General features: G+C 42.7%; 5 protein-coding genes and 1 long non-coding RNA gene across 6 annotated transcripts in view; 4 read left to right on the top strand and 2 right to left on the bottom strand.

Moving 5' to 3' along the window:
• Window positions 1-3,227, top strand: part of chia.1 (chitinase, acidic.1) — a 4,252-nt gene extending 1,025 nt beyond the window's left edge. The window contains exons 3-12 of the mRNA XM_020482253.2: window positions 30-59; window positions 342-546; window positions 648-704; window positions 1,058-1,223; window positions 1,398-1,522; window positions 1,697-1,820; window positions 1,955-2,137; window positions 2,326-2,442; window positions 2,555-2,681; window positions 2,837-3,227. Of these exons, the coding sequence (XP_020337842.1) occupies window positions 30-59; window positions 342-546; window positions 648-704; window positions 1,058-1,223; window positions 1,398-1,522; window positions 1,697-1,820; window positions 1,955-2,137; window positions 2,326-2,442; window positions 2,555-2,681; window positions 2,837-3,045 (1,343 nt within the window). The 3' untranslated portion in view covers window positions 3,046-3,227. The remainder of the gene's footprint in view (window positions 1-29; window positions 60-341; window positions 547-647; window positions 705-1,057; window positions 1,224-1,397; window positions 1,523-1,696; window positions 1,821-1,954; window positions 2,138-2,325; window positions 2,443-2,554; window positions 2,682-2,836) is intronic.
• Window positions 3,228-32,334: 29,107 nt separating this feature from the next.
• On the top strand, window positions 32,335-37,455 carry LOC109890263 (acidic mammalian chitinase-like). Its single transcript, XM_020482252.2, has 11 exons — window positions 32,335-32,433; window positions 32,932-32,964; window positions 33,191-33,452; window positions 33,657-33,713; window positions 34,547-34,712; window positions 34,934-35,058; window positions 35,212-35,335; window positions 35,909-36,091; window positions 36,254-36,370; window positions 36,570-36,702; window positions 36,885-37,455. The coding sequence occupies exons 2-11, from the start codon at window positions 32,940-32,942 to the stop codon at window positions 37,133-37,135; spliced, it is 1,443 nt and encodes a 480-aa protein (XP_020337841.1). The 5' UTR covers window positions 32,335-32,433; window positions 32,932-32,939; the 3' UTR covers window positions 37,136-37,455.
• Window positions 37,456-46,294: 8,839 nt separating this feature from the next.
• Window positions 46,295-54,930, top strand: LOC109891295 (zinc finger protein 480-like). The gene is made up of 2 exons (XM_020483727.2): window positions 46,295-46,664; window positions 53,516-54,930. Exons 1-2 carry the CDS (start codon window positions 46,478-46,480, stop codon window positions 54,403-54,405), a joined length of 1,077 nt encoding a protein of 358 aa, XP_020339316.1. The 5' UTR covers window positions 46,295-46,477; the 3' UTR covers window positions 54,406-54,930.
• Window positions 54,931-56,496: 1,566 nt separating this feature from the next.
• On the bottom strand, window positions 56,497-59,428 carry LOC109891297 (uncharacterized). The gene is made up of 3 exons (XR_002255511.2): window positions 59,324-59,428; window positions 58,933-58,971; window positions 56,497-58,461 (listed from the first exon to the last, which is right to left on the bottom strand). It is a non-coding gene; the product is annotated as an uncharacterized LOC109891297 (long non-coding RNA).
• On the top strand, window positions 59,163-62,686 carry LOC109891296 (zinc finger and SCAN domain-containing protein 31-like). Its single transcript, XM_020483728.2, has 2 exons — window positions 59,163-59,481; window positions 59,632-62,686. Exons 1-2 carry the CDS (start codon window positions 59,289-59,291, stop codon window positions 60,372-60,374), a joined length of 936 nt encoding a protein of 311 aa, XP_020339317.1. The 5' UTR covers window positions 59,163-59,288; the 3' UTR covers window positions 60,375-62,686.
• Window positions 62,687-64,080: 1,394 nt separating this feature from the next.
• On the bottom strand, window positions 64,081-66,819 carry il19l (interleukin 19 like). Its single transcript, XM_020482251.1, has 6 exons — window positions 66,688-66,819; window positions 65,881-66,051; window positions 65,627-65,689; window positions 65,247-65,399; window positions 64,985-65,047; window positions 64,081-64,635 (listed from the first exon to the last, which is right to left on the bottom strand). Exons 2-6 carry the CDS (start codon window positions 66,037-66,039, stop codon window positions 64,528-64,530), a joined length of 546 nt encoding a protein of 181 aa, XP_020337840.1. The 5' UTR covers window positions 66,040-66,051; window positions 66,688-66,819; the 3' UTR covers window positions 64,081-64,527.
• Window positions 66,820-71,302: the final 4,483 nt, after the last annotated feature.

Here is a 71,302-nt window from a genome sequence, read left to right as displayed (position 1 = left end):
ACTCTGTTAACTCAGTAATCTTTCCTCAGGTCTGGGCCTTCTGCTGATGTTGCAGATTGGTAAGCGTTTCCCTCATCAACTTTTTTACATTTCTCAATTGACATGTTTAAACCATAGAGATTAAGATTGTGTTCAATCTAATTCTGTGGTTTAAATGTCCTTATCTGAGCCCCAATTACACCTCTGAGACTCTGTAATCCTACTCAAATTCATGCATCCTACATAAGCATTTAAAATTAGGAATCCACTTAAAGAAAAATAATCTAACCCATTATTTTAGAGCACTCCAAAGGGTCAATGTGAAATTCAGTCTCTGGATAGATTACCTGTTCTACCTTCAGCTGCCTCCACCAAACTGGTGTGTCACATGACCAACTGGTCCCAGTATCGCCCAACCACTGGGAAGTTCACCCCCGAGAACATCGACCCATTCCTCTGCACCCACGTGATCTACGCCCTGGCCACCATCAACAGCTTCAACCAGGTCGCCCCTATCGAGTGGAATGACGAGACCCTCTACACGAGCCTCAACCACCTGAAGAATGTGTGAGTGACTCTGGGTTGACATCAGTGAGAGTTGGGCCTTAGTTAATAACTCCATGGTGAACACTAGGTTTGACTCCTCATCTTACCTCTCTGATCTGCAGGAACCCAATGATGAAGACACTGCTGTCTGTCGGAGGCACAGTCAACGGACTTAGCCCGTAAGTCTCTTATTGGTTCTTCACAGTATTTTATTGCGATTTCACAGCTCTCCAAAAGCATGGTTTTTGATAAGATAAAATTTAACTTTCACATCTTTCCACTACTCCACATTAAACAGATTTGTGTTTTTGGACCCAGCATCTAAAAAAGTCAATTTCAATGGTGCAGGTTTTTATTGTTTCCCATTCCACTCCTTTTTTTATCAGGTTTAATCATTGTGTTTTATCATAGTGTTTAATCATAGTGTTTTATCATAGTGTTTTATCATAGTGTTTTCCATTTCCCTACTTCTGCACATCAATAGACTCAGGACCCGAGAAACGGTTTACATTGTCTCCCTCCACCCCTCTAGATTCATCGGCATGGTGTCCAAGCCTGAGGGCCGCCAGGCCTTCATCAAGTCTGCCATCAGCTACCTGCGTTCCCATGGCTTTGACGGTCTCAACCTGGCCTGGGAGTTCCCCACTCAAAACGGCAGCCCCGATGGAGACAGGGAGAGATTCACCAAGCTCGTCAGAGTAAGCTTGCACATAAACTTTTTTACTGAAAGTTATTTGCACCTTTATCTTTCAATGTGTTTCTGTCATTTTCTGTGGCTTGTTATCGTTGTAGCTCTGTCTATCCAGCTCAGCCTGAAGGGCCATATAGTTTTGACTATTTTCAGTACCTAATGTCTATGTATGGCTTAACAGGAGCTGCAGAAGGCCTTTGAGAATGACGCTAAAGACACCAGGCTGACCCAGTTGCTCCTGTCTGCCAACGTGGCTGCTCTTCAGCCCACTATCAACTCCAGCTACGAGGTGGCCCAGATCGCCAGGTACTGTAGACAGCATGGGTCTGGGAGAAACCCACTCAGCGGACATAAGTCTTTGATATGAATTAAAGTCTCTGTTTTCTCTCTCTTTCTCTTTTTTATATCTCTCTCTCACTCTCCTTTTCAAACAAACACACTTTCTATACTTCATTCCCCTGTCTATTCATGTCTCTGCAGCTCTCTGGACTTCATCAACGTGATGACCTATGACTTCCACGGACACTGGGAGAGAGCCACAGGACACAATAGCCCACTGTTCCGCAGCAGCCATGACTCGGGGACACACTACCACTTCAATGTCGTAAGACACACTTTCTTTTTTAACAAGTTTTTCACTGGGAAACTTGTGAAGAAATTATGTAAATATAGGAAATATTGGTATTGATGTCCTCCATTGTAGCTCCCTTGTCTTAACCACCTGTCCCTATGTGTTAGGACTCTGCCATCACCTACTGGCTGGACAACGGTGCTCCCGCTGAGAAGCTGCTGATGGGTTTCCCCACCTACGGCCGTACCTACCGTCTCACCACCTCCAACACTGGCCTGGGAGCCCCCACAAACGGCCCGGCTGACGCTGGCCCCTACACCCGGGACGCAGGATACTGGTCCTACTACGAGGTGCGCTAAAACTTTAATAACTATGTTCATGATCATACATCTGATCTATATATATATATATATATATTATTTATTTTTTTAACTCAAAGCACACGGCCACGAATCTCAAAACACTATACGCCATTTTGTGTAGTTTGTTTGTTTATCTTTGTTTGTCATTATCTAACTGAATGTTTCGCTCCTCCCAGGTCTGCTCCTTCACCTCCGGTGCCACTATCGAATGGATTGATGAGCAGAAGGTCCCCTACGCCGTCAAAGGCAGTTCCTGGGTGGGCTACGACAGCAAAGAGAGCTACGCTGCCAAGGTACATGCCAGGAACATCTGAGTCAATATCAATCAATCATGCAATCAACTGATTTATCTCTAAAGCCATGTCCATGTTAGCACATCTGTCTGTGTCTTCTTTGCTTCATCAGGTCCAGTGGCTGAAGACCAAGAACCTGGGAGGAGCCTCTGTGTGGACCCTGGACATGGATGACTTCAGTGGTGCTTTCTGTGCTGATGGCCCCTTCCCTCTCGTCAACCAACTCCGCAATTCTCTGGGTAAATGAACTTACATTCAGTTCAATTGAATTCAGTTGACTTTACAAACCTCTAAGTCAAGTACAGTAAAGCTATACAGTATGTAGGTCTATATATCATCTCAAACTCTCCTCCCTTTCTCCATACCTCCTTCCCTTTCTCCCTCCCTCTCCCAGGCTTCGCCCCCAAGCCCACCACCACTCGGGCACCCACCACCACCCCAGACCCCATCCTCAGCTTCTGCTCCGGACGCCCAGACGGCCTGTACGTCAACATCTTCGACAACACCACCTACTTCCAGTGTTTCCGTGGCAACACCTACCTGCACAAATGCCAGCCCGGCCTGGTCTATGTTGATGCCTGCAAGTGCTGCAACTGGCCCTGAATTACTGCTAGCTATGTACTGTAGGACTAATTAGTTAGAATGCCATAACAACCTTCAATGACAACATGCTGTTACGGCAATAACCTACCATAGCAACTTAGTCATGAAAATAAATGTTTGAATTTTGTCCTTTCTTGTTTGCCTGGCTACAATCTTCCTCAATAAAAAAATAACATATAATGTGAATGTATAATTCTTTTGACGTAGAATCACAGGATTTTCAGAGTTTTTTTCCAATCCTGTATATTGATTATGAAATTATGAAAAATATTAACAACGTTCCACCCATGAGGCCACTAGAAGGCAATCTGGTCATTTGAAATGTGTTAACATTTGTTTAAATGTAACCTTTATTTAACTAGGCAGTCGCTTATGAACAAATTCTTATTTACAATGACCGCCTACAAAAGCCAAACCCGGACGACGCTGGTCCAATTTTGCGCCGCACTATGGGACTCCCAATCACGGCTGGTTGTGATACAGCCTGGATTCGTTTGACTGCAGGAAAGAGCTACAATGCATATATCAAGCATTTAGTCAATGGTCTCTCTCCTCTCTGCAAATATAACCACAAACATATAAGAATGCGTCATAATCCATTACATTACTATAGTTTAGCAATTTTCTCTTGGTCTCAAAGAACTTCCCAAAGTACCTTGTGTCATCTCACACAATATTATACATAACAGCCAATGTTATATTATTACCAGTTTACCAAGTCATTTCTAAGTTAATATCGGGGACTGAAAAATAAAGCAACATTTATATTTTCCTTCCTACAAACCTGGATGTTTACCAGAAAACATGATAAACCACTCCCATGGTGGTGTATCATGTTTTCTGGTAAACATCCAGGTAGAGCAGTCTACAACCATGGGAGTGGTGTATCATGTTTTCTGGTAAACATCCAGGTAGAGCAGTCTACAACCATGGGAGTGGTTTATCATGTTTTCTGGTAAACATCCAGGTAGAGCAGTCTACAACCATGGGAGTGGTTTATCATGTTTTCTGGTAAACATCCAGGTAGAGCAGTCTACAACCATGGGAGTGGTTTATCATGTTTTCTGGTAAACATCCAGGTAGAGCAGTCTACAACCATGGGAGTGGTTTATCATGTTTTCTGGTAAACATCCAGGTAGAGCAGTCTACAACCATGGGAGTGGTTTATCATGTTTTCTGGTAAACATCCAGGTAGAGCAGTCTACAACCATGGGAGTGGTTTATCATGTTTTCTGGTAAACATCCAGGTAGAGCAGTCTACAACCATGGGAGTGGTGTATCATGTTTTCTGGTAAACATCCAGGTAGAGCAGTCTATAACCATGGGAGTGGTTTATCATGTTTTCTGGTAAACATCCAGGTAGAGCAGTCTACAACCATGGGAGTGGTGTATCATGTTTTCTGGTAAACATCCAGGTAGAGCAGTCTACAACCATGGGAGTGGTTTATCATGTTTTCTGGTAAACATCCAGGTAGAGCAGTCTATAACCATGGGAGTGGTTTATCATGTTTTCTGGTAAACATCCAGGTAGAGCAGTCTATAACCATGGGAGTGGTTTATCATGTTTTCTGGTAAACATCCAGGTAGAGCAGTCTACAACCATGGGAGTGGTTTATCATGTTTTCTGGTAAACATCCAGGTAGAGCAGTCTACAACCATGGGAGTGGTTTATCATGTTTTCTGGTAAACATCCAGGTAGAGCAGTCTACAACCATGGGAGTGGTTTATCATGTTTTCTGGTAAACATCCAGGTAGAGCAGTCTACAACCATGGGAGTGGTTTATCATGTTTTCTGGTAAACATCCAGGTAGAGCAGTCTACAACCATGGGAGTGGTTTATCATGTTTTCTGGTAAACATCCAGGTAGAGCAGTCTACAACCATGGGAGTGGTTTATCATGTTTTCTGGTAAACATCCAGGTAGAGCAGTCTACAACCATGGGAGTGGTTTATCATGTTTTCTGGTAAACATTCAGGTAGAGCAGTCTACAACCATGGGAGTGGTTTATCATGTTTTCTGGTAAACATCCAGGTAGAGCAGTCTACAACCATGGGAGTGGTTTATCATGTTTTCTGGTAAACATCCAGGTAGAGCAGTCTATAACCATGGGAGTGGTGTATCATGTTTTCTGGTAAACATCCAGGTAGAGCGGTCTACAACCATGGGAGTGGTTTATCATGTTTTCTGGTAAACATCCAGGTAGAGCAGTCTACAACCATGGGAGTGGTTTATCATGTTTTCTGGTAAACATCCAGGTAGAGCAGTCTACAACCATGGGAGTGGTTTATCATGTTTTCTGGTAAACATCCAGGTAGAGCAGTTTACAACCATGGGAGTGGTTTATCATGTTTTCTGGTAAACATCCAGGTAGAGCAGTCTACAACCATGGGAGTGGTGTATCATGTTTTCTGGTAAACATCCAGGTAGAGCAGTCTATAACCATGGGAGTGGTTTATCATGTTTTCTGGTAAACATCCAGGTAGAGCAGTCTACAACCATGGGAGTGGTGTATCATGTTTTCTGGTAAACATCCAGGTAGAGCAGTCTATAACCATGGGAGTGGTTTATCATGTTTTCTGGTAAACATCCAGGTAGAGCAGTCTACAACCATGGGAGTGGTTTATCATGTTTTCTGGTAAACATCCAGGTAGAGCAGTCTACAACCATGGGAGTGGTTTATCATGTTTTCTGGTAAACATCCAGGTAGAGCAGTCTATAACCATGGGAGTGGTTTATCATGTTTTCTGGTAAACATCCAGGTAGAGCAGTCTATAACCATGGGAGTTGTCATGTTCTGACCATAGTTTTGTTATTTTATTCTGTGTTTTAGTATGGTGGGGGCGTGAGTTGGGGTGGGCAGGGGTGGGTTTGTTTTTCTATGTTGGGTTTTTGTTCTCTGTTTTTGTTTTGTTCCCTGTTCTCAATCAGAGGCATGTGTCGTTAGTTGTCTCTGATTGTGAATCATACTTAGGTAGCCTGGGTTTCACTTTTGGATTGTGGGTGTTTGTTTCCGTTTGAGTGTTTGGGCCACACGGTACTGTTTCGGTTTTCGTTTTGTTCACATCGTTTATTGTTTTGTTATTCAGTGTTCAGTTAGTTTTGAATAAATCATCATGAACACTTACCACGCTGCGCTTTGGTCCGATCCTTCTTCCACCCAAGACAACCATTACAGGAGTAGTTTATCATGTTTTCTGGTAAACATCCAGGTCGAGCAGTCCCACCATAGTGTATGGGTTAGACTGGCAACACTTAACCTCAGATAATGGCTATCAGGAGAGTAATAAACTCCATGCTGTTGTCCAAAGTCTTGCATTATTATTAGACTTAGCTCTGGGCTGAGAATTCTCTGTTGTCTCCACACATATAGCACCATTCCTGTTTACTGGATTCAAGTGGTCCTAGAAACAATTTATGGTAGCTAACTAATGGTTAATGTTTTACAGACCTGTTTCAACTGGAATATAGAAGGCTGAAGCATTTTTTGGGGGGGCAAGTCAGTTAAGAACAAATTCTTATTTATAATGACTGCCTACCCAATGAACAGTGGGTTAACTGCCTTGGTCAGGGACAGAACAGATTTTAACCTTGTCAGCTCAGGGATTCAATCCAGCAACCTTTCGGTTACTGGCCCAACGCTCTAACCACTAGGCAGTTTACAGTGCAAAAAAAAACATTTTGTCACTTGTTGATATAATGAAATAGAATAATTATTATTATTACATGTAACCAGGGACCTCTATGTTTTTTTCAATATCTTGTTGGTATAGTCTTGCTTGGTCAATTAAAGAAAATAAACTGCTGTCTCTAGTTATAGTGCCTTCAGAAATCAAATCAAATCCAATTTTATTGGTCACATACACATGGTTAGCAGATGTTAATGTGAGTGTAGTGAAATGCTTGTGCTTCTAGTTCTGACAATGCCGTAATATCTAACAAGTAATCTAACAAATTGACAACAACTACCTTATACACAAATATAAAGGGATGAATAAGAATATGTACATATAAATATATGGATGAGCGATGGCTGTGCGGCATAGGCCAGATACAGTAGATGGTATAGAATACAGTATACATATGAGTATACATATGAGATGAGTAATATTTACCAAGTAAACATTATTAAAGTGGCGTTATTTAAAGTGACTAGTGATATCTTTATTAAGTCCATGTATTAAAGTGACATCTTTATTAAGTCCATGTATTAATGTCACGTTTCTTCAAAATCGAACCCAGAAGCAGACCAGGACAAGGAGAGTAGGAAGAAGGTGAGTATTTATTTACAAGTGAATGTGAGTGGGTAGATACATCCAGGTGGCATAGCGGACAGCGGTGGTGAGTTGATGGGAGTAAATAGGTGGATCCAATGGGGAAGCGGAATCCTCCGATGACCAGGCGGGAATGGGGTAAATGATCCGGGTGAGTAACTGAAGACAGAACAAACGGAGGTAAGTTGAAGGCAAGCAAGACGTACAAAACAACAAAACAAATTCTATCCAACTTGAGGCTGATACTATGGCACAACATACTGTTCATGGCTAACGATCCGGCAGGGAATGGATGTCAGGTCAGAACTTTTGAAGGGGAGAGGTGATGATCAGGACAGGTGTGCAGATTACTGATGGGATACAGGTGCGGGTGAACATCGATCTCCCAACAAGCTAATCTGCCCGGCAACCAGACAGGGTGCGTTCCAGGACACCGGAAACACACTCCAGGACAGAAACACAGGCAAACACAGACTCAGGAAGCGGGGTTCGTGACAATTAAAGTGACTAGTGATATCTTTATTAAGTCCATTTATTAAAGTGACTAGTGATATCTTTATTAAGTCCATGTATTAAAGTGACTAGTGATATCTTTATTAAGTCCATGTATTAAAGTGACTAGTGATATCTTTATTAAGTCCATTTATTAAAGTGACTAGTGATATCTTTATTAAGTCCATGTATTAAAGTGACTAGTGATATCTTTATTAGGTCCATTTATTAAAGTGACTAGTGATATATTTATTAAGTCCATGTATTAAAGTGACTAGTGATATCTTTATTAAGTCCATTTATTAAAGTGGCCAGAGATTTGAGGCTGTATGTTGGCAGCAGCCTCTCTATATTAGTGATGGCTGTTTAACAGTCTGGGGCCTTGACATAGAAGCTGTTTTCAGTCTCTCGGTCCCAGCTTTGTTGCACCTGTACCCAGCTTTGTTGCACCCTCGCCTTCTGGATGATAGCGGGGTGAACAGGCATTGGCTCGGGTGGTTGTTGTCCTTAATAATCTTTTTGGACGCGTGCATGGCCACGCAGTCAATCAATTGAATTTACCACGGGTGGACTCCAATCAAGTTGTAGAAACATCTCAACGATGAGCAATGGAAACAGGATGCACCTGAGCTCAATTTTGAGTCTCAAAGCAAACGGTGTGAATACTCATGTAAGGTATTTCTGTTTTAATTTTTCATAAATTTGCTAAAAATTCTAAAACCTATTTTTGCCGTGTCATTATGGGTTAATGTGTGTAGATCAATGAGTAAAACATTTTATTTAATCAATTTTAAAATAAGGCTGTAACATAACAAAATGTGGAAAAAGTCAAGTGTTTGGAATGCACTGTATTGGGCTTCTTGCCGTCAATTTTCAGTCTAAAACTTATACTGAACTAAAATAGATATACAACATGTAAAGTGTTGGTCCCATGTTTAATGAGCTGAAGTAAAATATCCCAAACATTTTCCATACACACTTAAAGCCTATTTATTTTGGCCACAAATTTGTTTACATCCCTGTTAGTAAGCATTACTCCTTTGCCAAGATAATCCGCCTACCTGACAGGTGTGGCATATTAAACAGTATGATCATTACACAGGTGCACCTTTGTTCTGGGCACTAAAATATGCAGTTTTGTCACACAGCACAATGCCACAACTGTCTCAAGTTTTAAGGGAGCGTGCAATTGGCATGCTGACTGCAGGAATGTCCAGCCCAGGACCTCCTCATCTGGCTTCTTCACCTGTGGGATTGTCTGAGACCAGGCACCCGGACAGCTGATGAAACTGTGGGTTTGCAGAAGTGAAGCATTTCTGCACAAACTGTCAGACACCGTCTCAAGGAAGCTCATCTGTGTGCTCGAAATCCTCACCAGAGCCTTGACCTCATTGCAGTTTGGCGTCGTAACCGACACCACTGGCATGCTGGAGAAGTGTGCTTTACACAGATAAATCCCAGTTTAAACTGTACCAGGCATATGGCAGACATCATGGCGTTGAGCGGTTTGCTGATTTCAACATTGTGAACAGAGTGCCCCATGTAGTCAGTAGGGTTATGTTATGGGCAGACATAATCTACGGACAATGAACACAATTGCATTTTATCAATGGCAATTTGATTGCAAAGAGATACCATGGTGAGATCCTGAGGCCCATTATCATGCCTTTCATCCACCGTCATGACCTTATGTTTCAGCATGATAATGTACTGCCCCATGTTACCAGGATCTGTACCCAATTACTGGAAGCTGAAAATGTCCCAGTTCCTCCATGGTCTACATACTCATCAGACATGTTACCCATTGAGCATGTTTGGGATACTCTTGATCAATGTGCACGACAGTGTGAGAGAGAATAAAGTAGACGGCGCGCGTCAAATGTCTGATTTATGACCCTATGTCCGGATGACGCCTACATGCCCAAATAAGTGCATCAAGTCAGGACATCCTGGCAGGAAGGTGTCACGTGGGTATGCCAATATAAGTGAATCCTGTTCATGTTGTCACGTGTTAGAGTGTGTGCTATTTTATGGCTATATTGCATCTAGTCCTTTGAAGTTGTCATGATGATTGATGTGTAGGGACCTGGTTGAACTGGGGGGGATGTGTTTGAACATTTCAAAGAGGATGGCCCCACACCCACCCTAATTTTATTGCCCTTAGGGTTGTTGTCTATGAAGCAGGAATGTCCGGGGGGTGGGGGGGAATTGTGTTGGCGGCAGATGCATTATAAATAAGGCCCAGAACAACACATGCGGCCCCAGAACACTAAACAAGATTTTAAAAATAAAACCCAGAACATTAAACTGAAAATTATGTCACCTAGACCAATTCACGGGATGCTACTGTATGCGTCTCTTGTCACGAACCCAATGATAAAAGCATCGAGGACATTTTATATGAGGCCCCTGAATGTTTTAAAGGAGTTTTTGGATTCGAGTGATGGACATATAGCTTACATATTCCAACCTGAGGATTCAACTGTGAAGTTTTCACAGGATATCAAACCTTTACCCAGTTGCTCCGGGGAATAAATGATTTGGAACAGCGTTCATTAGAAGTGGATTCAGCAGAGCAAAACGAGTGCAGCCAGTCCCCATCACACTATTTTCGAAGTAAGTCCAATAATAAAATCCATAAGAATATTTATACATTTAAAAACAAAAAGTATGCACCCTATATTAAAAGCTATTTTTGTATTAACAGCTGACAGACCGCAAAGAAGGATCATGGCTGCATTATGGACTCTGAACGACTACACACCAAGAACCGAGGCTTTAACTGTCAACTCCCCCAGGAACCTCCAACCGCTCGCTCCATATTCCAGACCCAAACAAGCAACGCACAACTCAGGCACAAGTGCATTGCGCAGAATCACCCCAGCCCGAAAAGTGTTACTGGGACGGCAACTTACTGCTTGAAAAAACAGCGCTACAAGGAAGCCATTATATATATTTTTTATTAGTTATACATATTTGATTATTATTTATACATTTTTATGATTGAATATGTTAAAACAATGACAAATAATGAGACATGCCCGGCAGAATCTGGAATGCTTGGTGAAAAAAGTCTAGAGCCCCCGGTTTCCGCAATTTGTCAGAACAGCCCTCTCAAAAAAGCAGAGGTAATTTAATTACGTATTGTTAATATATAGTATTATATCTATATATAATCTACATTATATTGTATGTATTATTTTCTTTCAGACTCCTCCCCGGCGTATAACGGCACAGAAGACCATACACAACGAGAGCACGCAGAGGATTTCGGCGCACAGGACATCCCGAGTAAAACACAGAAACCGGATGATTTAAAGTTGATGATTTAAAGTTTTAAATTACATTTCAGAGGTAGACGACGTGATGTTATGTGAAGCGGCCAACCTTCTTGATTCCTCCAATTATTTTGTAGAAACACCCGAACCTGAAATAGAACAAGCTAGGTTTCTCACAGCCTTTTCCAGGGCTCTAAAATACAGAAAGATTTTGCTACACAAACGAATGGTGGCTTTACTCGAGCGGCAATACAGTCAGGATCTATCCTTCTGGCATCGAACAATGCCACGTTTGTTGACTTCTTTGGGACTGGGGGGCAGTATTGAGTAGCTTGGATGAATAAGGTGCCCCGAGTAAACTGCTTGCTACTCAGGCCCGGTTGCTAATATATGTATATTATTAGTAGATTTGGATAGGAAACACTCTGAAGTTTCTAAAACTGTTTGAATGATGTCTGTGAGTATAACAGAACTCATGTAGCAGGCGAAAACCTGAGAAACAATCCACCAGGAAGTGGGAATTTTGAGGTTTGTCATTTTTCAACTCTTTGCCTATCGAATACACAGTGTCTATGGGGTCATATTGCACTTCCTAAGGCTTCCAATAGATGTCACCAGTCTTTAGAACCTTGTTTGGGGATTCTACTGTGAGGTGGGGGCGAATGAGAGGGGATTAAGTCAGGGCTCTGGCAGAATGCCCTGAGCTGACCACGCGCGTACACGTGAGAGTCAGCTTGAGTTCCATTGCAATTCTCCAGACAAAGGAATTCTCTGGTTGGAACTTTATTGAAGATTTATGATAAAACATCCTAAAGATTGATTCTATACTTCGTTTGAGTTTCCACGATCTGTAATATAACTTTTCGTCTGAACTTTCGCATGGACTTGCCTGTGCGTCGTGAGTTTGGATTGTGTACTAGACGCACAAACAAAAAGGAGGTATTTGGACATAAATTATAGACTTTATCGAACAAATCAAACATTTATTGTGGAACTGGGATTCCTGGGAGTGCATTCAGATGAAGATCATAAAAGGTAAGTGAATATTTCTAATGCTATTTCTGACTTCTGTTGACTACACAACATGGCAGATATCTGTTTGGCTGTTTTGTTGCCTGAGCGCTGTACTCAGATTATTGCATGGTGTGCTTTTTCGGTAAAGCTTTTTTTAAATCTGACACAGTGGTTGCATTAACCTCTCTAGGGTATGTGCGACGCTAGCGTCCCACCTGGCCAACATCCAGTGAGATTGCAGTGCGCCAAATTCAAATACAGAAATATCTCATTATAAAAACTCAGAAAAGATACAACTATTTTACATTGGTTTAAAGATGAACTTCTTGTGAATCCAACCACGGTGTCAGATTTTTTAAATGCTTTACGGCGAAAGCATACCTTACGATTATTGAGAAAATAGCCCAGCAGACAAATCATTACAAACAGTAACCAGCCAAGTAGAAGAATTACACAAGTCAGAAATAGAGATAAAATTAATCCCTTACCTTTGATGATCTTCATATGGTTGCACTCAGAAGACATTCATTTATTCAATAAAAGTCTCTCTTTATATCCGAAAACCTCCGTTTTGTTCGTGTGTTTTCTTCAGTAATCCACAGGGACAAACGCAGTCACAACAGGCAGACAAAAAAAATCCAAATTGTATCCGTAAAGTTCATAGAAACATGCCAAACGATGTTTATATTCAATCCTCAGGTTGTTTTTAGCCTAAATAATCAATAATATTTCAACCGGACAATAACGTCGTCAATATAAAAGGTAAACAAGAAAGGCACTATCTCTGGTCGTGCGCATGAAAAAGCTCTGTGACACGGCAGGGTACACTCATTCAGACTGCTCTTATTCCCTAATTTTTCAGAATACAAGCCTGAAACCATTTCTAAAGACTGTTGACATCTAGTGGAAGGCATAGGAATTGCAATTTGTGTCCTAAGTCAATGGATAGTGTAATGGCCTTGAATAGAAAACTACAACAACAACAAAAAAATCCTACTTCCTGAATGGATTTTTCTCAGGTTTTTGCCTGTCAACTCAGTTCTGTTGAAAACTTTCTGAACATCAAGATTGTGGTTTTGTACCACAGTAGAGCTAATGCAGCTCTCTTGAAATTCCAAAACAACCCACAACCTCATCCTCAGATTCTGTACTTTTATGTGCAAAACGACCATTATTATGCTATTACCAACATCACAGCTTTTTTATGAGCACTGTCATACCGGCTGCAACCGAAAGGGGAGGCACTGGTGCCGTTATAACTGTTCAGTATGTCTTGATGAAAATTGTCCAATGCATCGCTTAAATCTGACACCCTATGCAGATTGTCATCGCACATGTCGTTCGGCCTACTGTTACAAAAAACACAAAATTGAAACATGGCACCCCAAGGCCTGTAAATCTGTAAGCAGTTGTGACATTAACAAGAAATGTCCAAAATGTCATTGCAATTACAACCTTAAAATAGACAGCCCTAAACCTCATGTGTGTGGAATCATACATTGCCAATCTGTAAAGGGCCTTTGAAAAGCAGAGACGCTGAACTGGTTCAGGAAGTGCCACACGAGTTTTATATTCAGCCCTTGGCTGAAGATGAACATTCAGCCCTTGGCTGAAGATGAACATTCAGAGAAATATGTGTTCTATGATTTTGAGACTAATCAGCAAGCAGGAGTTCATTTGCCTATTTTTGACTTTCAAGGGTGATAAGTGGTTGGCAGAGGGGCCCAATTGTGCTCTCCTCTTTCTAAAACACTTTAGAAAACCCCAGTACAGAAACTTCACATTTATAGTGCACAATTCTAGAGCCTATGACTCCTACCTGCTTTTGAACCCCTTGATACAGCAAGGCTTTGCACCCAGTGTCATAGCTCAAGGTAGTAAAATCTTGTGTTTTGCAGACCCCGCCTTCAACCAGAGATACATTAACAGTTTAAGCTTCTTACCCATGGGATTGGCTCAAATGCCAGAGGCCTTGGGTTTTGAGAACTCTGTGAAAGGCTGGTTCGCCCACTTCTTCACATCTGAGGAGAATCTACATTATATTGGAGCTTATCCCAGCCCCGAAATGTACGGGTGTGATCAGATGTCTCCCAAAGAGCGAGAGAGATTCATGACGTGGTACGAGACAGTATGTCACAGCACTTTTGATTTCCATAAAGAGATGGAATCATACTGTGACAATGATGTGGTTATACTTCGTGAAGGATGCCTCAGATTCAGAGAAGAGGTAATCAAAGATGCAGGCATTGACCCCTGGAGTTGTACAACTATTGCATCAGCATGCATGAAAACCTATAGTACACACTTTCTACCTACAGCATCTATAGGTTTCCCCTCGCCTGACAACTACCGACGCCAATTCAAGTCATACTCTAGTGGTTCCATTCAAAGGTTAGAGTACTTGGCCCAGGATAAAGACATTTTTATTCAACATGCTTTGAATAGGGGTGAGAAGACGTTTGGGCCTTATCATATAGATGGATACATACAGATTGACGGTGTTGAGACCATGTTTGTGTACAACGGTTGTTTCTTCCACTGTTGTAAATCTTGCTTTGTGCCCCAGGCCATGTGTGTCCTAACCCAAAATACCTTTGGGGAAATGTACAAAGAGTTTCAAGACAAATTGAAATCTTTACAGGCTACTTACGGGTTAAAAGTGAATGTAATGTGGGAGCATGAGTGGACCGCACTCAAAAAGTCTGATCCTCATGTTCGAGACTTCCTTTCCAGCTTTGACACACCAGAACCCTTGAACCACGACAGGCCTTGTATGGAGACCGTACCAATGCTATGACATTGAGGTATGTAGCGCAACCTGACGAGACAATAGGATATGTAGATTTTACATCCCTTTATCCTCATGTAATGAGTTCCTCATGCTATCCTATGGGGCATCCTGAAATGATTCACCGCGACTTTGACTTACCCCAAAACTATTTTGGTCTGATCAAAGCAACTGTCTACCCTCCTAGGGGTTTGTTTATTACCAGTGTTGCCTTACAAGGGACCTCAAGGAAAACTTATCTTTCCCCTTTGTCACACCTGCAGTGAAAACAACAACCAGGAAAAGCCTTGTGATCACTCAGATCAAGAAAGAGCCCTGACAGGTGTATGGGTCACAGTTGAATTCTCTAAGGCTCTAGAGATGGGGTATCGTATGGCCAAAATCTTTGAAGTGTGGAACTTTTCCAGGAAATCAGACACTATTTTTAAGTAGTACATCAAGACCTTCTTGAGATGCAAGCAACTGGCTTCAGGCTATCCTGCATCGGTCACAGATCAAGAGAGCAAAGACAAGTACATTCAAGACTATCACAACAGAGAAGGCATACTTCTTGACCCTGACAGAATAGAGGTCAACAAAACCAAAAGAAATGTGTCGAAATTGTACTTAAACTCTCTTTGGGGGAAGCTTTCGCAGAGATGCAATATGCTAACAACGTCGATCATTAAAGACCCTGAACAATTTTTGGAATTTGTTTTTGACCCCCGGTTGCAACGACCATTTTCGGCCTTAATCGCAGGCCCCTCCAATAGTGGTAAAACTTGTTATGTAAAAAGTATTTGAGAGAATTCTGAACATGTGTTATCTCAAAAGCCTGACAATATTGTGTGGTGTTATTCGTGTTATTAACCTGTGTATGATGAACTGTTGAAGAAAATAAAAATCAAGTTTGTTGAAGGAATACCTGAATCCCTATCTGATGATGAACTTCTCCCTCCTCATAAAAACAATCTGCTGGTTTTGGCCGATATGCTATTTGCAGGTAGCGAACATCCTGAAATTGCACGGGCTTTTACCCAATATACTCATCATAGAAACCTGTCCGTGCTTTACTTGGTGCAGAATGTCTTTCACCAAGGTAAAAATAGCCGTACCGTTAGTTTGAACACCAATTACATGGTTTTGTTCAAAAAACCCTAGAGACAAACTACAAATTAACACTCTAGCTAAGCAGATGTACCCGGGAAGGAAATCCTACTTTATGGAGAGCTATGAGGACGCTACCAAAGCGGCATTTTCTTATTTAATCGTGGATTTAAAAGCAAATACTCCAGAACACCGGTGGCTCCGAACCAGCCTGCTCCTCATGGGAGTGGCCGGCTGCGTACATTCCTACAAAGTAACCGCTATGTCTCTGCATTTAGAAAGAAACCTGCCCCTCTTGAGAAGCCTAGTTGGGCTACAGCTAAAGAACAGAAGGCCATCTTGGGTCACTGTTCTTCAGATCTCATATTATCCCTATGTAAGATTGCTTTGAATCTTCTCAGAGGACGCATTCCACTCACCCTGACCCAATTGAAAACATTTAAGAGACAAGAGACCTTGATCCAACTCTTGGCCAATAAAAGGGCCAGTCTTCAAAAGAAAAGACATAGCATACAACAGTCTGGGGGTTTTCTTCTGCCTTTGCTAACTATAGCTGTGCCGTTCATCACCAGCCTTATTGCTACCAGACGTTGGGGTTGAACACAGAGTATGATGGCAAATAAAATGTACTTGGTGCCTCAACAAGAGTTGGATAGACTTAAAAAACAAATGAAGGGTCCTGAAAATATCAGACAAACAGCGGAAAATGATTTGAATACGGCCATGAAGGATATTTTGAACCGAAAAGGATTGAAAAGACTCAAAGGGGACCCCTACTTGGAATGACAAAGGCAATCCTCAACATTCCCCACTCACATTCCCCACTATAAGCTTTGTCAACAGATTCAAGTTTTAAAACAAAAACCTTCAATGAGCTACAGCACCCCTAAAGATGTCCCAACAACCCCTCCCCCCTTTGAAAGGGATGATGATAACACATTTACCCCCCTGAACATCTCCGGACCTTTTCCTAATCCCGATCTCTCAGGGTGGTTAGACTTTTGAATGACTTTTGAATTACTATTATTAATTTCAATACATTTTATTTGAAAAATTACTCAATTTAACATTTGTGGCATTCTTGAAACATTTGATGTGAGCATACGCCTTGATTACACGGTCTTAAAGGTCCCGTATTTGAAAACTTTTGATATTTTCTAACAAAACAAGCTACAACGTTATCATTACTTCTTAAATCATCCTTATAAAGAGACATAACATCTTCAAAAGAAACTCCCCGGGCTCTTTGGCATAGGTGGAATACACAGTGTTGACCACATGTAGTGGAAAGGTTATCTTGCACTTGTTTGATGCTGTAGTATATCTTTGACCCGTTTTTGGTAAAAATTCTTTCATAGATCTGGGGAAATGTGAAAAACCGGGGGGAAAGCCGTACGAATCCAAAAAAGTTGAGATTTTTCGTCTTCTAATGTCACAGCTAGCCAATGTTCACCTGGCATGTGTTTAGGATGGGTATTGACAATAAACATGGCCGTCCGCTCCGGCCATTTCTCAATAGGTAATTCATCACAAGCCAACACTCCACAAAATTGTTTTCCAATCAAGCGGGTCATGAGCCCTTCCAACTCTTGGGTATTCATGTCTTTGCTCAACGATCCTTAATAATAGTCCACTAAGACCTGTCTTCGGGCATTCACTTCCAAAATTGAATCAGAGCATGCATAAACAATCATGCTAACTGTACAGGCTAAAGGTGTACGGAAACGCATTTCCAGCCTGAGGTTACCTTGGAACACCACTGACAGATTTCCTGAGGTGTCATCGTCAGGTGATAAATTGAAAGCATACAATGTCTAACCCTCTGCAAAATAATTTCTGACAATAGGTAAAGAGAGATCTTTTAGATGCCTCCCGGTAGCCAGGAATAGATTGTAAAATTCTCGCACAGATATGTGGTTATTAAATTGCGGTTGGAAAGCCTTTGCAGGGACCTGACGTCCATCCTGACAGAGAGCTACATACTCTGCATTGAAGTGTTGAAAATTAAAAGGGTTTTTATGTAAGCTGGCCATATTAAAGGCATGATCAACCAAACCTATAACCATGTAGCGGGGAAAAGGGCCTAGAAAATGGTTTTCTTGACTGCAGATTCTACTGCCCACAGGTATGCTAAAGGTTTTATGGTAATTATTTGGAGAGGGTAAAGGGCATTTCCTTTCATCAAAGCCTGTGAGTGACCCAGACGAACTGCCGGAGATACAGACAGTTTTTTAAATAAAAGCGTTGACCCCAACACTTTTAAACTAAAGTCACCATCCTGGGCAGATATCAGACAAAACTCATCCTTGGCCCTGGGTCATTTTAGTCTTAAATCAACAAAATTGAAAATGTCAGAGTGTATAGGCCCTAGCAGATGAAACTCTCGACATTTGGCACAGTAGCGAGCGCGTTCCTCCAGTCCTTTGTTTGAACCGGTGGAAGGGTCTGTCGATTCCATTGAGATTCCTGCAGTATCCTTGCTAAACAACCCGGCGCTGAATTGTGTCTTGAGAGTGTCTTCAGAGTAGTTGAGTAAAACACTCCATGATAGCCCTATAAGGGTATGTGGCACTGATTTGACTGATAAGACGTTCACCCAAAGTCACATCCACTTGGGAGAAGATGGTGGCCAAGGGGTAATTAATGAGACTCACGTTGGCATCGTCTGCAATATTAGTACCATCTCTTTTGGTCACTTTTAGACGCCAATGCACCAAGGTGTTGTTGAGGTCCAGATAGTTGTCACCGTGGACTGGTATGAAAAACTCTATGAGACCGTTATCTGTAATGGCAGAGAGTGGGGCTATCTCCACATAACTGGACCTCTCTATTGAATGCTGTGTTAAGGGGGCCGTGAAAAGATCGAACTCTGTCTTTATAGCTTCAGAGGACATGCGGTGTAAAAGAGCCATGTTGCTTGTTCTTTTAAAAAATACTTCCGTGTATTCTTTTAGTCGTTTTTGGTCCAGACCTCCTCACTTTACCACGTCTTTGACTTACTGAGTTCCTTTTAACGGTTAACCTCCGCTTATTAGGGGCAGGCCTGCGCCTTATACCCGGAGGATTCTTTTTTGGTCTTCGAGACAACATCATAAGCCCCGAGCCTTCTTGATGCTCGGCATCTGGTGACGCCCTTCTGGTCATAGCATTGGCTACAACCTCACTTACTATATTTTTTGCTGCTGATTTTAAATGTGGTTTGGCTATGCTGAGGCCTCTCTTCATAAATGGTAAAACCATCCTAAAGAGGTTACGAAATATACCGCCTATCCCCGAACCGTACATGGTCGGGGATCCATGATAGCCGGGTAACCCATTACCCACTTGATCAACATAGTATGCGACATAGCGGTTAGGGTCGCGATGTTGCTTGTGGTCCATAACCATTTTCATTTATTTGTATTATGTTTATAAAAAATATATATGTATAATACTAATAATATATTATATATGTTGGATATACGTACCAAGTCCCCCACTATGAATTTAAAATCCATTTTTTTCTTACGGCGAAGGGGGAACAAACCATACAGATTTTAAAGACTTGAAAAGAGTTTTCAGAAGAGACCTCGTAGGGTTTCATACGTATACTCTTATGGTAGCTGTTGTTGTACCCCTTTACTAAATCTTGAACTATATTGATATATCTATGCGTGTTGTGAGCTGTAAAATATTGCCACATCCGCACCTTCAGAGTTCTGTTAAAGCGTTCAACAACTGCAGCTTTCAAATCCGAGCCTGTAGCAAAATGTACTATATTGTGCTTCTTCATGAGTTTCTGAAAAGTATTATCAAAGTCCCGGGTCACCTCTGCCCCGCTCTTATTTTTTAAGACCCTCACAAATGCTATTTTAGAGAAAATATCTATAACTGTTAGCATGTAGCGATTTCCATAATTTTTATCTGTAAGGGCCTGCATGTCATATAGATCCGTCTGAAACTGGGATGAGGATGGGGTAGAAAAAACTATATTTCTTGGAAATTGTTTTCGTACAGGTTTATGTATGAGCATCCGGCTCTGATAACCACTCATTCACTTGAGCAGCGCTTAACCGCCTACCTGTTTCTTCGGCTATAGCTCTCTGTAAACGCTCCTTACCCCCATAAGACCCAGGGTTAGAGGGGGTAAAATATATGTTTTTCAACATTTGCTCCGCCATCCTTCTTGCCTCTGAGGTACAATAACGTTAATGAGCCACTTTCAAATAACGACAACATATCATTTTCCTTTTTGAATTTTTATTTTTGCAAACATCAAGTATTACATATACAGACAATTCAAGATTCGTTGCAGGATACTTGTCCCAGTTTTCTCAACTGTCATGCCCTGACCTTAGAGAGCATTTTTATTTCTCTATTTGGTTAGGTCAGGGTGTGATTAGGGTGGGCATTCTAGTTTTTCGTTTTCTATGTTGGCCTGGTATGGTTCCCAATCAGAGGCAGCTGTCTATCGTTGTCTCTGATTGGGGATCATATTTAGGCAGCCTTTTCCCACCTGTTGTTTTTGGGATCTTGTTTTTGTGTAGCTGCCTGTGAGCAGCCCAGAACATCATGTTCGTATTCTTCTGTTTGTTTTTGGTGAGTTGCATATTTATTAAACATATGGAACTCTAAGTACGCTGTGCCTTGGTCCAATCATTCTAACGATCGTGACATCAACGATCCAAGCATGCAATACCCTGTATATTTGGTTAAGATTTAGAGGCTTGTGTCGCTGAATTTTTTAAACATACACATCCGCTATATAAGTATTTAAACAACAAATATGATACATGTTACAATTATACAGTGTTTCACAACACACAACAAATAAAGTAAAGTCTTAGACAAAGTTGTTTCTAGTTCTTCAGAATCATCCACAAGATGGGATACCAGTTGTGTCCATTGTAGACTCTCGCCTGTATGTCGTACATGATTCATGATTTGCTCAATTTTTAGCACACACTCTACATTAGCCCAGGTATTGTGGGTTGTGTAGAACGATACATTGTTCACTTTATTTTCAATAATTTGATGCATCACATTTGTAAGTTCTCTCAAAAGAAAATGTATTTATGTATTTCATGTATTTATTATTATTATTTATTCTCTCTAACATCATATGCATATAGTTACCCATTGCTTTACATCTAAATAACAAATATGTATTGTCACTCTGTCTCTTGGGGTTTATTGAGTAAGAAAGTCATCACATCAGCCACCACAGCTTCCCTGTATTTGTTGTCGTCCACCAGTGTGTGTCGGATTTCTTTGGGTTTCTAGTGGATGTAGATCGCCTCCTTCAGTTCATGTAGGAAAGCCTCGGTTACCCCGTAAACTCTGAGAATAGACGGCACAAGACTCAAGGGCTCTAACCAGTGAAGGTATAAACCTGCAGGACCACAGTCTCTTCACCAGTTCCTCAAAATGGTTGAAGAAGTAGTATCTTGGGGGCTCGTATAAACACGGATGACGGCGCTGGCTGGGGTGATTGATCTCACTGTCACGATCGTTGAATGAGGAGGACCAAAGCGCAGCGTTGTGAGCGTACATATTCCTTTCTTTCGGATGACGCTGACAAAACAATAACATACAAAAACGACCGTGAAGCCTAAGGGCTATAATGCTACAAACAAAGTCAACTTCCCACAAACACAGGTGGGGAAAAAGGGTACCTAAGTATGGTTCCCAGTCAGAGACAACGATAGACAGCTGTCCCTGATTGAGAACCATACCCGGCCAAACACAAAGAAATATAAAACATAAAACACAAAACATAGAATGCCCACCCCAACTCACACCCTGACCAAACCAAAATGGAGACATAAAAAGGTTCTCTAAGGTCAGGGCGTGACACTCACAACCGATGCATTTTTCTCTTATATACTCTCCAATCACAACGTCTAAAAGTGTGGCTACAGAGGCCTTGATGGTGTCCACAAAAATAGTACTGACCACCCCATCAAACACATCCTCAGGCTGTGTACATGTAGGTGTCGGGGTCTTGCCTGGGGGGAGTAGAATGGTGGGCTGCGAGGCATAGAGTCCTTAGGGTCTGGCCCCCATGACGTATCTGAGTCCTGGTATGTTGTATGAATATCCATGGTATATGCTGAAATGAAGAACAGTAGTCTTTATGGACACTCCTTTCATTGTTGAACCAGTCCTTTGGCTGACCCTTCTGAGGATGTACCTTCTTGGGTTTCCTTTGAATGTTCCTATTATGCACTTCCTTAGCCAAACAATGCTCTGCCGCTTTTGGCTCTGTACAAAAAGAGCGTCCAACAATTCTAACATTTTCAATTCCAGTAGATCCCAACTTTTAAAAGGAATAAGCATGCACAACCCTAGAATACCCAGTCAGGTCTCCATCACAAATGTTTTGGTTGCGGGTTTCCTCATTGCTGATATAGAAGTCCATTATTTCTTTGTATTTTCACCTGGTGAAATACTCTTCCTGAGGAGTCAGGGGTTCCTTCCCAACGGGTCTCGTAGCCTGTGAACACGCTATACCCCTTTGTGATAACTCTCAGTTCGGGACACACAACCTTGCGAAAAACCGGTCTTCAAGCCCGTAGTCCACTCCTAAAGTCTGGTCTGTATATACTTCTCCTTCAGCTACGGTATAGAGTTTCACTCTACAGGCCTGGTAATCAAACTGATACCCCCATTGCTGTCCATTAGACATCATCACTTGATCTTTCAGTGCTGTTGGGGGCGGTATTTGGGTTCTATACACACTTAGAAACCGTTTTTTTGGCACATCGTATATTGTGGCTTTATACTTGGCCCTTTCTCTATGTTTCAGCCGCGGCCCTGCTTCCGTTTTTACGGTCATCACAGCTTTGCCACTGATCACAAAATCCATGTTTATTTTTTAAATATTGTTTAGTGTTCTGGGGCAGCATGTGTTGTTCTGGGCCTTATTTATAATGTGTCTGCCGCCAACACAATCGCCCCCGGACATTCCTACTTCATAGACAACAACCCTAAGGGCAATAAAGTAGGGTGGGTGTGGGGCCATCCTCTTTGAAATGTTCAAACACATCCCCCCCAGTTCAACGAGGTCCCTACACATCAATCATCATGACAACTTCAAAGGAATAGATGCAATATAGCCATAAAATAGCACACACTCTAACACGTGACAACAGGAACAGGATGCACTTATATTGGCATAACCACGTGACACCTTCCCGCCCGGATATCCTGACCGGATGCCCATATTTGGGCATGTACGCATCATCCGGACATAGGGTCATAAATCAAACGTTTGACGCTCGCCGTCTACTTTATTCTCTCTAGTGTGTTCCAGTTCCTGTCATTATCCAGCAATTTTGAATAGCCATTGATGAGGATTGGGACAACATTCCAAAGACCACAATCAACAGCCTCATGACCTCTATGCGAATGAGATGTGTCACGCTGCATGAGGCAAATGGTGGTCACACCAGATATTGACTGGTTTTCTGATCCACTTCCCTACCATTTTTTAAGGTATCTGTTACCAACAGATGCCTATCTGTATTCCTAGTCATGTGAAATTTATAGATTAGGGCCTAATTACTTTATTTAAATTGACTGACTTCCTTATATTAACTGTAACTCAGTAAAATATTTTAAACTGTTGCATGTTGCGTTTATACAGTATTTTTGTTCAGTACTGATTTTAAGAAAAAATGTGACTTACATGATTGATTTGAACTGCCATTGCTGTCACTGACTGAACCCTAAAAGTCAAGGTTTGAAAAAAAGAAACAAATGCATAGCTGTACCATATTTCATGAGGACAGTTTAGATAATGCTTTATTACTTACAGATAGACAGTTTATTAAATGTTGTTGAAGACATTGCACCACTAGTATCTATTACTTTAATCAGTAGACTCAGAAGTACCCAGATAGCAACAAGCAGGCAGCAGGAAGGCGGCCCTCCAAAGTGATTGCGCCATGGCGAGATAGCCAAGATGCTCGGTGGCCTCACCGGTGAGATGCTTGCGATTGGCCGCTTTAGTCACATGACAGACGTGCTCCAGCTGCTGACATGCCGTTTTCCTCACACACACCAACTGCCCTTTTCCTGACCTGCGACACTACAGCTGCCAGTCAAAGGGCAAGCTACTTTTTTTCAGTGTCAAATCAGCTCCCTGGTCACATTTATTTTTTATATACACTTAACTGACAAAATAATGGAAACATGAGTAAAGGAGGGATACAAAGTATATTGAAAGCAGGTTCTTCCACACAGGTCTGGTTCCTGAGTTAATTAATCAATTACCATCCCATCATGCTTAGGGTCATGTATAAAAATGCTGGGCAATCCATTATTTTGGCTTCCATGGCAATGCCCCCATCGGATGACAATATCCCCATCCACAGGGGTGAGTGGTCACTGAAAGATTTGATGAGCATGAAAACAATGTTAACCATATGCCATGGCCGTCCCAGTCATCAGATCTCATCCAAATTGAACATTTATGGAAGATTATGGAGCGGCGACTGAGACAGCGTTTTTCACCACCATCAACAAAACAAAAATTGCTGGAATTTCTTGTAGAAGAATGATGTTGCGAACAATTCATAATTTTTCAAGCACTCATTTTTGTGACTGAAGAGTCATGATTGTTTTTCCGAGTGACTTGTTCACTTTAGTCGTTAGCTCTACATCTACAACCAGACTGCTTAGAGACCTGGGAATTAAGGGCCAGAGCCAGCATTCGGCAATCAAAGCTGTATCGGAGGCGGCAGAAGGCAGCAGTCAGTGGCTCTGGATGAAGAGGAAAGACCCCAGCTGGGCCCCGAAGTGAGAGGGCCAGGAGGTATGCGGTCAACAATGCTTGACTCAGGGAGGAGGATGCCCGTGCCATGCATAGTCCCATGGGATGTTGGCTATCAACAACAAGGCAACTCCTATGACTAATTGGGAATGGGACGCAAGCGTAGGATTGATCACCCTGTCGCTGGCCACCTTTGGGGAGGGTGTATAGTGTGAAAGGCCGAAACACCCTAGGAACCAAAGGTACACTACTGACGATGCGCTCCCCAAATTTCACCAGGCTCACTGTTCATGAACTCTTGGAAGTGCTTGCACAAAGGATAGTAACATCTCATCCTGTGTTCTTGGAATCTATATTATTAGTAGTATTGGATAGAAAACACTCTGAAGTTTCTAAAACTGTTTGAATGATGTCTGTGAGTATAACATAACTCATATGGCAGGCGAAAACCTGAGAACAATCCAACCAGGAAGTGGGAAATCTGAGGTTTGTAGTTTTTCAAAGCTTGGCCTAATGAATACACAGTGTCTATGGGGTCAAGTTGCACTTCCTAAGGCTTCCACTAGATCAAATCAAATCAAATCAAATGTATTTATATAGCCCTTCGTACATCAGCTGATAATTTGATGTCAACCGTCTTCAGAAACTTGTTTCAGGCTTCTACTATAAAGGAGGGGGGAATGGGAGCTGAATGAGTCAGTGGTCTGGCAGAGTGTCTCAGGCTCGTGAAGCGCAGTCCCTACAGAGTTAGCTTTCGTTCCAGTGCTTTTCTACAGACAATGGAATTCTCCGGTTGGAACATTATTGAAGTTTCATGTTAAAAACATCCTAAAGATTGATTCCATACATCGTTTGACGAGCTGTAACAGAACTTTTTAGAGTTTTTGTCTGGACGTAGCCTCATGAAGATGGATTACTGGGCTGAACACGCTAACAAGTGGCTATTTGGACATAAATTATGGACTTTATGGAACAAATCAGTCATTTATTGTCAAAATTGGATTCCTGGGAGTGCATTCTGATGAAGATCATCAAAGGTAAGTGAATATTTATAATGTTATTTCTAACTTCGGTTGACTCCAACATGGCGGATATTTCTTTGGCTGGATTGGGCTCTGAGCGCCGTACTCAGATTATGCTTTTTCCGTAAAAAAAATTTAAAATCTGACACAGCGGTTGCATTAAGGGGATTTGGGTTTTGATGTGACTATCTGCAAAATCACAGGATGTTTTGGAATCAAAACATTACTGCATGTAACGTGCCACTGTAAACAGAGATTATGGACATTATCGAACAAAACATACATGTATTGTGTCACATGATGTCCTATGAGTGTCATCTGATGAAGATCATCAAAGGTTAGTGATTCATTTTATCTCTATTTCTCCTTTTTGGGACTCCTGTCTTTGGCTGGAAAAATGGCTGTGTGTTTTTGTGACTTGGCTCTGACCTAACATAATCATATGTTGTGCTTTCGCTGTAAAGCCTTTTTGAAATCGGACACGATTGGTAGATTAACAAGACGTTTATCTTTAATTTGCTGTATTGGACTTGTTAATGTGTAAAAGTTACATGTTTCAAAAAAATATATTTGAATTTCGCGCACTGCCTTTTCAGTGGAATGTTGTCGAGGGGTTCCGCTAGTGGAACGCCTGCACTAGAAAGGTTAACCAGCTAGGCTAGTTGAGAACAAGTTCTCATTTACAACTGCGACCTAGAAACAGTTCCTACTGGTTCCCTTTGCTGGGTAGTGAATTGAAAAGCAAACACTCAACCATGCAGCTGGATTTACGGCGCAGTAGCTAATTGGTAGTTGGAAACAACATTCATATTTTCCATGTCAACGTTATGGAACATGGCGTGCGCATCACAAATTTGGCGCAATATAGAATTTTAAGAACAACTATACAATACCGTCATGACCTGCTGCAGTAATTCCCTTGTGAGAAGGCAGTGTCAATGCAAGATCATGTTGTTCAAAGTGACTAGAGAGGACTCCGTAATGAGAGAGAAATAATGATATGGCAAATATTCGCCTACAAGATTCAATCGAGCTGCGTTTTCTTTCTTCAGTTGCATCACATTAATGAGAGGAAAGAAATGCAAAACTGGCACCTGTCATCATTCCTCACATCATGACTTGCTTACACATTTTTACAAGACAGGCCACTTTAGGAAACTTTCTGAATGGACATAGAGAGAATTAGTGAACACACACGCACACACGCACGCACGCACACACACGCACAAGCACACACACACACACACACACACACACACACACACACACACACAGTAAAAGGACCCATGAATCAAAGCCACCATCGCACCTCGAACACACACAAAACACATTTCTTCTTTCCTAAAGACATATTCGGACTCACCTTCAATTCTTGGCTGAGGTCCATCAGAAAGTAAGCCTAGGATGTGGTATAGCATAATGTTAAAATCATTTTGCCTATCAAATTCATTGAAAAGGAACGTTTAACGGGTGAGAGAGAGACAGCTGTAGTATTACGAGAGATGTTGATTATTATGTAATTATTATCCCAGCTTCTGCCTTATTCCAGAAGGAAGATTTCCATGGGATTCGTTTTTTCCAAACTGCCTCCCGTAATTCTTTATTTGTTCATTAAATTGAGTCTATGCCGGAAGCCTGGTGGTTTTATTCGGTAGGCGTGAAGGTATTTCAACATCATGTCTACATGATAAAAGGCTACAATGATCACTTGCACCTGGCTGCCAATATATGTGTCCCCATAGGTCTAATATTTAAATTGAGGAAATGTGATCAAAATCATTCATTTTGAGATCCACGTTAGACATCCCTCCTAATGAAAAGGCCCCCCATCCTGCTGATGTGAGCTGCTGGAAAGTGCACTTGATATTTGTTTATGGATGAGAAAGTGAACTTCCCATTTCCAAACAGGAGCTCAGTTGGGAATTGGATATTCTGTTTTGCAATATGTTGTCCATGTCAACAGCCGTGGTTTCATAAAATAGGCATAGGCACTATATATTTTTGAATTGCACAATTATTTAAATGAACACATTTGGCGATGTTCAAGTTCAACTTCAAATGGCACAAAACGTGCATCAGACAAAAAACATTTTGTGGGATTGCATAGCACAGCTGGTCACCAAAATTCACCTTAGTAGTCTAGGCCTAATATACAGGTGAAGTCGGATGTCTACATACACTTAGGTTGTAGTCAATTAAAACTAGTTTTCAACCACTCCACAAATGTCTTGTTAACGAACTAGAGGTTTTGGCAAGTTGGTTAGGACATCTACTTTGTGCATGACACAAGTCATTTTCCAACAATTGTTTAGAGACAGATTAATTCACATATAATTCACTGTTTCACAATTCCAGTGGGTCAGAAGTTTACATACACTAAGTTGACTGTGCCTTTATTAAACAGCTTGGAAAATTCCAGAAAATGATGTCATGGCTTTAGAAACTTCTGATAGGCTAATTGACATCATTTGAGTAAATTGGAGGCGTACCTGTGGATGTATTTCAAGGCCTACCTTGAAACTCAGTGCTTCTTTGCTTGACATCATGGGAAAATCGAAAAAAATCTGCCAAGACCTCAAAGAAAATTGTAGACCTCCACAGGTCTGGTTCATCCTTGGGAGCAATTTCCAAATGCCTGAAGGTACAACGTTCATCTGTACAAACAATAGTACGCAAGCATAAACACCATGGAACCACGCAGCCGTCATACCACTCAGGAAGGAGACACGTTCTGTCTCCTAGAGATGAACGTACTTTGGTGAGAACAGTGCAAATCAATCCCAGAACAACAGCAAAGGACCTTGTGAAGATGCTGGCGGAAACATGTACAAAAGTATCTATATCCACAGTAAAACGGGTCCTATATTGACATAACCTGAAAGGCCGCTCAGCAAGGAAATAGCCACTGCTCCAAAACCGCCATAAAAAGCCAGACTACGGTTTGCAACTGCACTTGGGGACAGATATCGTACTTTTTGGAGAAATGTCCTCTGACCTGATGACATAAAAATAGAGCTGTTTGGCCATAATGACCATCATTATGTTTGGAGGAAAAAGGGGGAGGCTTGCAAGCCAAAGAACACCAACCCAACTGTGAAGCACGGGGGTGGCAGCATCATGTTGTGGGGGTGCTTTGCTGCACGAGGGACTGGTGCACGAGGGACTCTACTCTGGACCGTACCCCTCCCACTCCACGTGATACTGAAGGCCCCTCGCCTGACGCCTCGAATCCAATATGGAGCGAACGGAGTACGCCGGGGCCCCCTCGATGCCCAGAGGGGGCGGAGGAACGTCCCATACCTCAGACTCCTGGAGCGGGCCAGCCACCACCGGCCTGAGGAGAGAGACATGGAACGAGGGGTTAATACGGTAGTCGGGGGGAAGCTGTAAGCTATAACAAACCTCATTCACTCTCCTCAGGACTTTAAATGGCCCCACAAACCGCGGACCCAGCTTCCGGCAGGGCAGGCGGATGGGCAGGTTTCGGGTCGAGAGCCAGACCCGGTCCCCCGGTGTTCGCACCGGGTCGAGAACCAGACCCGGTCCCCGGTGCGAACACCGGGGCCTCACTGCGGTGACGGTCTGCATTCTTTTTTTGGCGCAGCACGGCCCGCTGAAGGTGAACACAGGCAGCTTCCCATGTCTCCCCCGCGCGCCTGAACCAGTCGTCCACCGCAGGAGCCTCGGTCTGACTCTGATGCCAAGGCACTAGAACTGGAAGGGAGAGAGGTTAGTGGAGGAGTGGCGAAGCGAGTTCTGTGCCATCTCGGCCCAGGGCACGAACGCCGCCCACTCCCCCGGCCAGTCCTGGCAATAAGACCGCAGAAACCTGCCCACATCCTGGTGTCCTCGGATGGGTCCACAGTGTCTCCTGATCCCTCCTGTCTCAGCCTCCAGTATTTATGCTGCAGTAGTTTATGTGTCGGGGGGCTAGGGTCAGTTTGTTATATCTGGAGTACTTCTCCTGTCCTATTCGGTGTCCTGTGTGAATCTAAGTGTGCGTTCTCTAATTCTCTCCTTCTCTCTTTCTTTCTCTCTCTCGGAGGACCTGAGCCCTAGGACCATGCCCCAGGATTACCTGACATGATGACGCCTTGCTGTCCCCAGTCCACCTGGCCGTGCTGCTGCTCCAGTTTCAACTGTTCTGCCTTCTTATTATTCGAACATGCTGGTTATTTATGAACATTTGAACATCTTGGCCATGTTCTGTTATAATCTCCACCCGGCACAGCCAGAAGAGGACTGGCCACCCCACATAGCCTGGTTCCTCTCTAGGTTTCTTCCTAGGTTTTGGCCTTTCTAGGGAGTTTTTCCTAGCCACCGTGCTTCTACACCTGCATTGCTTGCTGTTTGGGGTTTTAGGCTGGGTTTCTGTACAGCACTTTGAGATATCAGCTGATGTACGAAGGGCTATATAAATACATTTGATTTGAAATTTGATTTGAGTTTACTCTCTCCACCTGCCCATTACTCTCGGGGTGAAACACCGAAGTAAGGTTTATCGAGACCCCCAGACGTTCCCATGAACGCCTTCCAGACCCTAGACGTGAACTCGGGAACTCGATCAGACACTATATCCTCAGGCACCCCGTAGTGCCGGAAGACGTGTGTAAACAATGCCTCTGCAGTCTGTAGAGCCGTAAGAGACCGGACAGAGGGAGGAGATGACAGGTCTTAGAGAACCGATCCACAACGACCAGCATCGCGGTGTTACCCTGTGAGGGGGAGATCGGGGGGAGATCGGTAAGAAAATCCACCGACAAAACACATGTGCATCAGAGGGCTCTGGGTGAGAATGGTGCCGGCTCACCTGGGGTGAGTGCCTTGCCTGCTGACTCGATACCCAGAGGAACCAACCCGGCACCGACCGGCAGTGTGACCTCTGCGGCCACAGATGGTGCATGAGCTGGAACCCCCTCCGGTCTCCCTGTGCACTGTCCCTCCCAGCTCCATGGGTATCCGAGAGGGGGTGCTGGGGGATGGAACCAACAGACCCCGATCTGAACGTCTGCGGGTAGCCAGCAGGTTATCCAGCCAGATGGACAGGTCCACCAGCTGGTCGAATGTGAGGGTGGTGTCTCTGCAGGCAACTCCCAACGGACGTCCTCACGCAGACTGCAGCGATAATGGTCGATCAGGGCCCTGTCGTTCCATCCCCGCGCCGGCAGCCAGGGTCCAAAACTCCAGGGCGAACTCCTGGGCGCTCCTCTTCCCCTGCCTCAGATGGAAAAGGCGTTCACCCCCTCAGGCGGGTGGTCGAAGACTGAACTCCTCAAACTGGTCCAACACCTCATCTCCCTCTCTCCACATGGCGGTGGCCCACTCCAGGGCTTTCCCGGTGAGGCACGAGACGTGGGCAGACACCCTCTCACGGCCCGAAGGAGCTGGGTGGACGGTTGCCAGGTATAAGTCTAGCTGAAACAGGAACCCCTGGCAGTTCACAGCCGTCCCATCGTATTCCTGGGGAAGGGAGAGACGAATCCCGCTGGGACCAGGAGAAGGAGGGGCGCATAGTGGAGACCCTGGTTGTGCTGGTGGAGGGACTGATAGAACTCCCTGTCTCTCCCAGCGGTCCATTGTCTGGACAACGCGGTCTATGGCGGTGCCAAGATGGTGAAGCATTGCTGCGTGCTCCCGGACGCGCTCCTCCACGCCTATACCCAGGGTACCTGCTCCTGCTGACTCCATATAGTTGGTCCGGTATTCTGTAATGTGTCCGTACTGGCGGCAGAGAAGTCAGGCGCAGGAGAGCAAAAACGGTGTTTATAACGGAGCAGTTTAATAATAAAAACAGAACAGAATCAGAACAAACAATCAATGGATACAAAACCCGTCGCACACCAGATAAACATGCACATGCAATTACAACAAACAATTCCGGACAAGGACATGGGGGGAACAGGGGGTTAAATACACAACGTAATGATGGAATTGAAACCAGGTGTGTGGGAAGACAAGACAAAACAAATGGAAAACGGAAAGTGGATCGATGATGGCTAGAAGACCGGCGACGCCGACCGCCGCCCAAACAAGGAGAGGAACCAACTTTGGTGGAAGTCGTGACATGCATAGCAGTGTCAAAGATAACTGTTACACACATATTCAAATGTTCTCAAGAGTTGCTTAAAGAAAGTAATCATATTTCTCCACTTTTGTTCCAGAGACGAAATTAACATGTGTTATATAATTTTACTGTAACAAATGCATAAGTCTACAATAATTCATATTTTATTAGGCTACATTTGAGAGGTTATAGGACTACGGTCAGTGTCCAGATTTCAGTTACCATTCCTTTTAACCCATATAAACTTAAATTAGGAATATTTTGTTTATTCATGGTTACAGGTATACTCGTGAGAGTATGAGCTACTATCCAGAATACTGTTCACGTGTAAACGTGGCCAATGACACAGCAACATTTGAAAAAAAGTTCAAGGCGGCGTACTTTCTATAGGCACTGTCTTATCTGTCTTGTTTTGCATTTCTCAGCTGAGTACTGTGCATTACCTGGCATGACCCTGTCATAAATACATCTCCACCCAGTCCAGACCAATCTGTAGTTATCTTATCTGATTGTATTGCAATCATTTTATCAATCCCCCTCCCATTTGGTCAAATAAACTATATAAAAGGACAGACTAAACTTCTCATCACTGGTTCTTTCATCGTTGAAATTCCCAAGGTAAGCTTGGAAGGAAACTCTGAGAGCTGACAGTTTATTCCGTCATATTTTGAACAATGAATCATTGTGAAATTGGATGAAAAAACCTTTGATGTTAGCTGCTATTATTCTTTAGTTGCTAGACACTGTTGCTTTTAATTCTATTGCTAAATTAGTTTTCTAAAGATTCTAAGTATCTGAATGTATTAAGGAGAGTCCGTGAATGCACACATTTAATGCTATAATTTCAATAGTGTAGGACATGTTGTTTAGGACAGTACCATGCACAGTACAGTTGGTCAGGTTTATTTATCTAATGGGGAGATAAATATTAGTCATGGGTAGTTTATTGTTGTGATGTAGTGAGCAGGTACATGTTTGACACCTTGCATCAGTTCCATGCTGGCATAACCCACTGTAAATACCAACTGTATTATATCAGATTCAAGATTCATTGATTAATCTCTCTCTCTCTCTCTCTCTCTCTCTCTCTCTCTCTCTCTCTCTCGTATCAAACAGAAGTTAAGATGTCTAAGCTGACAATCTTAGCAGGTGATAACATACAACTCATCCACTACGACTCCATAGTTTACATCAGGCACAATCACTGCCCTTTGTCGTCTAATAAAAGGATATGCTTTGACAAATGTTTTTTGGCAATTTACAAAGTGCAGTTTTGAAAGGCAAAGCAAATACCTATCACATCAGTGCAGATAAAAGTTATTCTCATGAGTTACTCATGTATTGACCTCAGATTTTTCTCTCTCTCTTTCTCTAGGCTTGTGCCTGGTGCTGTGCCAGTTGGGTGCTTCCACCTCAGTGTCCACCACAGCTGCAGCCTCTCCCAAGATGGTGTGCTACTTCACCAATTGGTCTCAATACAGACCAGACAAAGGGAAGTACAAGCCCGAGAATGTGGACCCCCACCTGTGCACTCACCTGATCTACGCTTTCTCCATCATCAACAGCCGCAACGAGCTGGTCACCTATGAGTGGAACGATGACGTCCTCTACAAGTCTTTCAACGCCTTGAAGACCAAGTAAGTGGCTCGCTTCACAACTTATTAGTGTTGGTGTTGAATGAGAAACTTAGTTTCCCAATTGTCCAGGATATTTCATTGTTGTTGTTTTTCATTTCTCTGAACTGGAGCTAGTTTTTAGCAGCCACTTAGATTTTTCAATCTACTTATGTCCAAAATCGCTGAATAATCTCAAACCCGCCTTTCTTTGCCGCCTCTCTGCAGGAACCCTCATCTTAAGACTCTGCTGGCTGTCGGAGGATGGAACTTCGGTTCTTCCCAGTAAGTACCTTCCTTAGTCATGCCACAGGGCTATGAAACACACCATACATTTGGCTTAAACAACCAGACTTAGGTTTAGAGTACGTCTTCAACTGTACCTACAGTATCGTAGTGTTTGGCGGAAAGGGCGGCAAGCCGAAGGGTTGCTAGTTCGAATCCCTGAGCCAACAAGATTCAATATCTCTCGATGTGCCCTTAGGCAAGGCACTTATCTCTAATTGCACCAGGGTTACTGTTAATAATGGCAGACCATGGCTGTGACCACACTCCCTGAGGTTGTTTCAAGAAGAGTTGGGATATGCAAAAAACACATTTCCAATTCACACATACATATTAATAGACACGTGTACATGTGTGAAATAGCTGAATTTAGGTTGTCTGGGTGTATGTTAACTATACTAGGGGACCTGAAATCACACAACGATCATGTTTTACAAGCAAAGTGAAGATAAGATGCTGTTCAAAGTGCTTTTGAAAAGGACAATACCACACGTTTGTGTTGTCAAGATTACTTTCATCATGACTATCAGTACTATATGACTACTGATATCTGTACTAATTTACTTGTAGCACACTTTAGCATCCATAGTGTATTAAATGAAGGCATTGTGATAAAACCTTGATCTTCTCTCAGGTGTTCCATCATGGTGTTCTAGTAGAAAACTGAGTTAACCCAGAACGAAAATCTCACCTATCTCAGATGCTCGATTTATGTTTACGTACTTGGTCCATGAGAAATTAGCTAGTAGTATATCTGTGGAAGTAGAACAGTAGTAGGTTGTATTTAGAAACCATATGGTGTATTGTAATACACAGCCTCTTCTTCACCTCAGGTTCTCCATCATGGTGAGCAATGCTGCCAACCGTAATACATTCATCCAGTCATCCATCAGCTTCCTGAGGACTCATGGCTTTGACGGGCTGGACCTGGACTGGGAGTACCCTGGAGCCCGAGGGAGCCCCCCAGAGGACAAGAAGAGGTTCACTCTGTTGTGCCAGGTGGGTGTGGCACCTCCACTACAGTTATTAGTCAATTGAAACAATGTAGATAATGGTTTGGATTTATTAGTGCTTTACCAAGCATCCAAAGAGCTTTACAAAAACTGAGTGCATCATATTCATATATTTTCCCAACCTCGTATGGTTTCCCATAATACATCTTTACCGTGTATCTCCAACCCTTTCTGACCCATGATGCTTTGTGTATGTACGTTTTACAGGAGCTCGTGGCTGCCTACGCAGCTGAGGCCAAGTCCACCGGCAATGCCCAGCTCATGCTGACTGCTGCCGTGTCCGCTGGGAAGGGAACCATCGATGCTGGATATGAGATTGCTGAGATCGCCAAGTGAGTCTAGAGGCCATTTTTAATATGAATGTTTCCACCATTGTTCCATCAGTTTTTATAGTGAGCTCTGGATCTTTAGAAACAGCTTCCAGGTGCCATTTCTGATCTAAATAGTTATAGTTTATGTGTCTGCTTGTGTGTGTGTATCTCCAGGTCTCTAGACTTCATCAACGTGATGACCTATGACTTCCACGGAACTTGGGAGCAATTCACTGGACACAACAGCCCACTCTACCGTGGTGCTCATGACACGGGAGACCTTATCTTCTTCAACACTGTAAGGAAAGATTCCACACAAACTGACAGAATGTTTAGCAGTGTGTATAATGATACTTTTGTAGGGACTAAACCTGTAGAAGGAAGAAAGTAGTAAGTTCAAAACCCTTCTCATTCCAACCATCTTCATGAAGACAAATTGGTTTCATACATCATACATCATTTTTTTGGGGGCGGGGGGGGTGGCTCAGTCAGGGTCTTAGAATACATGAGGTGCAATTTTGAAGTTTGGTTGTGCATCAGCAATCCTTTAATTAGCCCATGTCAGCTACATTTGTTATAGATTGGTAAATTAGTCTAGTGGCCAGCTATCTAAACTTGTAGTAATCATGGTTGAATTACCGACCGGGGTGGGGCCCAGTGATCATCAGTTATCACATTAAACACTGCAAACATTTGCCTTCACCTTTTTTGGAAAATGGAAAATGTGTAGAATTGCAGGAAATTAGCTGTAAAACTTCACTTTTTCATCTTCACCCCATGGCAAGAGGAGCAGAATTTCAGGATTTGTTTTTCTCTTTGCTGTCACTCTTTGCATCCCCCCCATCCCTCCACCCCTCTCTTTCTCTCTCAGGACTATGCCATGAAGTACTGGAGAGACAATGGCACCCCAGTGGAGAAGCTGAACATGGGCTTTGCCTCCTATGGTCGTACCTTCCGCCTTACATCATCTGACACCAGTGTTGGAGCACCAGCTAGTGGCCCTGCCTCCGCCGGGCCCTATACCCGCGAGGCCGGCTTCTGGGCATACTATGAGGTGAGAGCTGGGGGCCAAAACATTCATACACTCAGGACCAAAATGTTAAGCAAAGTTATATATTTGTTTTTCATTGTTATTTCAAGAATGCAGTACAAGAGGGTGATTTCATTTGCATGATAATTTCACAAAACAATCTCCCGTTTCATGTGTTTTGTTCAGATCTGCACCTTTGTGAAGGGCACAACAGTTGAGATGATTGCAGACCAGATGGTTCCTTATGCCTACAAGGGCAATGAGTGGGTTGGATTTGACAACAGGCAGAGCTACGAGACCAAGGTCATTTTCAATTCAACATTTACCATGATACTAATTTAGAAAAGAAGACATTCTTGCCCAGTCATTAAAGTGTTAAACAAAGTATCTGGCATGATACTTAAGCTTTGTGAAAACTTGGGTGACATAGCCTCTAAATATATACCCTTTCTCTCTCTGTCTTTGTCTCTCTACCTTTCTCTGTCCTCCTTCAATCCCACAGGTCCGCTACATGAAGGCCAACAAGTTTGGCGGGGCCTTCGTGTGGGCCCTGGATCTTGATGACTTCGCCAACCAGTTCTGCGCCGAGGGTAACCACCCTCTGCTGGGACATCTGCGTAACCTTCTTGACATTGGTAAGTCTGACGTTTCAGTGAAGGAACTAACTTGACAATCCAAAACTGGACCAGATTATCCCACTGTGGAGGGGGCCACTATGGTAAATGCAGTCAGATTAAATAATGTCCAGACATTTCATCACCTCAGCTCTGTCCCTCATGGTAAAACCCTCTCTCCTTTTCTCTTTCCTCCCATCCAGAGCTGCCCCCTCTGCCCCCTACCACTACCCCCAAACCTGGCTCAGTCACCACCACCACACGCCCCACCACCACACGCCCCACCACCCACGCCCCTGGGACCGGCTTCTGCAACGGCAAGCCTGATGGCATCTACGCCAACCCAGAGGACAACAACTCCTTCTACATGTGCGCTGGTGGCATCACTAACCTCAGCAAATGCGGCAGCGGCACCGTCTTCAACGATAGCTGCAAGTGCTGTGTGTGGCCTTGAGCGTGTTGTGAGGGAGTGAATTTATGACTTGTGATTTTAATTTCAGATCCCCATTAGCTGTTGAAGAAAAAGCAGCTTTTGTTCCTTGGGTCCATTAGCATAGTTAATGCTAAAGCTAACACCAACTTTGTATTTACCAACTTCAAGTGTTACCGTCGTGAAAAAAAGGTTTTGTGGAAGAATACTTTCTGTAGACAATAGTTGAGATGCATTCAGTTGAGTCTTGCATTGAGTTTAGTAGTAGTGGAAATTGGTTGATTTGAATGTGCATTTTACTTTAGATTAGAAGCATATGAATAAAACATTTTTTTCCTGCTTTATCTTGTTGTAATTTCCCTGTGTTTGACATGGTTTTTAAGACTTTTCATTCTTAGCCCTACAACATATATTACCTTGAGGCTACCTTTTTTGCACCTTTGTATTGCGATACTTCTACAAAACCAAAGCCATTTAACTATATTTTCTCTATTCTATTTGACTATCCGTATCTTTTCCCCTTTTCTTACTGACTCCTCATCAAATGGTAGGTGAAAATATACCAGTAATACTGTAACGGTTGCCTTGGTGGAAGGAGAGGAGGACCAAAGTGCAGCGTGGTAAGTGTTCATATCTTTAATAAAATAACTGAACACTGAACAAAACAATAAACGACAAATGAACAGTCCTCTTAATTAAGGTGAATGAAAAAACACTAAACAGGAAAATAATCACCCACAAAACACAGGTGGGAAAAGGCTACCTAAGTATGATTCTCAATCAGAGACAACGAACGACACCTGCCTCTGATTGAGAACCATACCAGGCCAAACATAAAACCACAACATAGAAAAAGGAACATAGACTACCCACCCCAACTCATGCCCTGACCAAACTAAAACAAAGACATAATAAAGGAACTAAGGTCAGAATGTGACAGTACGCCCCCCAAAGGTGCGGACTCCGGCCGCAAAACCTGAACCTATAGGGGAGGGTCTGGGTGGGCGTCTGTCCGCGGTGGCGGCTCTGGCGCGGGAGCCCACTCCACCATAGTCTTTGCTCGCTTCTTTACCCGCCTCCGTGGCGCCTTTAGAGCGGCGCACCTCGCCGCCGACCTCGGACTGGGGACCCTAGCAGCAGGCCCCAAATGGACGGGAGACTCCGGCAGCACCGGACAGGCGGGAGACTCTGGCTATGTTGGATTGAGGGGCGATTCCGGCAGCGCCTAACTGACGGGCGGCTCTGGCAGTTCCTGACTGACGGGCGGCTCTGGCAGCTCCTGACTGACTGGCGGCTCTGGCAGCTCCTGACTGACGGGCGGCTCTGGCAGCTCCTGACTGACTGGCGGCTCTGGCAGCTCCTGACTGACGGGCGGCTCTGGCAGCTCCTGACTGACGGGCGGCTCTGGCAGCTCCTGACTGACTGACGGGCGGCTCTGGCAGCTGCTGACTGACGGGAGGCTCTGGCAGCTCCTGACTGACGGGCGGCTCTGGCAGCTCCTGACTGACGGGCGGCTCTGGCAGCTCCTGACTGACGGGCGGCTCTGGCAGCTCAGGACAGACGGTCAGCTCTGGGAGCTCAGGACAGACGGTCAGCTCTGGGAGCTCAGGACAGACGGGCGGCTCTGGCAGCTCAGGACAGACGGTCAGCTCTGGGAGCTCAGGACAGACGGGCGGACCTGGAGGGAGGAGACGGAGAGAGAGCCTGGTGCATGGGGCTGCCACAGGACCCACCAGGCTGGGGAGACCTACAGGAGGCCTGGTGCTTGGAGGAGGCACCGGATGGACCGGGCTGTGGAGGAGCGCTGGAGCTCTGGTGCGCAGCCTTGGCACCCCTCCTCCAGGCTGGATGACCACTTTAGCCCAGACCCTCCAGAGTGCAGGCACAGGTTGAACCGGGCTGTGGGTGAGCACTGGAGATCTGGTGCATACCACTCGCACCTCTCCCTTAGGCTTAAGACCCACATCCGCCCGGCATGGGCGGAGCGCAGGCATAGAACGCACTGCACCCTTCCAGCGCCCCGGAGACACAGCACGCAGCGCCGGAGCAGGATACCCTGGGCCGAAACGGCGTACTGGAGACCAAACACGCTGGGCTGGCACAACATGCCCTGGCTGAATGCCCACTCTCGCTTGGCACTTGCGGGTGGCTGGCCTTTAGCCCACCGGGCTATGAGCGCGTACTGGCGACACCGTGCGCTTGACCGCATAACACGGTCCCTGACCAGTACTGCGCTTCTTTCGGTAAGCCCGAGGAGTGGGTTCAGGTCTCCAACCTGACTATGACACACTCCCTGTTGCCTCTCGTGCCTGTCACGCTGCTGTGCTGCCTCCTCATATCGCCGCCGCTCAGCTTTCGCTGCCTCCAGCTCTGCCTTGGGGCGGCGATATTCCCCAGCCTGTGCCCAGGGTCCTTTTCTGTCCAAAATCTCCTCCCATGTCCATGAATCCGGAGATCGCTGCTGCCCGATACCACACTGCTTGGTCCTTGGTTGGTGGGTGATTCTGTAATGGTTGTCTTCGGTGGAAGGAGAGGAGGACCAAAGCGCAGCGTGGTAAGTGTTCATATTTTTTAGAAAATAACTGAACAAAACATTAAACGACAAATGAACAGTCCCGTAAGGTGAATGAAAAAACACTAAACAGGAAAATAATCACCCACAAAACACAGGTGGGAAAAGGCTACCTAAGTATGATTTTCAGTCAGAGACAACGAACGACACCTGCCTCTGATTGAGAACCATACCAGGCCAATCATAAAACCACAACATAGAAAAAGGAACATAGACTACCCACCCCAACTCACGCCCTGACCAAACTAAAACAAAGACATAATAAAAGAACTAAGGTCAGAACGTGACAAATACAGTATTATTATTACTGGGGTTTAGTAATACAAAAAACATATAGAAATAAAAAAAAACATAGAATTCACAACACAAGAGCCTATATTGCTACTGGCACAAGACATTGTGAAAGGGGAGTGAAAACATGTGGAAAACACATTTAAGTTAAATAGAAGGGTGTTTAAATACACATCCCCTATCTTGGGAATGGGGCTGCAAATTAGATATAGTACAAAACAAATGTTGAAATTCCTCATATAACCAAAACATTAATGAAAAACATCCCACAGAGATGATTTTTTTAAACCACTCCCGTCTCTCAACACACATATACACAGCAATTTAGCAAAAAAAAACACAATAAATAAATAAATGGCAGCGTAATATTCCACAGTTCACAAAAAATGTTGGCCTGACAGACACCATGACATTGTAGTAGGTCAGGTTTCTCTGTATGGAACAGTATAGGAACACCAGCCAGTAGCTGGGTGAGGAGCAGTCGGGCTGACAGCATAGTCCAGTAGCCATAGGCTTGATCTATGGAAGTGACATGGGGATTACAAGGATCCTGCCACCCAACACAATGCAGGGTTTGCAGTGGCGTATATTCATAGATGTTGAGGGAGGTAAAAGCTTCCCCTCCCAAAATCAAAACCAAGATAATAAGAAAAAAAATATACACAACAATATATCTTTCATCTCTCTGTGTTTCATAATTTTCCTTCAATTCACAAGAGGCTGAATGTATCTCACTGGAAAAAGCATCCGAGTGAGTGAAACAGCACCCCTCTGTCTCTGTATGTGTACGCCATCTATCTGATGATGTCTGGTCAAAAAGAGTATGACAATATTGTCAGTCGTAGCATTGAATGCAAGGTAAGCCAGTAACCATTTGATCTCCCTTGATAAAAAAAGTATAAAATAATAGCCAATCAGCATTGAGCTAAACTGAGTGAGCTCAACTGTGAATGGGAAGCCAGTTGGGATTTGGCTTCACCTCAGTCCCATCACATCGAGAGCAAAACGTTGTTGACAGAAAATAACTTCAATTGTTACGTCTCGTTGTGTTGTTGTCCTCCGATGGCTGGCTAGCTAGCTAAAATTGGTTTTACTTAATTCTCCATAATGGCCAATGATTTCAAATGCGATTCTGATCCAACTATAAATTCACACGTTGGCCTGAGAGGATGGAAGTTCAGTATGGAGCTAGATGTAGTAGGCTAATCTTAATGAAAGGAAGTTAGGGTAGCGAGCAAGCATTTTAGCCAGGTAGCCTAGGACCCCACAATTTAAAAGCATGTACGGTATGACAGGTGCCTCTAGCTTGAATGGTTCGGGAGTTACTGTGGGCGAGTTATTTATGCAAATGTATATACATTTGTATTGTTTTAGTTGATAGAAGTTTTAAAGAATTTTGGATAGCCTGAACACGTGAAAGTTTGTTTGGTGTCTCTAGCTTAAAAAGTTCAATAGTTACTGTTGCTTGGTTATTTTATGCTAATCTATGCTAATGTATATAATTATAGTTGATGACATTTTTGAAGAATTTGAAGTTATGAAAGACTGCACGTGAGAAAGTTGGTTCGGTGTCTCTAGCCTGAATGGGTCAACAGTTACTTCTGAGTGAGTTATTTCTGCAAATGTATGTACATTTGTATAGTTGTTAAAAGTTGCCTGAACATGTGAAAGTTGATTTGTTGTCTCTAGTTTGAATGATTCAAGAGTTGCTGTTGTTTGGTTATGTTATGCAAATTCATGCACATTTATATAATTATAGTTGATAAAGGTTAAGAATTTAAAGTTAAGATAGACTGAACATAACAAAGTTGCTTTGCTGTCTCTAGATTGAACAGTTCAAGAGTTACTGTTGGTGATTCATTTTATGCAAATGTGTATAGGGGAACCGACCAGACAGCAAGGCCTGCGTCTTGTGACCGTAGCGTACGTGTAGGTATGTACGGCAGGACCTAATCAGAGAGATGGGTAGGAGCAAGCCCATGTCATGCTTTGTAGGTTAGCAGTAAATCCTTGAAATCAGCCCTTGCCTTAACAGGAAGCCAGTGTAGGGAGGCTAGCACTGGAGTAATATGATAATTTTTTTTGGTTCTAGTCAGGATTCTAGCAGCCGTATTTAGCACTAACTGAAGTTTATTTAGTGCTTTATCCGGGTAGCCGGAAAGTACAGCATTGTAGTAGTCTAACCTAGAAGTAACAAAAGCATGGATTAATTTTTCTGCATCATTTTTGGACAGAAAGTTTCAGATTTTTGCAATGCTACGTAGATGGAAAAAAGCTGTCCTTGAAACAGTCTTGACATGTTCGTCAAAAGAGAGATCAGGGTCCAGAGTAACGCCGAGGTCCTTCACAGTTTTATTTGAGACGACTGTACAACCATTAAGATTAATTGTCAGATTCAACAGAAGATCTCTTTGTTTCTTGGGACCTAGAACAAGCATCTCTGTTTTGTCCGAGATTAAAAGTAAAAAGTTTGCAGCCATCCACTTCCTTATGTCTGAAACACAGGCTTCTATCGAGGGCAATTTTGGGGCTTCACCGTGTTTAATTGAAATGTACAGCTGTGTGTCATCCGCATAGCAGTAAAAGTTAACATTATATTTTCGAGTGACATTCCCAAGAGGTAGAATATATAGTGAAAACAATAGTGGTCCTAAAACGGAACCTTGAGGAACACCGGAATATACAGTTGATTTCTCAGAGGACAAACCATTTACAGAGAAAAACTGATATCTTTCCGACAGATAAGATCAAAACCAGGCCAGAACTTGTCCGTGTAGACCAATTTGGGTTTCCAATCTCCAAAAGTATGTGGTGATCGATGGTATCAAAAGCAGCACTAAGGACTAGGAGCACGAGGACAGATGCAGAGCCTCGGTCTGATGCCATTAAAAGGTAATTTACCACCTTCACAAGTGCAGTCTCAGTGCTATGATGGGGTCTAAAACCAGATTGAAGCATTTCGTATACATTGTTTGGCTTCAGGAAGGCTGTGAGTTGCTGCGCAACAGCTTTTTCTACATTTTTTGAGAGGAATGGAAGATTCGATATAGGCCGATAGTTTTATATTTTCTGGGTCAAGGTTTGGCTTTTTCAAGAAAGGCTTTATTACTGCCACTTTTAGTTTGTTTGGTACACATCCGGTGGATAGAGAGCCGTTTATGATGTTCAACATAGGAGGGCCAAGCACAAGAAGCAGCTCTTACAGTAGTTTAGCTGGAATAGGGTCCAGTATGCAGCTTGAAGGTATAAAGGCCATGATTATTTTCATAATTGTGTCAAGAGATATAGTAGTATAGTAGTGTCTCTCTTGATCCTATGTCTTGGCAGAGTTGTGCAGACTCAGGACAACTGAGCTTTGAAGGAATACGCAGATTTAAAGAGGAGTCCATAATTTGCTTTCTAATAATCATGATCTTTTCCTCAAAGAAGTTCATGAATTTATTACTGCTGAAGTGAAAGCCATTCTCTCTTGGGGAATGCTGCTTTTTAGTTAGCTTTGCGACAGTATCAAAAAGAAATTTCAGATTGTTCTTATTTTCCTCAATTAAGTTGGAAAAATAGGATGATCGAGCAGCAGTGAGGGCTCTTCGATACTGCACGGTACTGTCTTTCCAAGCTAGTCGGAAGAACAGTTTGGTGTGGCATGAACAGTTTGGTGTTAAATGAACTCTGCTCCTTTTGCTCTCCTCACCAGTCCTTTGATGAAGACACCCACCCAGCCCAAGGCTCGGTGGCCCACCGTTAGCTCCTCCGCCATGGACGAATTTGACGAACTGATGATCGAGTTCACAGATGACCGTCTGGAAGATGACTTGGAGCTGGACCCCAGCAAGGGAGAGGACGACTATCTGCTGGAGCTGTCTGAGATGATTGACAGCTAAACTTGTCTACCAGCTAACCCAATCACGACCCCTGACTGACCCTTGACCTTGAGTAATGCAAATGTTCATGTAACCCCTGATACCCCATTCATGACCCCTGACTGACCCTTGACCTAGAGTAACTCCTACATTCATCACCACCAATAGAATTTCACCACCGGAACTAATCAAAAACCCTCAGTCAACCACCTGAACTAACACCAGTTGAACTTTAACCTACTACCAGACAAACTTGCAGGGCATCAATGTTACTGAAGATCCCTAAACACCTTCACCATCTCTCAGCCCATGTCATGGTAGTAGACTGGTTGCTCGCTCCAACATGTCAGAGGGGACTAATTAAAGAAAACATTTTTAGATGGTATTGTTTTTACTCTTTACTATTTCATTCATGGTTTTTACCTTTTGTCCTGGGAAAACGATCCTTTATGTATTTTAATTTCTGTACCTTTTGGATTATTTGACACTAGTAGTGATATACTTCTCTAAGGGTTTTATTTTTTATTTCCTTTTTTTGTCCCGAAAGATAACATGGAAAAAGCAAACAATTTGTTGAATGACATACAAATATATTTTTCAAACGTCCTCAGGAATTACCATCTTGCATTTTAAAGACGAGCTTGTGGTCTTACCTGCCAGGCTTGTCACCCATGGTTGTTCAATCATGTATCATTGTTTGTTGCAGAAAGACTGAATCTGTGTATGCTTAGAAGACTGCTTTAAATGGAAGAGCTACAATATCTAACTTGTCTAGCAGGGTGTCACAGACTGCTGCTGCAATTACAATCGTTAGCCTGCTCCTGCGTTTGCCTTGAGCTCATGTCAACTGTCGGACTGACGCTCCAAAAATCATGTACAAAGTTTAGTTCACCTCAAGTTCTGAACTGATTCAACGGTAAATGTAAATTGGTTGTGGGAACTTTGAGTTAGCTATATTTGAGATGAACTAAATGGAAATATGGGTTGAAGTATGAAGTGAATGTTTAATGTTTAAAAGTAAGATTTGTTTTTCAGTTGTGTATTACAGAAGTTAACTCTGAAATAAGTCCCTTTTTTTAAATACAACTACCATGTTCCTCTAGTTTCACCTACCTGTATTCCCTATTGTACGTTGGTCAACACGTGTTTGGATTAAATACCATTTTGGACCATGTTTTAAACCTACCCAATTATTTGACACAGTTGAATATGAAACATTACACACTGTTTAACATCCAACCTGCTCTCTGTTCAACCTTTTGTTACAAATAGTGTTTTCTAGTCATAAAATGTGAAAAAGCAGCTTCTCAGGGACTATGAATCGGTTGTCTGACTTTGAACCCATTTGTAATGTTCTTACACCATGTCTGAATTCAACTGACACTTTCCACTGCTAGCATGTGACAACTGGCCTTAGTGGTCGGAGTACCAGTTGGTCCTGTCCCATGTCAACTGTGATCAGATATCTGCTGATCAGAGTTGTACGATCTTGGATGATGAGCCTGTTGGTTGTGTATCTGTACCTGCTTGAGCCTGTTCTTATGTAAATGTCTAAAGGGTGTTGTACATAATAAAAAGGCTTTCATGACAAGTTGCGATTCCCCAGTCTCGAGGACTTTTTTTATTTCACCTTTATTTAACCAGGTAGGCTAGTTGAACAAGTTCTCATTTACAACTGTGACTTGGCCAAGATAAAGCAAAGCAGTGCAACACAAACCACAACACAGTTACACATGGAATAAACAAGCGTACAGTGAATAACACAATAGGAAAAAAAATAAAGTCTATATACAGTGTGTGCAAATGGCGTGAGGATGACTGAAGACATGTCAATCTAAGAAAGTGGTTGTTACAGCTACAGTTTAAAAATCTGAGTGCCAGGGTCATTTCAGTTCATGTGCCCTAAACTTACCTGGAGCAATCAACCAACTACTGTTGATTTTATAATTCTTGAAATGTGTGTTTGTCAATATAAATTGTTTTCCCCTCCGATACAGCAGACGGCGCTCTTAAGTTTGGTCAGTGCGATCTGAGCAGAAATAGACGCATCGTAGCCGAAGATTTTTTATAAATCAAGATAGACCATGGCCTGTGTTTCCAATGGGAGCAAATTAATCAAAGTAGGCAGAACAAGCAAGGATATATGCAGAACTAGCATGTACTTCCATATTTCCGTAAGAGAACGCCTACTCAAAAGTGCGCGTTTGCAATAACTCAATACGCCAATGCGCTCCTAAAAAACGCAATTAAAAAAAAACTATTGCAAAGGGTAAAGTCTACAAAGATAAGTCCACTCTGTTCGTAACAGATTCTAGTTTTGGAAAAATAAAACTATGTAGATCAAATGTTTCATCGATGAGAACATTTGCAGAATGTCGTCCAAAATCCATCTCCCTCCATCTTCTCCCACTGCCGGTCAATGGGCTTCCTCTTATTATCAGATTTGGTAGTTAGTGGAAACGCCAACTGGATGCTTCACATTTATACATCCGGTGAAATATCTGGCTCATTGTTTTATCTGTGTCGTCACATTCGTGAAACTAGATAGCTATAAACAAAGATGGTGGATTGTTAAAAATAATAATACTACCTGAGAGATAAGTAACATCTTTCATTTGTGGTACTACTCGCACAGCAAACAAAATGTCAAAATTGGAATTGTTGAATATATTTCTTACGAAGAGATTAACCGCGGCTGCCGAGGAGATATTTGGAGCTGTGAAGGGTACGATAGTTGAGTACCAGACAGAAATCGTTCGCTCCAAGGAGGAGAACAATCGTCTCCGAAAGCTGCTGGATATCGCTGTTCAGCGCGTTCTACTTCAAACAGGTAACTAGGCTAAGTAACGCTAGGATATGAACCTACTTTTATTTCTCAAAACGAGGGAATTGTTTTGTTTGTTGCCAGACTCTACAAAATAATATATACAAAATACCAGAATTGTTCTATTGGACTAACGTTAGACTAGACTGAGAATATGAAAAGCCGACTACAGGGCTGCCAACTTTGAAGAAAGCTTGGAGTGAGATTTTGCCTAGACGGGGCCTGTGAAATGTTACTGTTTTAAAGCTAATTTCCTGTAATTCTATGTATTTCGACATGGTTTAGGCCTATGATATATATTTTTAAAAAACAGGTCAGCTGTATTCAGAATTTTTTTAACAATAAATTAACACTCAAAATTCTACGACTTTGTTACTTTTAGGTTTTGGGGGGATGGAATTAAAAGTATACAATTAAATTGATTTTTTAGGTGGTTTGACACTTTAAAAAAATAATAATTCAGTAATGAAATTAGATGAGGAAACAGGCCAATGGGAGAAACAGTGGGAAGATCAGTGAGAATGCTCTGCAGAGGAAATACTAATAACATTAATGGTTGATGGCAGTGGGTAACCAAATCATAGATTCCAGTTTTGTCGTAGACCGCTTTCAAGGTAAGGACACAAACATTTAGTATTTGGTCATTTTGGTGAACTCTTTAAAATAGTGCTGGATGAAAATCCTGCTTGCTCTCCTTGATCTATGTTTCCCAAGTGCTGGATGTTCTTAATTTGTCAATCATCCAACCTTTAAAAAAAATAGTCGAATGAATATCAATATTCAGGTGGTTTATGTCTACTAGTTGAAGATCATTGTCATTCTCTTACTCTACATAGACAAAATATTTGTTAATGAATTGTCAGTCTCCCTCTATCGCTGCTTTGCATGTGCAAAAAACTAAAATGTGAAATTATATTTGAGGCCTAGAGCATTTTAATATCCAATACTTATTTGTAGGACTTATTCAAAACTGTCAATGAATGGCTGCAAAAATATATAGCCTTATATTCATTTTCAAAGACACAAGTAGGCATATCAGATTTAAAATCTGTGATTACACTGGCAAAATTGGGAAGAAGGGGAGCAATAAAATACTGTAAATGTGGGGATCTTTCTGACATGCACACTAATTCCACTTGTATTTCAGCCCATTGTTAAGAATGAGAATTGTTCAACTGATCAGACTAAATAAAGTACATTGATAATCAAATCTGCTCTAGGCAAGACATAAATCTGCCCCTACACCCTAACCAAAATGTTTTTATATCTATTGTCTCCCCTCTAGAATCAAACTTATGCTTTTGAGTTCACAATCTGTTTGACCAAATGATTTTCATAGTGACAAATCACTACTAAACATACTGTAGGTCTGTCTGCTACCTTTTCATTGTCAGAGCCTAAATGCCAATCACCAAAAAAATGGTACTAATGCAAGTGTGGATTAATTCGACATTAGTACATGCTGTCAAATTGCTGCATTCTGCAATAGGGATGGGAGTAACAGCAACCTACATTTGTTGACAACATTGTATCTACAAATGCACTACCGTGCTGCTCATTTTACCATTTTATAAACTCAGCAGAGAATGTTCTCTCTCTCCATTCAATTCCACTCTAATCTTGTTGGGTAAAAAAATACACATTTTCAAGAATGACATCTGATCTATTCATATACGATTTAAAAAAAAGTTTACCCCCTTTTCTCCCAAATTTCAATCTTGTCTCATCTCTGCTACTCTCCAACGTGGAGCCCTCCCGGCCAAACCCTCCCCTAATCCGGACGACGCTGGGCCAATTGTAAGCCGCCCTATGTGATTCCTGATCACAGCCAGTTGTGATACAGCCTGGGATCGTGCCTTAGATGCTCATCCCAAAGCTCTCCCCTGCCCTCCATTTTGCAAATCTTATCATAATTCTATCCTTCTGATTCCTTCTTACAAGCAAAAGCTAAAGGAAGAAGTACCTGTGACTTGATCCATATGGAAGTGGTCAGATGACGGCGGACTGTTTTGCAGCACAGACTGGAATATGTTCCGGGATTCATCCAATGGAATTGAGGAGTATACCACCTCAGTCATCGGCTTCATCAATAAGTGCATCAATGACGTCGTCTCCACAGTGACCATAAGTAAATATCCCAACCAGAAGCCATGGATTACAGGCAACCTCCACATCGAGCAAAAGGCTAGAGCTGCCGCGTTCAAGGAGCGGGACACTAATCTGAAATCCCGCTATGCGCTCAGACGAACCATCAAACAAACAAAGCGTCAATAAAGGATTACGATTGAATCATTCTACACCGGCTCTGGTACTGTTCGGATGTGGCCGGGCATGAAAACTATTACCGGCAACAAAGGGAAGCCCAGACGCGAGCTGCTCAGTGATGCAAGCCTACCAGATGAGCTAAATGCCTTTTATGCTCGCTTCGAGGCAAGCAACACTGAAGCATGCACGAGAGCCTGAATGTGTGATAACGCTCTCGGTAGCCGATGTGAGCAAGACCTTTTTAAACAGATCAACATTCACAAAGCCTTGGGGCCAGATGGATTACCAGGATGTGTACTCCAAGCATGCACAGACTCCAAGCATGCACAGACCAACTGGCAAGTGTATTCACTGACATTTTCAACCTCTCCTTGACTGATTCTGTAATACCTACATGTTTCAAGCAGACCACCATAGTCCCTGTGCCCAAGGAAGCGAAGTTAACCTGCCTAAATAATTACCGCCCTTTAGCACTTGCGTTGGTAGCCATGAAGTGCTTTGAAAGGCTGGTCATGGCTCACATCAACAGCATCATCCCGGATACCCTAGTCCCACTCCAATTCGCATTATGCCCCAACAGATCCACAGATGACACAATCGCACTCCACACTGCCTTTTCCCACCTGGACAAAATGAACACCTATATGAGAATGCTGTTCATTGACTACAGCTCAGCGTTCAACACCATAGTGCCCTTGAAGCTCATCACTAAGCTAAGGACCCTGGGACTAAACACCTCACTTTGCAACTGGATCCTGGACTTCCTGACAGGCTGCCCCCAGGTGGTAAGGGTAGGCAACAACACATCAGCCACGCTCAAGGTCCTAACCGCCATCAATAAAAGACAGGACTGTGCAGCCGTCTTCATCGACCTGGCCAAGGGTTTAGACTCCATCAATCACCTCATTCTTATCAGCAGACTCAGCAGCCTTGGTTTCTCTAATGACTGCCTCACCTGGTTCACCAACTACTTCTCAGATAGAGTTCAGTGTGTCAAATCGGAGGGCCTGTTGTCCAGACCTCTGGCAGTCTCTCTATGGGGGTGCCACAGGGTTCAATTCTCGGGCCGACTATTTTCTCTGTATATATCAATGATGTTGCTCTTGCTGCGGGTGAGTTTTTTGATCCACCTCTACGCAGACGACACCATTCTGTATACATCTGGCTCTTCTTTGGACACTGTGTTAACAAACCTAAAAACGAGCTTCAACGCCATACAACACTCCTTCCGTGGCCTCCAACTGCTCTTAAATAGTAGTAAAACGAAATGTAGGCTCTTCAACCGTTCGCTGCCCACACCAGCCCGCCCGTCTAGCATCACTACTCTGGACGGTTCTGACTTAGAATATGTGAACACCTATAAATACCTAGGTGTCTGGTTAGACTGTAAACTCTCCTTTCAGATTCACATTAAGCATCTCCATTGCAAAGTTAAATCTAGAATTAGCTTCCTATTATGCAACACAGCCTCCTTCACTCATGCTGCCAAACATACCCTCGTAAAACTGACCATCCTACCAATCCTTGACTTCAGCGACGTAATTTACAAAATAGCCTCCAGCACTCTACTCAGCAAACTGGATGCAGTCTATCACAGTGCCATCCGTTTTGTCACCAAAGCCACATATACTACCCACCACTGCAACCTGTATGCTCTCGTTGGCTGGTCCTCGCTACATATTCATCGCCAAACCCACTGGCTCCAGGTCATCTATAAGTCTTTGCTAGGTAAAATCAAAGGTAAAGCTCCACCTTATCTCAGCTCACTGGTCACCATAGCAACACCCACCCGTAGCACGCACTCCAGCAGGTATATTTCACTGGTCATCCCCAAAGCCACACAAAAATGACTAAAGTTGGAGACTTATCTCCCTCACTAACTTTAAGCGTCAGCTGTCAGAGCAGCTTACCGATTGCTACAGCTGTACACAGCCCATCTGTCAATGGTCCATCCATCCAACCAACTTAAAAAAAAAATGTTTTTACCTTTATTTAACCAGGCAAGTCAGTTAAGAACAAATTCTTATTTTCAATGACGGCCTAGGAACAGTGGGTTAACTGCCTGTTCAGGGGCAGAACGACAGATTTGTACCTTGTCAGCTCGGGGGTTTGAACTCGCAACCTTCCGGTTACTAGTCCAACGCTCTAACCACTAGATTACCCTGCCTACCTCATCCCAATATTTATTTTAGTTTTTCTGCTCTTTTTCACACCAGTATTTCTACTTGCACATCCCCATCTACACATGTATCACTCCAGTGTAAATTGCTAAATTGTAATTACTTCACCACAATTTGCCTATTTATTGCCTTACCTCCTTACTTCATTTGCACACACTGTATACAGGTTTTTCTATTGCTATTGACTATACGTTTGTTTATCCTATGTGTTGTTTTTGTCGCACTGCTTTGCTTTATCTTGGCCAGGTCGCAGTTGTAAATGAGAACTTGTTCTCAACTGGCCTACCTGGTTAAATAAAATGTGAAATAAAATCCTGACCGGTTGCATCACCGCCTGGTATGGCAATTGCTCGGCATCTGACCATAAGGCGCTACAGAGGGTAGTGCGTACGGCCCAGTACATCACTGGGGCCAAGCTTCCTTTCATCCAGGACCTATAGAATGGGCAGTGTCAGAGACTCCTCTAAAATTGTCAGAGAATCCAGTCACCCAAGTCTGTATAGACTGTTTTCTCTGCTACCGCACGGCAAGCGGTACTGGAACGCCAAGTCTAGGACCAAAAGGCTCCTTAACAGATTCTACCCCCAAGCCATAAGACTGCTGAACAATTAATCAATTGGCCACCGGATTATTACATTGACCCCCCCCCCCCTTCCATTTGTTTTGCACACTGCTGCTACTTGCTGTTTATTATCTATGCATAGTTACTTCACCCCTACCTACATGTACAAATTACCTCAACTAACCTGTACCCCCGCACACTGACTTGGTACCGGTACCTGTTGTATATAGCCTCGTTATGTTATTGTTATTATTATTTAATTTTTTTACTTTAGTTTATTTGGTAAATATTTTCTTAACTCTTCTTGAACTGCACTGTTGGTTAAGGGCTTGTAAGTAAGCATTTCACAGTAAGGTCTACACAAACTATCACAAATAGTTTGATAAAACATTTTTAGACTGCTGCGCCACTCGGGAGCCATATCATATATTTTTCAGAGCCAATCTGATTGGTCAAAAGACCAATTAGTGAAAAAAGACCAGTATTGGGATGACTGTCTAAATGCAGCATAATAGGCTGACCACAACACTCGCTCGTGTCGCAAAATAAATGTAGAAAACCATGTTATTCAATTGTTGCACCCACACTGCTCGCGCGCGCCAACGAGTGTCTGTGTTGCCAAGGGCTGAAATAGAAGTCATTCCTATTTCTGACGCAATCGCGCTGCAAGTCCTGCCTCTCCCATCTCCTCATTGGTTTACAGAAGCAGGTACCCACGTGCCATCTCCTTATTGGTTATACCCATGTGGGTGATTGAAAGACTAAATGTTTTGTCGGTTGTCGTGGTAATTCTATGAAAGTGTAGATGACAATCAACAAAAAATTTCAAAGATGAAAGAGCCAGGGAGGAGAGATGACTAGAGACTATTCGGTTGGCCGTTTTATGTGTAGAGTAGAGGACCATGTGCATTTCAGGTAAAATAACAACTCAAATGTTTATATCCCAGGACAAATTAGCTAGCAACAGCAAGCTAGCTAAATAGGACAAATTAGCTAGCAAGTGCAAGCTAACTAAATAAGACAAATTAGCTAGCAAGTGCAAGCTAACAAGCTAAATTGCCATGCATGTTTAATGCTTTTCGACCTGTCCCCAAATGAATGTCATTGGTTCAGAGTTTGTTTTGGTATTTTAACCTTTGTCGTGATCATGTTTGGTGTAGGGGGACAAAATAAATTAGTGCACGATGGCGCACGCGCCCAGCCGGTTTGGGTTCTGTGTAAGTGCATTGTTTTTGGCCAAATCGTCCACTCTTCTACACCTCCAATAAAATCACTCAATACTGCCACACGCAGGTCGGCTGATCCAGCAGCAGGAAAGGTCATTGATTTTATCACCTACAACAGTTTGAACGTCATATCAATCTGTTGTTTCACCCATATATTACACGGAATGCAATCATATTTTATGTAAGTAGACAACAGGGTATGTTTTTACAGGGATTCTATATTTCTAGATAGACAGTGATTTTACTGGCGGTGCAGAAGAGGTAGATCTGGCACATGGTCAAAAACAATTCTTAGATTCTTTCCAGACAGGCCATTTTTTTCAGTTGCATTTAACTTTTTATTTAGAACTTTTTTGGAAGTACATACTGGACGTAAATGACAATGGTTGCTCTGCCACACTTGTCTTTGGTAAGTACCGAATGTATTTTGACATTTTAGGCTTGCAAAGCTGGTGAATGGCAAGTTGAATGGCTGCTTCCTGGGCTTAAAGGAGAATCTCCATATTCAACGTCTCCTGTAAACCCAGATTCTGGTTCACATGCAGGCTACACATGTCATACATGTACTGTGGTACTAGGATAGAATTGCCTTCAGCTGACTTTCTTCCTTTCCTTTCCCTCTAGACCACCATGCTATCCATCTCACTGAAGATGCATCTTCCCCTGAGCAGCAGCACTGTGAGCAGGAGTGGAGCCCCGGTCTGGGCCAGGACCCAGAGCCCACACTGATTAAAGAGGAACAGGAGCTCAGAATCAGCCAGGAGGAAGACCAGCGTCACGGTCTGGAGTCTGATACCAAAGGAGAGTCTACATTAACTCCTCCCTTTGTTAAAAGTAACTGTGATCAGGACCCAGCTCAGCCTTCACATCTTCCACATACCCAAACTGTGGACATCAGAGAAGGAGACTTTTTAGCCAGAACCATATCTTCTAAGCAGATCAAAATAGAAAATGAAGAAGGCTACAGCACATCAGAACCAACCAGTGACTTACAGACCATCTTCAATGTAAATTCAGACTGTCTTGCAGCTTCGAGTGAAAACGATGCCCAACCCAATATCAACAATAGAATTCAGAGAGAAGGACTCTCAGGATATAAGGCCCCACAGGGAACAAGCAGTGCATATGAAAGAGAAAGTATAGGTCTACACATAGATGTTAGAGGCCAGAACACCTCAAAGCTGCCTCCACAGAGATCTCCCTATCAGCCCCAGGGCATACAGAGAGTGTATCGTTGCAGAGAGTGTGGGAAATGCTTCAGTTTCTCCTGTCAGTTAGAGGTCCACATGCGATGGCACACCAAGGAAAGACCATTCAGCTGCTCTGTGTGCAGAAAAGGCTTCACAACCATCAGCATGTTGAGGAGGCACCACCGCATTCACACTGGAGAGAAGCCCTTCCGCTGTCACATCTGTGGGAAATGTTTCAACCAGTCGGCTCACCTCAACACTCACTTTAAAATTCACCCAGGGGAGAGACCACATGGCTGGAAAATGGCTCGGTCAAAACGTTAACAGCAGAGACATTTACGCTCTCTCTTGAAATTAAGTTCTGAGCACAGAAGCAGAGTGACATGTAAATCTGGGCAGTTGAATTATTGTCCAGGATTTAAAACACTAGAAGAATCAGTGATTGATGTTTGAACAATGCATTACAATACAGTGGGGAATGGGAATAACTTTGAGTAATGAAAATGTGTGATTGTGTTGCTGCATGCGTCATCATCTGAAGCCATGTTCAGTGCCAGCATGAGGATATGAATACTGCTAGTAGCTATATATATGTTGACTGATGTTGTTCTTTTGTAATTACACTACACATTTTACAGGAAGCAGAGGATATCACCTGTTTTAGTAGATGCAGATCAATCAATTAATTTGATCCTCATCTATTTCCCCTTAGGACTTGGACATGACTGCTGGGCTGTATGACTATCCTATTAGGGCCTTGACAGTTATCCCTGATGAAATTACTGTGTCAAAATGTAGTGTTCTGTAATGAATGTTAACTGTTTTGTAATAAATAATTGGTCAAATGTGTTTTTAAGGTCAGGATTACTTTTATCTTCTACCATTCAGGCTGCTGTGTGTGTGTGTGTGACTACCAATTTCAACCTAAAGCAGTGCCTCTGAGTTACAGTATGTAAATTTAGATATCAGCATCTTTCAATCTAGTTTAAACTGACACATTTTCCCCACGCAAATCACGATTCCTCCAGTTTGTAAAACAAGCTCATATACCTTCTAAGTGATCCCATCTGATTGAAGTCTGCTGCCTTCATGGCACGGATGCGGTTTCTCCTCTATGTGAGTCTTCATATGCACGGTCAGGGCTTCACTCAGCGGAGACCTTGTGACATTCTTCACAGTGATGCAGTTTCATCCCTCTGACTCATACGTGTGGTCAGGGAAGCTCTTTCCACAAATATGGCAACGATGCAGCGTCTCCTTCGTGTGTGTCCTCATGCATCTGCAAGCTTCCTTTTCGACTGAAATGTTTACCACAATCTTGACACTGAAATGGTTTCTTCCCGGTATGAATGACTTGGTGTTTTTACAGTAATGATGTTTAAATTGTTTTCCACACAGGACACCGACATGAGCCCTCACAATTTGCACTTTCAGGTTAGCCTTTTGACGGGTACAAGTGTTAGTCACACATTCAGTTATATAAAATGGGCACAAACTGCCTGCCTGTACAGCATGGAGAGCTCACCCATTCATTGAATGCTGCATGGAGTTCTGCGAGGTTAAACAAGACCTCTTCTCTGAAATTTGACATTGCACTCTCGTCAACTTTTTTCTCCAAATAGTTTTTTCCTCTATTGTATGCCTTCTTTCTATCTGGTTTTGTTTGACCTATTTGGGGAATTTCTCCCCTTTTGCTGTGTTGCAATTTCATTCAACCCTCCGTAGCTGTTTAACTGGAGTTTTCTTTTGCATCGTTTCTGCAATCTGCACTTTTCTTTGCTTTGTCATGTTTTGAGACTGAGGACTACTCTGGTTGAAGGTCCCGCTTTGGTCCAGAAGAGCATTTGTTTCCCTCCACTGTTCCCTTTTTGTGTGCCCTGGCTGTTTCGGACATCAATTCCATTGGAGGTCGATCCTTCTTCCATTGAGCCCTTCTTTGATAACTAAAAGCAAAACAATAACTGATACCAGATATAAATCACTCTACACTGACCATACAATTAACTAAATAAGTTGAAATGTACAATGAAATTCAGAAAATGCTACCCTACTCTTCTCTTGGCAATGTATTCCGCCTTTGCTAGAGGTACAGAATGTATCCGTGACCTGTGTCGTGCAACCCTCTCCTTGATGAATGAAGGCATCTTTTCTTTTTTTTAAAGGCTGAAAACATTTTTCCTTATTAACTGTATGGACAAGTGTCAATACTTGCATTTTTCCTTATTAACTGTATGGACAAGTGTCAATACTTGCAGTTTTCTTATGAAACACACCAATATCCCATTATAGTTGTTCAAATTCAATCGTGGACAGTTGCCCAATATATTTTCACCCTTTGATATGCAAAAACTGTACAAATGTATCATTCTTTGTGATACATTTATACAGTGCCAAACAGAAGAGAACATGTAGAAATGTGTTGTAATAAGATTGTATTTATTGTTTTTTTTATATAAATATTATCCTTGGACACAAAAATAGCAAATCATGTCAATTACCTTCATTCATCAATCAATACATTAGATTAAGTCAACTAACAGTAGTGCTACATTGTTAAACTGTTCCTTCAGATATTCGGACTGAATCCGGTTTCCCTCACAGAGCACCTCCACCCTTGGGTCTTGTCTTCATATGCTGTTTGATGGAAGCCTTCATGCCAAACACGGCAACAAAGTTTGTTTTACCATGTGTGTATCATATGTATGTCAATATCCCTTCCTAGGGAAAGATCTGCCGCACACATTGCAGCTAAAAAACTTCTCCCCTGTGTGAACTAGCTGGTGGATGTTTAGTCTACTCTGAGATATGAAGCTGCGGTCACACAGTGAGCATGTACACTTCCCTCCATGTATTTGGAGAATGAAGCTAACATTTTAATATCGGCTCCATACGCCAACATTTTGTATTTGGGATCAAATGTTCCGTATGAGGCGACAGTACAGAATGTCACCTTTATATTTGAGGGCATTTTCATGTTTTGTCATTTAAAAAATGAAAGCACTTAAATGTATCAAGTTCCCCAATTTGAATAATTATTTCACTTCTATTAGTCAATTTATTTTGTCCCATATTCCTTGCACTCAATGACTACATCAAACATGACTACAAACTTGTTGGATGCATTTGCAATTAGTTTTGGTTGTGTTTCAGATGATATTTTGCCCAATAGGAACTAAATGGTGAATAATGTATTGTCATTCTGGAGTCCCTTTTATTGTAGGAAGAGAAGATGGTAATGGTGAGAGGTTGTAGCCTCATGATTCATTCAGGATTATTTTAGAAGTGTGCAGAAGCATTTTATCTACTTAGAAAATGACTCCAGTTATAATTAACCATTCACTTCCTATTGGGCAAAACAACCCAAGAAATGCATCCGACAAACATGTTTGTGTGCTCGGAATATGCACCAGAACTTTTTACTACTTCAAACACGAAGTGAATTTGTCCAAATACTTATGACTTCTTCAAATGGGGGCACTAGATACATAATGCTTTTAATTCTAAACGGTAAAACCAATCTGTATGAAAATACCCTCAAATAAAAGGTGACATTACGTACTGTAGCCTCATATGAAACCTTTGATCTCAATTCCCAAATGTGGGAGCCAATTTTAAAATTGTAGCTTTACTGTCCAAATACATATGGAGGGGAGTGTATATGTATACCCTGTGTGTAATTTCATATGATCCTTCAAAAGATGAGGACGTTTGATACAAACTTGGGAGTTGAATGGCTTCTCTTCTGGGTGTAACTATCTTAAATGCTCTGCCAAGTGTCCCTTCCTGGTAAAGCACGTGCCACAACCATGGTAATGAAAATATGTATCTCCTGTATGTATTTGTATGTCTTTGACAGTATTCCTCTGTAAGGAAACATTTACTGCACACATGGCAGTTAAACGGTTTCTCCCCATAGACCTTTTGTCAGACTGCTTTCTCAGAGTTGATGTACTACTATCGACACGTTCACTGTTTTCATTCTGAGCTGGAGAACAGTCTGCATTTACTGGAGAGAGGGGCTGTAATTCACTGTTTGGTTCTGATACTCCACAGCCCTCTCCATGTTGTTTGGATCTCTTCTGTTGTTTTAGTGGGTAGAAAGTAATTCTCCACAGTTTGGGTTTGGTGAATACGTGAGGGGTGGGTCCTGATCCCAATCACTTTTCACAAAGGGAGAAGTTAATATGAATCTTTGGTATCAGACTCCAGCCTCTGAATCTACTCTTCCTCATGACCAATCCCAAACTACTCCTGTTCCTCTTTAATCTGTGTGGGCTCTGGGTCATCCTGCCACAGATCTGGGATCCACTCCTGGTCACAGTGCTGCTGCTCAGGGGGAACTCCTGCTTCTGGGACAGTGAGTTACTAGCTGCTGGGGATCTGTAGAGATTAAATATATATATATCTCGAACTATATTATGATATAGCTATAGTTATTTTCCTCTGACACTGAAGATCCGTCTGCGCACATGCGGTCACAATATTGTGTGGTTTATCAAAATCTGAAACGTCTTTATGATACGTGAAGGTAAAACGTTATGGAAACATCACTATACGCTACAGACCTGCTTTATATCACTTTATATCACTATCAGGCTGTGTGATGACATTTAACGTTAGTAACGTTAGCCTTTGTAGACGGGAGATGTCTCTTTGAACGGGAGATGTCTTACTCGTACTCCGATATCTTTCTAACCACGGCCCTAAATATTTCAACGGCTGCTGCTGTTAATTGCTCGGTAAGAAACACATTCAGCAGATGTAGTTTAGACATTATGATAGTGTACAAAAACATTTCCAGAGAAATGCTGTCCTACGGTACATGGAAGTAAACAGTGTATGCTTCCTTACCGTTCTTTGGTCGCTATTGGTATACCGCCACCTGTTGGGCTGGAGTGAGATAAAGCCATAAACAAACCAACCACAGATTTTGGATGGATGCAGCGCTGAGTAATCCTAAATGTAATATGACTTAACCTTACTCTTTAATATTTACATATTTTTGACAGCCCTTACGTTTGTAGACATCCATTAATTGACAGCAAAATTATCGTAATTAACCCGCACAAAAGGGGGCGGTATTGCAATCGCTGCTACTCTTGTGACGTTCATACGTTTTCTTTTCACAGTCTATGGTTCACACACACAACATACTACTAATCCACGTGAGTTAAACAATAGGAACTGATACACGTTCATTCTACAAAATGTCCAAACTACATCTGCTGAATGTGTTTCTTACCGAGCGATTAACAGCGGCGGCTGTTGAGATATTTGTGGTCGTGGAAAAAACGGTATCAGAGTACCAGGAAGAAATCTCCCGTTCAAAGGAGGAGATCGATCGTCTACGGATGCTGCTAGATGTCGTTACTCAACCAAAGATACATTTGCATAAAGCAGGTTGGTAGCGACTATCACAACAATCAATCAAGCAGATTATGTAAGCAGGCAAACCACATTGCCCATAAACAACCAATACACAATTGTGTCTTTAAAATAATGTCAGGATCGATTGTAATATAATGATTGATTGATTGACTTTCCTTTTAGATCCCCAGCATCTAATACTCCCTGTCCCTGAAGAGGGGGAGCAGCAGCACTGTGAGCAGGAGTGGTGGTGCACCAGTCTGGGGCAGGAGGACCCAGAGCCCAAACAGATTAAAGAGGAACAGGAGGAGTTTGGGACAGGTCAGGAGGAAGAGCAGCTTCAGGGTCTGGAGTCTGATATCAAAGAGTTCATAAACAATCCTTCCTTTGTGAAAAGTGACTGTGATCAGGACCCACCTCAGCCCTCACATCTTTACCAAACCCCAACGGTGGAGAACAGAGAGAGGGATCGTATGAGGACACACACTGGAGAGAAACCATATCAGTGTAGTGAATGTGGCAAATGCTTCAGCCAGAAGATATACCTGGAAGAACATATGGTGACTCACAAAAGAGAGAAACCACATCAATGTGAAGACTGTGGTAAATTGTTTAGCCTCAAGCATAACTTAACAGTCCATATGAGGATACACACGGGAGAGAAACCATATCAGTGCAAAGAATGTGGTAAATGCTTTGGTTACACCAAATCCCTGGCAAAGCATATGAGGAGTCATACAGGAGAGAGACCATATCAGTGTTGTTATTGTGGCAAATGCTTCACTCAGAAGTTTAGCCTGAAAGAACATATTAGTATTCACACAGGTGAGAAACCATATAAGTGTCCCATGTGTGTAAAATGCTTCAGGGCAGCACGATTTCTAAAACAGCACCAACAGATTCACAGAGAACAACCATATTGCTGACTTTTTTGTGGTTAATGCTTTGCTTGTAAGAAATGAGGATGAACACAGAGTGAGAAACATGACATTGCTGCTTAGGGCAAAATCTTTCTCTCACTTGTGCAGTAAGACCTTTCGATTCTGAGCATGGCACAAACGTGGATAGTATGTTTTGTAGAACTAGTATTTTTAGTTGACACAGTAAGCTTTTTAAGTTTGTCCCAACATATGAGTCCCCCATTTGGATTACACCTTAAAGTCACAGCAAACTAGTACATTGGTGTTCTCTAAATACATAAAGGATGTCTACATTTTAATGGGAATGTGCTTCACATTTGTAGACATGCTACCTTATACCTGTAGTGGTAGGACAAACAAACCCATCAGGTCAATGATCTTGGTTTAATATACGGTGCCTTTGGAAAGTATTCAGACCCCTTGACTTTTTCCACATTTTGTTACATTGTTACAGCCTTATTCTAAAATTGATTAAGTAAATAAAAATCCGTAGCAATGTACACACAATACCCCATAATGATAAAGCGAGAACACGTTTTTATTTTTTTTATTTTAGCAAATGAAAAAAAGGGGGAAAAAAATACATTTTTTCCGTAAGTATTCAGAGCCTTTGCTATGAGACTCAAAATTGAGATCAGTTACATCCTGTTTACATTGATCATCCTTTAGATGTTTCTACAACTTGATTGGAGTCTACCTGGGTTAAATTCAATTGATTGGACATGATTTGGAAAAGCACACACCTGTCTATATAAGGTCCCACAGTTGACAATTCATGTCAGAGCAAATACCAAGCCATGAGGTCAAAGGAATTGTCCATAGAGCTCCCAAACACGATTGTGTCGAAGGAACCGATCTGAGGAAGGGTACCAAAAAATTCTGTACCATTGAAGGTCCCCAAGAACACAGTGGCCTCCATAATTCTTAAATGGAAGAAGTTTGGAACCACCAAGACTCATCCTAGAGCTGTCCGCCCGGCCAAACTGAGCACTCAGGAGACAAGGGTCTTGTTCAGGGAGGTGACCAAGAACCCGATGGTCACTCTGACAGAGATCCAGAGTTCCTCTGTGGAGATAGGAGAACCTTCCAGAAGGACAACCATCTCTGCAGAATTCTATCAATCAAGCCTTTATGGTAGAGTGACCAGACAGAAGCCACTCTTCAGTAAAAGGCACATGACAGCGTGCTTGGAGTTTGACAAAAGTCACCTAAATATTCTCAGACCAAGCTTGTTTTTGCTTTGTCATTATGGGGTATTTTGTGTAGATTGGGATAAAGGATAAAAAAATGTAAGCACATTTTTAGAATAAGGCTTTAGCCTAACAAAATGTGGAAAAAGTCAATGGGTCTGAATACTTTCCAAAGGCATTTTATATTGTGAATGTATTGAGGAACAAACATGCACAACATTGTAGAAGCCCCAAATAGTGTGCATAACAGAAACATACATTTTTAAGCATATGCAGTTGCCATCTCATTTTGTTTTGAATTATACACAACGCGTATCAGTGACTGTCTTCTAGCTGTACTGAAACAGCACATATTTGGTTTCAACAAGGCTCCTTGTTCAAATGTTGGAGTGCCACCTCACCAGCTCTAGTCTGCCATGACCTCTTATATCTGTGTAGTGGGTTTGACACCACTGCATGGTGTTCTTTCTCATAAACCTGACATGGCCCCAGTCCATGTAATGCCATTCTATGTTGTGAGCATCTTAGAGTGGATTGGTATATCATACTTCTTGTGAATAAAGCTTTTTATTATTAATCATGTTATTTCATTTCAAGCTGTTATAGAAGGCTATTTTTTTCTCAAATAAATACAGGTTCTCAACCTTTATTTATTATTATAAATACTATCAGGTATGATATTTCACATTACTGCATAACTTTCACTGTGTGTTGGATTGGCATATCCCAAAAGCATTCCTTATCCCAGATACTTCAACTGGTGACTATCGCGGAGAATAAATATGTTTCTGCATAAATCGGATTTATTGACAGTACAAACAATCGGGTTAGAGTGCTCCTTATTCTTTATTCAGTTGAAGTATCCTGAGGTATGGAATGTTTTGGGGATTTTCAAGTCCCTCAGTCGAGCACCGGATCCCCCCTTTTTCGTTTCAATTGGGCTGAAGCGTGTTTGGGTATACCTTTTTTATTTAGAGCGGCATCTGTTTGGGACCAACACTATCCAGGAGATGGCGGTGTTTTGCGTGTACTTCTCGCATTAATTCATGTCACAATATTATATCATATCAGGTAGAAAACAATGTAAACAAAATCATTGATTGAGTTAATAAAGCAGCATACTCGACACCTCTGGTATTATTGTTTTTTTGAGTAAGGCAGCTTCAGAATGCATCTTTTTCAGCCTCGCTCTCTACATTTACTGCGTTCTGTGGAAAAGGGACAGCCAGAGTTTGTAAATTCACTCTTAATAACTGATTCAGTTACGAAGGTTCAACACCCATTGAATATGGCCGGTGTCAGTAAACGTTGGGAAAAAAAAGATTCAATTGTTGCCAGCAGCACAGTTACAGTCACCAACGCTCTGGATAACATCAAAACAGCCTAACCAGCTCTGCTAGGGCGAGTAAAATGGTCAGAGTGAACTGTTCTCTCATTTGTCTGGAAGTAGCTCGCTAGTTAGCCAACATTGAGCCAGTAAGCTTGGGTGCTTGACTGCCATTGTAAGGTCCGAACGCTCAGAACAACCCTACTCCTTTGCCAGAGCGTCCAGTGTGCGCTCCGAGAGCTTAATGAGGGCAAGTTGCCTGTCAAATTATAATCAACTACGTTTAAGGATGACAGCCCAGGTACCAGCAATTGCACACTTACAGTGCCTATGGAAAGTATTCAGACCCCTGGACTTTTCCACATTTTGTTACGTTATAGCTGTATTATAAAATTGATCAAAGAAAAATAAGAAAAATATTCTCAGCAGTCGGACATGAGGTGACCGAGAACACGATGGTCACTCTGACAGAGCTCTAGAGTACCTCTGGACAACCATCTCCGCATCACTCCACTAATCAGGCCTTTATGGTAGAGTGGCCAGACGGAAACCACTCCTCAGTAAAAGGCACATGACAGCCCGCTTGGAGTTTGCCAAAAGGCACCTAAAGACTCAGACCATGAGAAACAAGATTCTCTGGTCTGATAAAATCAAGATTGAACTCTTTGGCCTGAATGCCAAGCAACACATCTGGAGGAAACCTGGCACCATCCCTACGGTGAAGCATGGTGGGGGCAGCATCATGCTGTGGGGATGTTTTTCAGTGGCAGGGACTGGGAACGAGTCAGGAACGAGGAACGAGGGAAAGGTGAACGGAGCACAGTACAAAGATCCTTGATGAAAACCTGTTCCAGAGCACTCAGGACCAACATAACTATGACCATAAGCACACAGCCAAGACAACGTAGGAATGGCTTCGGGACAAGTCTCTGAATGTCCTTGCGTGTCCTAGCCAGAGCCCGGACTTGAACCCGATCAAACATGTCTGGAGAGACCTGAAAATAGCTGTGCAGCGACGCTCCCCATCCAACCTGACAGAGCTTGAGAGGATCTGCAGAGAAGAATGGGAGAAACTCCACAAATACAGGTGTGCCAAGCTTGTAGCGTCATACCCAAGAAGACTCGAGGCTGTAATCGCTGCCAACGGTGCTTCAACAAAGTACTGAGTAAAGGGTATGAATGAATACTGATGTAAATGTGATACTTCAGTTTTTTATTTTTAATAAATTAGCGAAAATGTCAAAAAAACTGTTTTTGTTTCATCATTATAGGGTATTGTGTGGGGATTGATGAAAAAAAAAACTATTTAATAAATTTTAGAATAAGGTTGAACCTAACAAAATGTGGAAAAAGTCAAGGGGTCTGAATACTTTCCGAAGGCACTGTACATGTAATTTGTAGTGAAATTCAACAGTTTGGTCAAATTCACACTGGTTAATAACACTATCACAGAAACAGTATTTATGGAACTTAGACAACCATCTGAGACTGACATATGTCTCTTTTAATACATACATTAGCATCAATACACACATTAATAAATATTCCTTTCAGGTAAACTTATCCCATCAAATAAATTATATGTGGTAACAAAAATGTAACATATCATCTGTACTGCAATATTTACACATTTTCATATGTGTTATCTGTCTGTGTGAGTTGTGTGTGAGTTGTGCTTGAGTTCTTCCAGCCAGTCCAGTAGAGAGTCCAGCTCTCCTATAGCCTTTACTGCTGCCTGGTAGATCTCCAGCTACAGGATGGAGAGATGAGGATGGAGAGATAAGGAAGAGAGGATGGAGAGATGAGGGGTGGTAGAATGGAGAGGTGAGGGGGAGAGGAGGAATAAATGAGGGGAGAGGATGGATAGATGAGGGTGAGAAAGGAGGGGGACATGAGGGAAAGATGAGGGTGAGAGGATGGAGAAAAGGCGGAGAGAAGTTAATATTGGCATGAATCTTATTGATTCATCTCCTCTCTCTCACTCTCCTCTCTTGGACTGTCTAAGCCTCTTTCACCATACACTCGCCAAACAGTATTTTCTCTATTTCGCTATCTATCTTTCTATATATGTATATTTCTATGTCAGTGTGTGTAGTTACCTTGTCAAACTGGGCCTGTAGGGAGTCCATTCTTCTCCTGGTATCTTCTCCACAGTGGCAGTGCTGGAGGACATAAAGAGATGTCATTAGATAACGATAGTAATAGCTTTTGTTTATGTGTGAGTTTTTAGGTGTAAAATGTGTGCTGTTGTGTGTTAATATGTGTGTGTGTGTGTGTGTGTGTGTGTGTGTGTGTGTGTGTGTGTGTGTGTGTGTGTGTGTGTGTGTGTGTGCATGCCTGTGTGTGTGTGTGTCTTCTTACACATTGCCTCAGGTCCTTGTTGATTGTGAGGAAACTATTAGCGAGAGCGCTGGTTGAGCGTCGGTGCAGTGGCTGAGACATGCCGTGGCTAACAAACACTCTCTCCACATAAAAACGTAGCAAAAGACGCAGGAAACAGCAGTACTCCCCCTCCTGAAAGGGAGGACACACTACATGTTACATTTACTGCAGCACATTGTTAAAGAAATGTTCCAAATTATATCATGCTGCCAAGTTATGAGGGTTTACTGTATTTTTTTGTACAGATACATATATGTGCTTTTTTGCACCAGGAAAAGGTCTCCCGTAATGGACAACACTAGACTGAGTGCCTTTTAAAGAACATTGATATGCAGGTTAAGGTAGTGAGAACAATTTACCTGTATGTTCCTCATCACGTCTCCCCTCAGCAGTCTCACTCCCATCTGACTGTCTGCTGCTATCTGCACACATTTAACCCACAACAACACAGTCAATACAAAATTCTATTCACTCTAATAAAATATGTATATGTAAAACAGACAGTGTGACAGAGAGTGAGGAGAGGTAGAGACTGAGAGCCTCGGGGTAGGTGTCTTGTTCTAATACAGGATCATGGAAATGACTGTGTTTGTGTGTGTGTTTGTGTGCTCACCACAGAGCTCCGTATCTCTGTGTAGTGCTTGCGTAGTTCGTGAGTGTGTACAGTGACAGAGCAGGTTCCCAGGTGTATGCCATGTCCCAAGCCACACCCACTGAGACACGCTAACAGGAAGAGGAGCCTGGGGATGGTGGGGCTTAACAGCAGCTTCATCTCTATGTCAACCTGGAGACAGACAGAGCATCACTTAGAAAGTAAACTCACACACCTTACGTACTGGTAACACATAGCCTAGAGGTTAGAGCGTAGGGCCAGTAACCAAAATGGTTGCCGGTTTGATTACCTGAGCCGACAATGTAAAAAATCTGTTGTTGTACTCTTGAGCAAGGGACTTAACCCTAATTTTCTCCAGGGGTGCCATACTACTATGGCTGTGACTGTACAAAACAACGCTTTTCAGGTGTATGTAACAATAAAAACATTTTTACTGACAGGTGTATGGAGAAAAAAGTATACTTGATGAAAGGAAAAGTCCAACTTTTAGATAGAGCATCACTGACATAACAACATACACATTCATGTTAAGTCTTCTCAGTCCAAGTTAGCTAGAGTTATTAAGTTATTGCTTAGAGTTATTGCTACAGTAACGCTGATTCAAGCCTCCAGAAATGACTCGGTGGTTACATTTTTATAGTTTGTGACATATCTATGTTTATAGCATATTGTCAGTTCAGTGCAGCATCCAGTAATCAATTTAAAAAGTCTTCCCCGCATCCAAGTCAAAATCCCCCGGGGGGGGGGGGGGCCCGGACCCCAGGCCCCCAACAAATCCTTAGGTGTGTGGCAGGTGTTCCAACTCACCTGTCTGTGTGTCTGTGTGTGTGTCCTCTATCTCTCTGATGAGCAGTCCTCTGTGTGTGTGTCCTCTATCTATCTGATGAGCAGTCCTCTGTGTGTGTGTCCTCTATCTATCTGATGAGCAGTCCTCTGTGTCCATGTTGGCGCTCATGTCTGGCTCTTATAGGGCAGAGAGGGGAATTTCGCCAGACACTCCACAAGGTGTTCACATGCACAGTCACACAGAAACAGGTAAGAGGAAATACAGCAGTATAGGAAGGAATAAATGGCTCATCTCTACATGAGTAATTTTAATGAAAAGGAAGGAAGGAACTAATGACAGTTCTGGGATTTAATATCAAGGCTTGCGTAATATATCCTTGACAGTTAACGATATACAGTGGGGCAAAAAAGTATTTAGTCAGCCACCATATGTGCAAGTTCTCCCACTTAAAAATAGGAGAGAGGCCTGTAATTTTCATCATAGGTACACTTCAACCATGACAGACAAAATCCAGAAAATCACATTGTAGGATTTTTAATGAATTTATTTGCAAATTATGGTGGAAAATAAGTATATGGTCAATAACAAAAGTTTATCTCAATACTTTGTTATATACACTTTGTTGGCAATGACAGAGGTCAAATGTTTTCTGTAAGTCTTCACAAGGTTTTCACACACTGTTGCTGGTATTTTGGCCCATTCCTCCATGCAGATCTCCTCTAGAGCAGTGATGTTTTGGGGCTGTTGCTGGGCAACACGGACTTTCAACTCCCTCCAAAGATTTTCTATTGGGGTTGAGATCTGGAGACTGGCTAGGCCACTCCAGGACCTTGAAATGCTTCTTACGAAGCCACTCCTTCGTTGCCCGGGCGGTGTGTTTGGGATCATTGTCATGCTGAAAGACCCAGCCACCTTTCATCTTCAATGCCCTTGCTGATGGTAGGCTTTCTTACTTTGGTCCCAGCTCTCTGCAGGTCATTCACTAGGTCCCCCCGTGTGGTTGTGGGATTTTTGCTCACCGTTCTTGTGATAATTTTGACCCCACGGGGTGAGATCTTGCGTGGAGCCCCAGATCGAGGGAGATTATCAGTGGTCTTGTATGTCTTCCATGTCCTAATAATTGCTCCCACAGTTGATTTCTTCAAACCAAGCTGCTTACCTATTGCAGATTCAGTCTTCCCAGCTTGGTGCAGGTTTACAATTTTGTTTCTTGTGTCCTTTGACATCTCTTTGGTCTTGGCCATAGTGGAGTTTGGAGTGTGACTGTTTGAGGTTGTGGACAGGTGTCTTTTATACTGATAACAAGTTCAAACAGGTGCAATTAATACAGGTAACGAGTAGAGGACAGAGGAGCCTCTTAAAGAAGAAGTTACAGGTCTGTGAGAGCCAGAAATCTTGCTTGTTTGTAGGTGACCAAATACTTATTTTCCACCATAATTTGCAAATAAATCCATTAAAAATCCTACAATGTGATTTTCTGGAATTTTTTTTCTCATTTTGTCTGACATAATTGAAGTGTACCTATGATGAAAATGACAGGCCTCTCTCATCTTTTTAAGTGGGAGAACTTGCACAATTGGTGGCTGACTAAATACTTTTTTGCCCCCCTGTATATGGACAGCCTGTATATGGACAGCCTGTAGCCTAGCGGTTAGAGCATTGGGCCAGTAACCAAAACGTCTCTAGTTTGAATCCCTGAGCCAACAAGGTGAACAATCTCTCGATGTGACCTTGAGCAAGGCACTTAACCGTAATTGCTACAGGTTCGCCGTTGATAATGGCTGACCTTGGATGTGACTCCACTCTCCAAGAGTGTCTCATGGTGAGTTGGGATATGCAAAAAACACACTTTTACATGTGTGAACTAGGACAAATATAAGCACACACATTATTACTATATTGCAGGCCTTAACCACTAACCACTGTACGCTTCTGTCAAAATCATTTCCCTTTGAGAATTCCGTTCCTTGCTCTTCCACCCCAATTTCACCTCTGTTTACAGTAACTTTCCATGGAGAACACAACAATATACTACCACAGTGAGGTGCTTCCCTAACTTTCTTTCACCTTCCAAGAAGGCCAGGGGTCTGGGTGTGAGCCTGGAACTCAGGCTGAGGCTTGGGCTGGGGCTGAGGCTGAGGCTGAGGCTGGGGCTGGGGCTGGGGATGAGGCTGAGGCTGGGGCTGGGGCTGAGGCTGAGGCTGGGGCTTGGGCTGAGGCTGGGGCTGAGGCTGGGGCTTGGGCTGAGGCTGGGGCTGAGGCTGGGGCTTGGGCTGAGGCTGGGGCTGAGGCGGGGCTTGGGCTGAGGCTGGGCTGGGGCTTGGGCTGAGGCTGGAGCTGGGGCTGAGGCTGAGGCTGGGGCTGGGGCTGAGGCTGGGGATGAGGCTGAGGCTGGGGCTGGGGCTTGGGCTGAGGCTGGGGCTGGGGCTGAGGCTGAGGCTGAGGCTGAGGCTGAGGCTGAGGCTGAGGCTGAGGCTGGGGCTGAGGCTGGGGCTGAGGCTGGGGCTGGGGCTGAGGCTGGGGCTTGGGCTGAGGCTGGGGCTGAGGCTGAGGCTGGGACTAGGGCTGAGGCTGGGGCTTGGGCTGAGGCTTGGGCTGAGGCTGAGGCTGGGACTAGGGCTGGGGCTAGAAAGCTCTGGCTCCATCTCTGCTGTATTTTCAGAACATTTCCCAGCAGCATCTCTTTCCTCCGTGAACTGAAAATGGCTTTGTTGAATGATTGTCATCTCGTCATCTTGTGCCATAAATATGTACGGAATCTCCATCCACCCCCAGCAGAGCTCTCTGTATGATGTCACACCCTTCTGCCTGAAGCTCTGACGTGTTCTCCCACCAGACAGGTGCTTATGGGAAGCCATCAGCTGCTCAGCTATGTGGGATGAGAAGAAGCACATAGGAAGCAGGCTGCAGGTCCAGGAAATCAAAGCACACAGTGGAACCAGAATATATTGCAATAACAGAAAAAAGTACTTCCTCTCTAAGAAGTGACTCAGCACTCCTCTAGGAAATGCAGGGCAGAACATTGTGTAATACATGAGCAAAGAAAAAAGAAAGTTGCGGACTCATCTCTCTTTGCCGGTTTGGCTCATTAGCTATCATCCCCTCATAAATCCACATTCAAGGAAAACTTAGGGTGACACTTTACTTGACACCCAGTGTCATAACAGTCATACCAGCTGACATAACTTGTCATAAACTGTCATAATATGGTCATAACACTGTCATGACACATATATTTCAGACCTGTTGTGACATATATTTAGTTATTTTATGTCTGGTTATGACACCTACACTACCATTCCAAAGTTTGGGGTCATTTAGAAATGTCCTTGTTTTTAAAGAAAAGCATATTTTTGTCCATTAAAATAACATCAAATTGATAATTAATACAGTGTAGACATTGTTAATGTTGTAAATGACTATTGTAGCTGGAAACGGCAGATTTTTTTATGGAATATCTACGTAGGCGTACAGAGGCCCATTATTAGCAACGATCACTCCTGTCTTCCAATGGCTCTTTCTTTGAAACTCTGCCTAGAAGGCCAGCATCCCGGAATCGCCTCTTCACCGTTGACTGGTGTTTTGCGGGTACTATTTAATGAAGCTGCCAGTTGAGGACTTGTGAGGCGTCTGTTTCTCAAACTAGACACTTTAATGTACTTGTCCTCTTGCTCAGTTTTGCATCGGGGCCTCCCACTCTTTCTATTCTGGTTAGAGCCAGTTTGCGCTGTTCTGTGAAGGTTGTAGTACACAGCGTTGTACGAGATCTTCAGTTTCTTGGCAATTTCTCGCATGGAATAGCCTTCATTTCTCAGAACAAGAATAGACTGACAAGTTTCAGAAGAAAGTACTTTGTTTCTGGCAATTTGGAGCCTATCATCAAACCCACAAATGTTGATGCTCCAGATCCTCAACTAGTCTAAAGAAGGCCAGTTCTATTGTTTCTTTAATCAGGACAACAGCTTTCAGCTGTGATAACATAATTGCAAAAGGGTTTTCTAATGATCAATTAGCCTTTTAAAATGATCAACTTGGATTAGCTAACACAATGTGCCATTGGAACACAGGACTGATGGTTGCTGATAATGGGCCTCTGTACGCCTCTGTAGATATTCCATAAAAAATCTTCAGTTTCCAGCTACAATAGTCATTTACAACATTAACAATGTTTACACTGTATTTACTGATCAATTTGATGTTATTTTAATAGACAAAAAAATGTGGTTTTCTTTCAAAAACAAGGACATTTCTAAGTGACCCTAAACTTTTGAAAGGTAGTGTACATAAGCTTGTCAAAACCCACAACACGTACCACACAAGGCAAAGCATTCCATGACACCATAAACTACTTATCAACAGTATGTTTATGTTATCTAACATTTCCTGAAATAGACCATATTAAATTGTAATTGTAATTGTGCACGCATTGATGTCAGACATGCACCTACCTCAATGCTCTGTTGCTGATGACTGGGATGAATTCAGGAGCAGATTTCAGGAGCAGGACAAGACATCCTCATTTTGACTGACTACTGACATAAGGGCATGTTTTGTCACTCTTATGTGGGTGTCATAACCAGCCATAAAGTAATGCAATATATGTCACAACAGGTGTAAATATATGTATCATGACAA

Source organism: Oncorhynchus kisutch, linkage group LG5 (genome assembly GCF_002021735.2).
Source record: "Oncorhynchus kisutch isolate 150728-3 linkage group LG5, Okis_V2, whole genome shotgun sequence".
NCBI lineage: Eukaryota > Metazoa > Chordata > Actinopteri > Salmoniformes > Salmonidae > Oncorhynchus > Oncorhynchus kisutch.
The sequence above is the reverse complement of the archived record's forward strand: the minus strand, read 5'-3'. Positions and strand labels throughout refer to the sequence as shown.

Excerpts from the sequence above, each read along its gene's own strand:
- LOC109890263 (XM_020482252.2), top strand. The coding sequence starts at position 32,940 with ATGTCTAAGCTGACAATCTTAGCAG. Across the intron at positions 33,714-34,546 it reads TGGAACTTCGGTTCTTCCCA|GTTCTCCATCATGGTGAGCA; the intron begins GTAAGTACCTTC and ends TCTTCACCTCAG. Across the intron at positions 36,092-36,253 it reads GCTTCTGGGCATACTATGAG|ATCTGCACCTTTGTGAAGGG; the intron begins GTGAGAGCTGGG and ends TGTTTTGTTCAG.
- LOC109891296 (XM_020483728.2), top strand. The coding sequence starts at position 59,289 with ATGTCCAAACTACATCTGCTGAATGTGTTTCTTACCGAGCGATTAACA. Across the intron at positions 59,482-59,631 it reads GATACATTTGCATAAAGCAG|ATCCCCAGCATCTAATACTC; the intron begins GTTGGTAGCGAC and ends CTTTCCTTTTAG.
- il19l (XM_020482251.1), bottom strand. The coding sequence starts at position 66,039 with ATGAAGCTGCTGTTAAGCCCCACCATCCCCAGGCTCCTCTTCCTGTTA. Across the intron at positions 65,690-65,880 it reads CAGAGATACGGAGCTCTGTG|ATAGCAGCAGACAGTCAGAT; the intron begins GTGAGCACACAA and ends AAATGTGTGCAG. Across the intron at positions 65,048-65,246 it reads ACAAGGACCTGAGGCAATGT|CACTGCCACTGTGGAGAAGA; the intron begins GTAAGAAGACAC and ends TATGTCCTCCAG.
- LOC109891295 (XM_020483727.2), top strand. The coding sequence starts at position 46,478 with ATGTCAAAATTGGAATTGTTGAATATATTTCTTACGAAGAGATTAACC. Across the intron at positions 46,665-53,515 it reads GCGCGTTCTACTTCAAACAG|ACCACCATGCTATCCATCTC; the intron begins GTAACTAGGCTA and ends CTTTCCCTCTAG.